The following is a 64,995-nucleotide window of genomic DNA, read 5'->3' as shown; positions in this document are numbered from 1 at the left end:
CATTGGAAGTAGTATTAACTATCTTCCGGTGCCATTGCTCTCATATCACTATTACCGCCGCTGTGTTATCGTTACTATTGCTCTCATACCATCGCTACTTTCACATCACCCCCGTTGCTAGTGCTTTTCCAGTGTGCAAACTGAATTGACAACTCGCTTGTTAAGGCTTATAAGTATTCTTTACCTCCCCTTGTGTCGAATCAATAAATTTGGGTTTTACTTCCCTCGAAGACCGTTGCGATCCCCTATACTTGTGGGTCATCAAGACTATTTTCTCGGCGCCGTTGTCGGGGAGGCATAGCTCTACTCATAAGTTCACCTGGGGAGTACACTCTACCTCTCTCGCTGTTTTTGTTTTACTTTATTTTGTTTTGCTTAGTTTACTTTTGTCTAGTTTATTTGTGCTTAGTTTATTTCTGTCTAGTATTATTTTGCTTAGTTTACTTTTGCCTAGTTACTTTTTGTCTTGTTTTATTTTACTCATATACCCAAAAATCCATAAAAATTTGAAAAATCGAAAAATTAAAAACTGCTGTTATGGGAGAACCAACAACCTACTTGGAGCTTATAGAATGTTATAATTGTTATAGAGAATCAAGAACTGGTAAAATAATGAGTGCTATGATAGAAAAATTGAATACAATTGCTAAAATCTTGCTTGAATGCCATGATATAAACTCGTTGCTCTCAACAGATATTAAACATCTTAAATTTCAATGTGGCTTTAGTGCGGAATTTTTAATTAAGAACTATAATCGGAATTGCTATATTCATTATGGGTTCGAAGAGGTAGAACAATTTGTCTTATTTATGGGAGCCTCCGAGATAGAATCCTTCATGGTTGAGAATTATGAAACTTGTGTTGTTTGTAAGGGCCTTAAAGATTATGTCTCTACTATCCTTAATTCTTGCATAGAATGCTACAGTAGGAATCCTTATATCCTTGATTATAAAGAGAGACACATTAATGCACAAGAATGCACTCACAATTTGCAGGAAAGATGGAGTAAGAAATTGATGAACCTGAAAGCTCATTGGATGAAAAAGAGGAGGAAATTGATGAACCTGAATGCTCATTGGATGAAAAAGAAGAGGAGAGTGATGAACAAAAGGAGGAAGAATGGATTAGCTACCCATGCCAACCTTCTAATGAGAGTAACTCTTTATCTCTTACACTATTTGATTGTCCTCCATGCTTATCTGAAGAGGTTGAATGTTATGTTCCCGTGGATTCTCTTGAAATACTACCTATGAGTAAAACTTGTGAAAATAATTATGCTACTGTTATATATGATAATCCATGCTACTTTGATAAATCTTATGATAATGCTTTGTTTGTGCCTCGATGTCGAAATGCATGGTACTAAAGAATTTTGCTTGGCAAATGTTTATGATAAAGCTTTAGATGATGGTCCTATGTTACTTGATAATATTAATTGTACTACTAATGAAAATGGGATTGGAGAGTTCTTGACTTATTCTATGAGTCCCATATCTATTGAGATTGATCAACTACCTTGTTATATTATTAATAAAAGTAAGTTTGAAAGCTTTAATTCCACTATTCTTGAACTTGATAAAAATTATGTGTTTGGAAATCATGAAAAGTAAGCTGGATGTGATAGCTATATTGTTGAGTTTGTTCATGAATCTACTGAAAATTATTATGAGAGAGGAAAATATGGTTGTAGAAATTTTCGTGGTACTAATACACCTCTCTATATGCTGAAATTTTTGAAGTTATTCTTGTTTTATCTTCTTATGCTTGTCACTTTGTTCATCATGAATTTATTTGTGTACAAGATTCCTATGCATAGGAAGCATGTTAGGCTTAAACTTGTTTTGGATTTGCCTCTTGATGCTCTCTTTTGCTTCAAATACTATTTCTTGCGAGCGCATCATTAAAACTCGCCGAGCCCATCTTAATGGCTATAAAGAAAAGAACTTCTTGGGAGATAACCCATGTGTTATTTTGCTACAGTACTTTATTTTATATTTGTGTCTTGGAAGTTGTTTACTACTGTAGCAACCTCTCCTTATCTTAGTTTTGTGTTTTGTTGTGCCAAGTGAAGCCTCTAATCGAAGGTTGATACTAGATTTGGATTTCTGCGCAGAAACAGATTTCTATCTGTCACGAATCTGGGCTGTTTTCTCTGTAGGTAACTCAGAAAAATATGCCAATTTACGTGCGTGTTCCTCAGATATGTACGCAACTTTCATTAGTTTTGAGTTTTCTGCTTTGAGCAAAGTAAGTATTTTATTAAAATTCGTCTTTACTGGCTGTTCTGTTTTGGCAGATTCTGTCTCTGTTTTTTGCATTGTCTCTTGTGGACTTTAAGCGAGGTTTTCTAGACGTAGAGGGCTGTAGCTAATGTTTTATTGAGTTCTTGAAATGTGCCACTACAGGACCAAGGTGGATTCAAATTTTTTGAGTACTAACCCCTCTAATGAAGTTTATGAAAAGTTTGGTGTGAAGGAAGTTTTCAAGGGTCAAGAGAGGAGGATGATATATGATCAAGAAGAGTGAAAAGTCTAAGCTGGGGGATGCCCCCGTGGTTCATCCCTGCATATTTCAAGAAGACTCAAGCTGTTTAAGCTTGGGGATGCCCAAGGCATCCCCTTCTTCATCAACTTATCAGGTTCCTCCCCCGAAACTATATTTTTATTCTGGTCACATCTTATGTGCTTTACTTGGAGCGTCCGTATGTTTTATTTTTGTTTATGTTTGAATAAGATCGGATCCTAGCAATCCTTGTGTGGGAGAGATACACGCTCCGCTTTTTCATATGAACACTCGTGTTCTTCGTTTTACTTTTAATGTTCAATGATAAAAGTTGGAAGCTACAATATTTATCTTTATTTGGTTGGGAAAAGAAAATGCCTCATATGTCTTGGATAATTTGACACTTGGCAATTGTTTTGAGCTCTCAAGTATGATTAAGTTTTTTTTTCATGTAGTCTAAGCCTATTAGTGGAGAACAACTGTAGAGCTTGTTAAAATTGGTTTGCATAATTGATCTCTCTTAAGGTCTAGATATTTTCTGGTAAAAGTGTTTGAGCAACAAGGAAGACAGCGTAGAGTATTATAATGCTTGCGATATGTTCTTATGTAAGTTTTGTCTGTACCGGTTCATACTTGTGTTTGCTTCAAACAACCTTGCTAGCCTAAGCCTTGTATCGAGAGGGAATACTTCTCGTGCATCCAAAACCTTGAGCCAAAAACTATGCCATTTGTGTCCACCATACCTACCTACTATGTGGTATTTCCTGCCATTCCAAAGTAAATTGCTTGAGTGCTACCTTTAAACAATTCAAAACTTTATTACTCCTTATTTGTGTCAATGTTTTATAGCTCATGAGGAAGTATGTGGTGTTTATCTTTCAATCTTGTTGGGCAACTTTCACCAATGGACTAGTGGCTTCATCCGCTTATCCAATAATTTTGCAAAAAGAGCCGGCAATGGGATTCCCAGTCCCAAATTAATTAACAAAAATAGACACTCCTCCATGGTATGTGATTGTTGGACGGCACCCGAGGATTCGGTTAGCCATGGCTTGTGTAAGCAAAGGTTGGGAGGAGTGTCATCATCATAATGAAACTAAAATAAAAAGGCACTCCTTCATGGTATGAGATTGTTGGCAGGCACCCGAGGATTCGGTTAGCTATGGTTTGTGAAAGAAAGGTTGGAAGGAGTGCCACCCAAAAATAAAAATAATTCATGGGAGCCGCTCGAAGGTTTGTCTAGCAAGGGGGTTAGAGTGCCCACTACCATTCGTTGACAACAACAAACACCTCTCAAAACTTTACTTTTATGCTCTCTTTATGTTTTCAAAACCAAAGCTCTAGCAAAAATATAGCAATCGATGCTTTCCTCTTTGAAGGGCCATTCTTTTACTTTATGTTGGGTCAGTTTACCTACATCCTTCCATCTTAGAAGCAAACACTTGTGTCAACTGTGCATTGACTCTTACATACTTGCATATTTGCATTCATCATATTACTTTGTGTTGACAATTATCCATGAGATATGCATGTTACAAGTTGAAAGCAACCGCTGAAACTTATATCTTCCTTTGTGTTGTTTCGATGCCTTTACTTTGAACTTATTGCTTTATGAGTTAACTCTTGTGCAAGACTTTTGATACTTGTCTTGAAAGTACTCTTCATGAAAAGTTTTGCTATATGTTATCTATTTGTTAGCAACTATAGATCATTGCCTTGAGTCACTTCATTCATTTCATATGCTTTGTAATAGTATGATCAAGGTTATGTAAGTAGCATGTCACTACAGAAATTATTCTTTTTATCGTTTACCTCGCTCGGGACGAGCAGGAACTAAGCTTAGGGATGCCGATACGTCCCCGACGTATCCATAATTTCTGTCGTTCCATGCTTGTTTTATGACAATACTTACATGTTTTGCTTGCACTTTATGATGTTTTCATGCATTTTCCGGAACTAACCTATTAACAAGATGCCACAAGTGCCGGTCCTCGTTTTCTGCCGTTTTTGGTTCCGTAAAGGCTGTTCGGGCAATATTCTTGGAATTCGACGAAACGAAGACCAAACCTCCTATTTTTCCCGAAGCATCCAGAACACCGAAGAAGAGCTCGGAGAGGGGCCGTAGGGCCACCACACCATAGGGCGGCGCGGCCTGGCCCGGGCCCGCGCCGGCTCGTGGTGTGGCGCCCCCGTGTGCCCCCCGCGCCGCCTCTTCGCCTATAAAATCCCTTTCGACCTAAAAACACCGTAACTCTTGACGAAACTCCGGAAAGACTCCGTGGGCGCCGCCGCCATCGCGAAACTCCAACTCGGGGGACGAAGTCTCGTCCCGGCACCCCGCCGGATGGGGAAGTGCCCCGAAGCCATCTCCATCAACGCCATCGCCTCCGTCATGCTCCGTGAGTAGTTCCCCCATGGACTACGGGTTCTAGCTGTAGCTAGTTGGTATTATCTCCCCCATGTACTTCAATACAATGATCTCATGAGCTGCCTTACATGATTGAGATTCATCTGATGTAATCGGTGTTGTGTTTGTCGGGATCCGATGGATTGTTACGTTATGATTGTCTATCTACAAAGTTTATGAAGTTATTGTTGCTGCAATCTTGTTATGCTTAATGCTTGTCACTAGGGCCCGAGTGCCATGATCTTAGATTTGAGCTCTATACTTATTGCTTAGATTGTATCTACAAGTTGTATGCACATGTCACCGTCCGGAACCAAAGGCCCCGAAGTGACGAAATCGGGACAACCGGAGGGGATGGCGGTGATGTGAGGGACACATGTTTTCACGGAGTGTTAATGCTTTGCTCCGGTACTCTATTAAAAGGAGTACCTTAATATCCAAGTAGTTTCCCTTGAGGCCCTGCTGCCACCGGCTGGTAGGACAAAAGATGTTGTGCAAGTTTCTCATTGCGAGCACGTACGACTATTATTGGAAAACATGCCTACATGATTAATGATCTTGATATTCTGTCTTAATGCTATTTCAATCCTATCAATTGCCCGACTGTAATTTGTTCACCCAACACTTGTTATTGGAGAGTTACCACTAGTGTAGATAGCTGGGAACCCCGGTCCATATTTCATCATCATATACTTGTTCTACATGTCATTGGAAGTAGTATTAACTATCTTCTGGTGCCATTGCTCTCATATCACTATTACTGCTGCTGTGTTACTGTTACTATTGCTCTCATACCACTGCTACTTTCACATCACCCCGTTGCTAGTGCTTTTCCAGGTGCAGCTGAATTGACAACTCAGTTGTTAAGGCTTATAAGTATTCTTTACCTCCCCTTGTGTCGAATCAATAAATTTGGGTTTTACTTCCCTCGAAGACTGTTGCGATCCCCTATACTTGTGGGTCATCAGGCCGCTAACTAAAGCCATGAATCATGGTGGAAGTTTCAGTTTTGGACATATATCCTCAATCTCATATGAGAACACTAATTGTTGCCACATGCTTATGCATTAAAGAGGAGTCCATTATCTGTTGTCCATGTTGTCCCGGTATGGATGTCTAAGTTGAGAATAATCAAAAGCGAGAAATCCAAAATGCGAGCTTTCTCCTTAGACCTTTGTACAGTCGGCATGGAGGTACCCCATTGTGACACTTGGTTAAAACATGTGTATTGTGATGATCCGGTAGTCCAAGCTAATTAGGACAAGGTGCGGGCACTATTAGTATACTATGCATGAGGCTTGCAACTTGTAAGATATAATTTACATAACTCATATGCTTTATTACTACCGTTGACAAAATTGTTTCATGTTTTCAAAATAAAAGCTCTAGCACAAATATAGCAATCGATGCTTTCCTCTTTGAAGGACCTTTCTTTTACTTTTATGTTGAGTCAGTTGGCCTATTTCTCTCCACCTCAAGAAGCAAACACTTGTGTGAACTGTGCATTGATTCCTACATACTTGCATATTGCACTTGTTATATTACTTTACATTGACAATTATCCATGAGATATACATGTTACAAGTTGAAAGCAACCGCTGAAACTTAATCTTCCTTTATGTTGCTTCAATACCTTTTACTTTGAATTATTGCTTTATGAGTTAACTCTTATGCAAGACTTATTGATGCTTGTCTTGAAAGTGCTATTCATGAAAAGTCTTTGCTTTATGATTCAGTTGTTTACTCATGTCATTACCATTGTTTTGATCGCTGCATTCATTACATATGTTTACAATAGTATGATCAAGGTTATGATGGCATGTCACTCCAGAAATTATCTTTGCTATCGTTTACCTGCTCGGGACGAGCATGAACTAAGCTTGGGGATGCTGATACATCTCCGACGTATCGATAATTTCTTATGTTCCATGCCACATTATTGATGATATCTACATGTTTTATACACATTATATGTCATATTTATGCGTTTTCCGGAACTAACCTATTGACGAGATGCCGAAGGGCCGCTCTCGTTTTCTCGCTGTTTTTGGTTCCGTAAATCCTAGTAAGGAAATATTCTCGGAATCGGACGAAATCAACGCCCAGCATCCTATTTTTCCACGAAGCTTCCAGAACACCCGAGAGCCGCCAGAGAAGGGCCCTGTGGGCCCCAGACGACAGGGTGGCGTGGCCAGGGCCTGGGCCGCGCCCCCCTAGTGTGTCACCGCCTCGTCGCCCCTCCGACTCCGCCTCTTCGCCTATTTAAAGGTCCCTGACCTAAAACTTCGATACGGAAAAGCCACGGTACGAGAAACCTTCCAGAGCCTCCGCCATCGCGAAGCCAAGATCTGGGGGACATGAGTCTCTGTTCCGGCACGCCGCCGGGACGGGGAAGTGCCCCCGGAAGGCTCCTCCATTGACACCACCGCCATCTTCATCAACGCCGCTGTCTCCCATGAGGAGGGAGTAGTTCTCCATCGAGGCTCTGGGCTGTACCTGGCAGCCTATGTGGTTAATCTCTCTCCTATGTGCTTCAATACAATAATCTCATGAGCTGCCTTACATGATTGAGATTCATATGATGATGCTTGTAATCTAGATGTCATTATGCTAGTCAAGTGGGTTTTACTTATGTGATCTCCGGAGACTCCTTGTCCCACGTGTGTAAAGGTGACAAGTGTGTGCACCGTGTGGGTCTCTTAGGCTATATTTCACGTAATACTTATTCACTGTTATGAATGGCATAGTGAAGTGCTTATTTATATCTCTTTATGATTGCAATATGTTTTGTATCACAATTTATCCATGTGCTACTCTAGTGATGTTATTAAAGTAGTTTATTCCTCCTGCACGGTGTAATGGTGACAGTGTGTGCATCCGTGTTAGTACTTGGCGTAGGCTATGATTATGATCTCTTGTAGATTATGAAGTTAACTATTGCTATGATGGTATTGATGTGATCTATTCCTCCTACATAGTGTGAAGGTGACAGTAGTGCATGCTATGTTAGTACTTGGTTTAGTTGTGTTGATCTCGTCATGCACTCTAAGGTTATTTAAATATGAACATTGAATATTGTGGAGCTTGTTAACTCCGACATTGAGGGTTCGTGTAATCCTACGCAATTAGTGGTGTTCATCATCCAAGCAAGAGAGTGTAGAGTATGCATTTATCTATTCTCGTTATGTGATCAAAGTTGAGAGTGTCCACTAGTGAAAGTCTAATCCCTAGGCCTTGTTCCTAAATACTGCTATCGCTGCTTGTTTACTGTTTTACTGCGTTACTACTGCTGCGTTACTACTGCTCATACTTATTTATACCACCTGTATTTCACTATCTCTTCGCCGAACTAGTGCACATATTAGGTGTGTTGGGGACACAAGAGACTTCTTGCTTTGTGGTTGCAGGGTTGCATGAGAGGGATATCTTTGACCTCTTCCTCCCTGAGATCGATAAACCTTGGGTGATCCACTTAAGGGAAATTTGCTGCTGTTCTACAAACCTCTGCTCTTGGAGGCCCAACACTGTCTACAAGAATAGAAGCTCCCGTAGACATCACCCACTCACATATGATAATGGTCATATGTGACATTTATATCATCTTACCCACTTTGCACCCCTAGTTTAGAAGATTTCTAAACTAAAACCTCCCACTCCTTTACACCTCATCCAAGACCACACCAAGATGAACATTTTTGGTGTTGACCATCATAGTTGACTCTGCCTAGTTTGACTATTATAGATGAGACAAGTGGAGACTTTGAAACAAAGTTAAGATCATACCCATTTTGACATTTTGCAAACCAGCACCATTTTGACCACCACCACCACCATTCTACTCCTTTGAATATTTGAATCAACTTCACCAAAAAGAATTTCAAAATTCAACAAAAATCTTCATGCGGCCATTAACACAAACACATGACAGGCATCAAATCACTTATTGCATACATGCCTTTACCCAATGGTTTTAAGCCTAAACCAGAGATGGATTGAGATCATTAGGGTCCTTGTACCTCCTCTGCATCAGACCATGTACTTTGGCACGGATAAAAGTGGGAGATATGATCACATTGCATCCATGCCGACCATGATAGACACCCTCATGCCACTCATTGTCTCTCCCTCTCTCTGGTCCCTTTCGCAATGTCAACGAGACTCACCACACCTTGCTGCACCTGCCAGACACGATTCCAATCCAAACCATGCACGACAACACCCTGGCCAGACGTGATCACCATGCCCAGTGCACGCCAGAGCGTGCACTGGCATGCCACGGGACACTCCAGTACCCGGCGTCGCCCCGTCGCGTCTGTCCTCCTCTCCCTCTCTCCTTGAGCACACGCACTCTACACCACCCCAGTACATCGCCAGACAAGCTCCATTGGCCGCGCGTGCACCGTCGCCATCGCCATGATCAAACCCCTGCCGCGCCCGTACTGCGAGGACGGCGACGACGCCAACACGCACTCGTCCCCCATTCCCTGCCCCAGCACGCGCGTCGTGCTCGCCATGATGCCAGGAAGCCCACGCCCCCATCGCCTTGCCCTTTCGCGCCCTAGAACGCCGGCGCCATGAACGACCACCACGGGCACCCGCAGCACCTCGCGCCGCTATAAAAGGGGAGCTCCTCCTCCTCAATTGCTCACACCAGTCGCCTCCCCTCCTTCTTCTAGCTCGCCAATACCCCTTCCCCTCCTCGATTTAGCCTCCCTTCGCCGGAATTTTGCCGGATTAGCCCGCCAGTACCCTGCAACCCCACCGTCGATTTCGTCCATCCCCGGAGCTCCCACGACCACCGTTGAGCTCGCCATCGTCGACCACGTCGAACGCCGTCGATGCCGTTGATCGCCGGAGCCCAGGATCGCCGTCGACCCCCTTCCTCCGCCGTGCCAGTACCCCCTCTTGTCGACGTAGACGACGCCTGTAAGCCGCACGATGTCCTTCTGATCCTACGTCCCGCGTTCATCCATACCGATTCGGTGTTATGTATCGCTGACATACGGGACCCACCCTATCAGGCGGCCCGCGGCGTGAGAAGCGCTGTTGGGCTGGCTTTTACCTTATCAAACCAATTCGGCCCATTTGCTTTCCCGCCAGAGCCCAAAGATTTGAAATCATTTAACTCTTTTTAGTTTCAATTCAATACTGGTGCTCATTTAGAATTTAAATAACTTCAAATCCACCAAACCAAATTTGACCAGTTTTATATATTTAGAAAGCTCATGAAATTTCCTATCCAACCACACTAGTTTCAACCTCATATCTGTTGTAGAAATAATGTAGCAAAAATAACAAGACAGAGACTTTTCAGATTTCAAATAATTATTAAAAATCAACCATAATGAGTTTTGAGGTGAATCCAATTGATAATTCACATTTTCAATTCTCTAATTGATTATGCAAAAATATGATATGGGTACTGTACATGATCATGGGCTAGAATCAAAAATTGGCTATGTAGTCAATACTAGCCCATTTAAATCATTTTTCAACTTTAAGATTTCAAATCTATGAAGTGTAGCACTTCATTTAAATCATTTTCCCAAGTGTTATGAAGCAATGTGATGACCTCTTTTGCATGGTCTCATATATGCTCACTTGAGGATCTTAAATCACATAGTTATTTAAATGGCATGAGATGATGAATCTCATTTAAATCATTTGTTTCTCAAATGATAAGTGTGAAGTGTTGACCTTGGTCAACATAATCTCATACTTAGTATTTGAGGAAATTAAATCTTGACATGATTCAATGAGAGGAAATTATTTCTCCCAAACTAAAGAAAAACCCTAATCCACATTTCAATGAGAGGAAATTATTTTTTCCTAACACTAAATCAGAAAACCCTAGCATAAATTTGGGTAGTCATGTTAGGTGATGATGCTAGATCATTTGTGTGAGCCATTAAGGCTAATTAAGTCTACTTAAGTGTTGTTTGGTGATTGTATCCTCGTATTCGTTTATAGACGCTAGTACCGGAGACTATCAAGAGGAGGAGGTATTCTACCAAGAGGAAGGAGAAGATAACTTTATCACTACCCCAATCAAGGCAAGCTAGACTAATGCAATTTATATTGTTGCAAGCTGGTATTCTTGCAAGTTACCCAAGTGCAAAGCTCTACAAGAGCAAGGCACCATTACATTTTACTTTTTGTCTAATGGTCCTATCCCAAGTTTTTTACTTTACGAGCTTTATTAAATTTTATTTATCAAAGTTACTTTTTGATTCATGATTCACTTAGTTTAGTTATGGAGTAGTACAAGAGCATCAAACCTAGCCTAGAGCAATACAAGTTGATTAGTACCCCTCATGACTAGTTGCTAGTGCTAAACTAAAATTGACTACTCTAGATGGGAACTTGTGAAAACCAATGACTTTGAAAACCTTGGAATGATGAGTCATTCTATTGAAAGATTTTGAAGGTGAATATGACTTGTGAATGACTTGGTGAAATTTACCAAAAACTCGATGGTTGGGTTCGGGTGCGATACCATTCCAATTCTTAAGTATCCCCACAATACCTGAATCTGGGTAAGGCTTAACTGGAAACTTATGTATTTTAGTATGGGTTCCCTCTGAACAAGCGTCATAGGGGTTATGCCGAGGCTTCCTCCATTGAAAGTGAAATGACGTGAAATGAGGTGATTGTCCTACCCAAGCCCTGTGCAGTTCCCAGGTTGGCGGTTTGCTCTCACCGGGAGGCCAAGCTCATGGGGAGAGGTGCATATACTAGGGTATGTAAAAGAAAGGTTATGATTGGTAGTTCGCGCTCTGAGTGCGATAAATCAGGGCCAGTTACCCCTGACGGTCTATTGCAGTGATTGTGGCACAAGTGTACAACCTCTGCAGAGTGTAAACCTATTCGAATAGCCGCGTCCGCGGTCATGGACAGTTGGAAAGGTCATACTGTTCCGTCATCAGAACTTTTCTAAAATATGAATGGTGACTTGTGACTTGAGTTTGAATTGTGACTTTGACTTTGAATCACAACTGAGTTGTGGGAGTGACACTAATGTTCCCACTTGAGTTAAGTTAGGCAAAGGAAGAGTCTTTGTTTATTAACTGCTTACGAAATAAAACTGGCTTTATGCAAATAAACCTAGAGCTTAGAACCCCTTTGATATAATTGTTATTTGTTAGTGCTTACACTAGTATTAGTTTGCGAGTACTTTAAAGTACTCATGGCTGTGTCCCTGGCTATTCAAATGCCAGACTATGAAGAAGAGCGCCAATACCAGGATGAAGGACAACAGGACGTCTACGACAACTAGGACTACTCCTGACCTCAATAGTTGCCTATGGAACAGATGGACTGCAACCGCTACTTCGCTTCCGCTATATGATTTGTATTTGGATCTCTAGATCCCCAATGTTGTATTAAGACTGGATCATGTGATCCTTTCTTGTAACACGATTATGTGTTGTAATGAATGATGTGTTGTGATATCAATCTATTATGTCTCGCAAAAACAATATTCCTGGGATTGCGATGAATGGCATAATAGACATCTGGACCTAAAAACCCGGGTGTTGACAGCACCCCACCTGCCTCCAGCTGTCAACCAGGCAGCCTCCAAACTGCCCGAGCCGCCAGGTCCCTGGAACCGGAGCAAAGGCCGCTTGGCCACCCGCTCGCCCTGCCCGTCGCCCTGGCCAGCAAAGGATACATCGCCACCACAACATGACTGGAAAGCAGCCAGAGCAGAGTATCGTGCCGCCACGCGAAGGACGCGGCCCGCGCGGCCCAGATCTGGCCCAATCGTCCCGCGCAGCCAGGCGCGAAGCAGCGCGCCGCACCACACCTGCCGACCTTCACCGCCCCGCCTGGAACCACCGCATCCCGGTCCACCACCACGCCGATGCCCGCTTGGACGAGGCCAGCTTCACCCGCATCGGCACTCGCTTCGGCGCGGGCGGCCAACGAGTCCCTCCGCGTCCACCTCGAGCTCCCCCCAAGCCCGCGCGCCTGCCGGACTCCGCTGCCCCGCCTGGAACCGCCGCGTCCCAACCCACCACCGCGCCGACGCCCGCTTGGGCAAGGCCTGTCTCACCCGCGCCGACGCCCGCTTGGGCAAGGCCGGCGAGAGCGCCCCATCGCGTCCACCGCGAGCTCACCCCAAGCCAGGGCCGCCGCCACCGCGGCGAGGCCAGCGGCAACGGTGGAGGAGGAGGGCCTTAGGAGGAGGACCTGGCCGGAGGCGCTCAGGTTCCCCCGTGCCGCCCAAGCAGAGCGACGCGGGGGCCGAAGGAAGGAGAAGAGTGGAGAATCGAGCAACTCATCTCTGCTCCTACGGATACACATTTTGCACCTTAAACCAGGCAAAAATAATTGTAGTGAAAGTTCTTTTTGTTAAAGAAGAGAGAAAGAAACAAACAACTAAATCAAGGGTCGGTACTACAATCCCCAAAAGGTTTGCTGCCACCGGGAACTCATCATCTGCTGCATTAGTTCCACAACTTTCTCGTTCCAAGTCTGTAAGAAACCATCTGTTTTATGCATCAATCATTTGGATACACCATGGCTACCAGATTAGGTTTTGGGCTGCTTTCTCTCTTTTCAAAAAAAAAAAAAGTGCACATGCTAGTGCCATTAGAAAAACGGGAGCCTGAATTCTTTTCTAACAACTTGACAACAATGTTTCGAGAGGAAACCATCCCCTTACGCAATTTTTTTTATGGTTAGACCAACTCGCTTTGGAAGGGTTTGGTGCCGGCTAGCTGCCTGCTGACTTCTCAACAACCGTTGCATGGGATTAGGAGGTGGAAACATGTGGATTGATTTCTTTTCTAATGCGGGTGACTTGTCCGTAGCCCATGTTATAGCACCGTGCATCGCAGATAATAGGAACGCATTATATTCACCTACAAATTTCGTACCAACCGAGCTTGTATTTGACTCATTTGTATGTGAATTGATGTCACCGGCTACTATCTTCTTTCTTTGTTCCTTTCTTTGGAAAAGGAACTATTGGGTCATGGTTGGTAGGTAGTACGTAGCATATTGTATTTTTCTCTCTCTTGGTCTTGGTGTTGTATTGTACAGAATATGATCTTAAATTTGGCAACCATATGGCGTTTGTTATCATCCCACACAAGTGGTAGGTGTTATAACAGCTAAACCGAAACACCATGTCAAGCGTAGTCTAATATAGGCAGCCCATGTTACACAACAAATACACCACTAGATTCGAACTCGAACCACTTCCATATACTAGTAATTGTGATTTTGTACCATTGTCCATTGATGAAATATTGTATAAGAAATTTACAGCTAAAAGTCAATATGGAAAAAACAAATAGTTCGAAATGGAGGAAATACTAGATATGTACTCTTCTTTCCGAAACTCCAAATGGAGAACGAGCTCAAGGGAGCCTTAAAAACATCAGTTTTTACTTAGATTTTCTTAAAATCCAAGTAGTGTAAAGTTTCGTTAAATAATGTTTTATTTGTGACCTACACAAAATGATAAATGTTTACAACAAAATTGGATATTTCAATTGCTACTTAGATCCACAATTTTCGTGATTTTTCAAGATTTTACACGTTCATAGAACTCCTCACGCCACATCATAAGTTCATAACAAGCTCCCTGAATCCCATCCCTCCATTTTCTCGCTCTCCCTAACATAATATGAACTAAATAGTTTTTTTTTGTTGCAAAATTCATGCATGCTAGGTAGATCGGAGGACACAATGCTTAATATGTTAGCATACATACTACATAATGCAGTGTCATGTGACCCAACAAATTAACTTTTGACCAATTGTGTTGTTGAACAACATAATTGATTACTCTTTGAACAAATAGCTCATTATAGCCTAGTGGTCATAGTCAGATTATAAACGTTATCTCGGTCGTGCCAAGTTACCCTCCTGCCCCACAAACTTATTGTTCGCGCAAAAAGCGAAAAACTATGATGCACATATGATCCAATTTTCTGGCCGGATCACTAGTGGAGCAAGGCCTCCCTTGTTTTGTCTGGCCGGATCAGGGTGCTTTTGCAGTCCTCTTCGTCACCTTCTTATCTGGGACAACGATTTGATCCTCGAAACGATGTTGCCGTCATCTTCTGGCTCTGACCGACGACTTCTTAGCCACTGAGTCAACACCATCATCCAAAGGCGGCATCAAGCTTTGCTCCCAGTGCGCCGCCAACACGTGAGGACGAATACAACATCGATTTAGCCAAGGATACGTGGTTATTTTTTATTTTTATTTTTTAAACATGATCTTGTAAGGGTTAGATATCTCTAATATTTGGCCTTAGCCTTCTTGCAAAAAATGACTAAACATTGTATGAGGAATTTATGATTGAAACTCAGGCATGAACAACTAAATTTTTTGGCACGTAGAAATACCCTTCTTCCCTAACTTTTTTTTTCTGAACCAAATAGTTTCCTGTGAAATTCATGATTTTCAAGCAGATATGTGTTTTTTTTGCGAACACAAGCAGATATGAGGTTATTTTGCTTAATAATCAGGGCCGGTTAATAGATTTCAGAGCGACGCAACACCATGGACCCCTTGTTCCCAATGGCAAAGCTTTCCTAGGGCGGAGGGCGATGACCCCACTACTCTAGAAAAATCCTTAAAGATATCTATTTATATTAAATTTTAAATGTTACTCAAAGTTTAAGCATGATTGATGTTTTGGCCCCCTTTAACAATCTCCATCAAGCTTCGCAACTTTGGTCACACATATAATGCTTAAAAAAGTATTGGTATTATCAACATTTAAAAGATCGATGGTCTTCAGAATCTCGGTGAAAACATTTGAAACTATTTATTTATATTGATCGAGCTAAATATGTGCCATGCTTCTTATTTCTACCAATAGCTACTTGTGTACATGTGTATACATATGTATCAATATAATTAATCACAAAACATTATGAGTGTCGGTGTTGTCGTGCACATTTGGGAAGGTCAGAGAGGAATTGTGTCATCGGAGAAAATTATTTAGAAACATTAAAGTTATTTTTTTTTGCTAAAGAGAGTCGAAGTAGAGGCATAGTAAGCTGCAGCTTCGGTCTTCTATATTTTCTAGAATTATTCTAAATCGTATGACCTAGAGTGTAAATGTGTAATTTTTTTTGTAAGAGCAGTCAGAACGAACTGAGGCACCGTACAACTTAAGATGTCTATATTTTCTAGTAAAGATTATAAATACACATACACGAAGTATGCAAACAAATCTTGGGTCGGGCCCAATAAGTACTGAGGGCCTGGGGCGAGCGCCCTTCTGGCCCACCCTATGGACCGCCCTGTAAATAATAGGTTAGTGCATGGTATCAGTAGTACTCCCTCCGTTAAAAAAAAAATTCTCAACTTTCTTTTAGATACATTCAAATCTAGACAAAGTTGAGAAGCTTTTTGTGAAACGGAGGGAGCATTATAGTTTTCTTATATTTATTTATCTATTTGTGGAATCTGAATGCAAAATTATGTAGAAGATCTATTTAACATTTACTTTTCTTGTTCTATGTGTTATGAATATGATATCTGCGGAGTACCTACGATATCAGTATAATATCTTATCGTTAATTATAGTGGCATCGGGTTTTTACATGCATGGAACACACGATACTAGCTGTGATACCCATTATATGTAGTCTTAATAATAATAGGTTAATTTGTGTAGTAGAAACAAGTGTCATGTGAGCCGATAGCTTTGAACAACAGTAAGTGTTTGTTTGTTGGCTAGCCTAGCCATCTCAGTCAGTCAGGCTTTCAACCTTGTCTGGTCTGCGCCAAATTTCCCCAAACTCGTAGTTTGCGCAAGAAACGAAAATATACGGTCCAAATCTCGGCAGCAGGCTGAAGAAATCGGTGGACGCGCAAACACCCATGGTCGTTCTCGAGTCCTCCTGCCGAACCGAGAAGAAGGGTTCAACCGTGAAGGCCACATTTTTCTCGCCGTGTCTTGAATGGACAGCCACATCTCGCCAGCCAGCTTCGCAGTCGCTTCGCTTCCATCTTCCTCCTGCAATAACTCCACACGCCCGCAACGCACGCCACTAAACTAATCCCACATCCCGAGTGAGCACAGCTAGCGAGCGGCGCGAGCAGCAGCAGCAGCAGCAGCAGAGAAAACAACGCCGCAGCAGCCGCCACCGGCCAGCCAGCCTCGCTCTCCTACAAGAACCCCCCACCCGAACCGCGATGGCAACCCTCACCCGCCCCACCCACCTCCTCCTCCTTCTTCTCCTCTTCCTGCTCTCCTCCGTCCCGCGGAGATTCACCCGACCGGCGGCAGGGATGGGGCCAAGGCCGGTTCTTGCTCTCCTCTTGGCGGCCGCGCTCCTCGCGGCGGCGGCGGCGGCGGCCGGGACCGCGGACGCGGCCAAGGCGGGGGCGGCCAAGGGCAAGTACCGCGCGCTCTTCAACTTCGGGGACTCGCTCGCCGACGCCGGGAACCTCTTAGCCACCAGCCCCCCGGGCTTCCTCACCACCGCCAAGCTGCCCTACGGCCAGACCTACTTCGGCAAGCCCACCGGCCGCTGCTCCGACGGCCGCCTCGTCATCGACCACCTGGGTCAGTTACATCGATTTGCCTTTCTCTTTGCTTGCTTGCTTGCTCCTCCTGGTCCCCCCCTCCCCCCGAGATTCGCTCCTCACCGCTGAGTCTTGCTTTTCCTCCTCCTGCAGCGGAAGAATTCGGCTTCCCGCTGCTGCCGCCCTCCAAGCTCAACCACTCTGACCTCACCCACGGGGCCAACTTCGCCATCACCGGCGCCACCGCGCTCGACACGCCATACTTCGAGGCCAGGGGGCTCGGCGCAGTCGTATGGAACTCCGGCGCACTCATGACACAAATCCAGTGGTTCAGGGACCTCAAGCCATTCTTCTGCAACTCAACAAAGGGTAATTAATTCGCAAGAACCAAGATCCCAGCTTTTCTACTTCTTGATTCCAGTAGGGGAGCCCACCATCGCAGCTGTGCATTCATAATCAATTGGGAATTTGTATCTGCTATCTTCTCGCAGAGGAGTGCAAGGAGTTCTACGCCAACTCCCTCTTCGTGGTCGGCGAGTTCGGCGGCAACGACTACAACGCGCCCCTCTTCGCAGGGAAGGGCCTCACGGAGGCCTACAAGTTCATGCCGGATGTCATCCAGGGCATCTCCGATGGTGTCGAGGTACCCTCTCTGCTTATTTACTCCACCTATCTATCTCTTCATTGCCTCACATCAAATGTGATTCCAACTGCGATTGCTCATGCTGCTGGTGCAGGCATTGATCGCCGAGGGGGCAGTGGATCTTATTGTGCCGGGGGTGATGCCCACCGGGTGCTTCCCCGTGTACCTCAACATGCTCGACATGCCAGCCCACGAGTATGGCGCCCGCAGCGGCTGCATCCGTACCTACAACACCTTCTCATGGGTGCACAATGCGCACCTCAAGAGGGCGCTGGAGAAGCTCCGCCCCAAGTACCCCAATGCGCGCATCATATACGGCGACTACTACACACCGGTTGTCCAGTTCATGCTTCAACCCGAGAAGTTTGGTTAGTTCTTCAACCCTTTTGAACTTGTGCCGTAGCTAGCTCAAGAAGCATCATAACTGAGTGCTTTGCACATTTCTTTATCTTCATATATTGTCTTTCCTTAGCTGAGAATTATGTTGATTAGTTCTTACTGCTGTAATTACCATTGCCACAGATCATGTGCTTTATTTCCTCTGATGTGAAGTCAACTGCTAATACGAGTCAACAATTCCCTTAAGGAACAACATATAATAAGAATTAGATAGTTCAGATCTGGGCAGAGATGACTTAGCCATATATACATATACTCCATAGTAGTAGCACTGTAGCAGATAGCATAAATACAAAATGACAGAACACAACTTGCAGCCTCACAATCAATCGGACCACCCTCACTCATGTTCAGAGTCTATACGAAGCAAGGTTACTAATCCCATGCCCATTTAGGATCATATATCTAGTCTGTAAAGGGGTACTAGGCAGTAGTAATAGCTATCACTTCAATTAGTACTCCTTTTTCATAATTTTCCCAACTGCTAGGTGTCTTCTTGAGTGGTCATGTGGGGGTAACAGTTAGGATGGTTCGTTTGTGATGCAAGCTTGGAACCACAATTTTTTTTTCTTCCTTCTCCAAGCAGTTAGACACACAACATATCATACTCTTGTTTACTTCGGTAGGTTATAGTTCTGTTTGAAAGGAGTCATGTTTTCATTTTCTCCGTCAGAATTATTTTTACCTCTAGTCCTTTTACAAGGCTGCTGATGCATTATACTAGCTACTTTGGAATCTTAACTCAAAAGTGTTCACAAAGTACTATCTATCACAGATAAGGCGAAACTTTGCTATCCAACCGGCCAACCCTACTTTTCCTTCCTAGCAAAGACAGATCACTAGTTTCAAGTTTTCACTAGTCCTTGTTGCGGGAAGTACAAACATCTATAAGTTGCCAATTTTGCTGATCCATCTTATTTGGTGATCCACTTTTGTTGCCATCTGTTGCTCTTCTTTAGCTGAAAATTTCATCTGTTGCTTGCTTAAATTGCTGGCACTGAACCCCCAGTACGCTTTCTGCTTGTATCTTTTTAATTAAAAAACTGGATGGTGCTGCATTTTGTTGGTACATGTTCCTGTCATATCTAGATTACATGTACACTTCTCTAGAATTTCCATTTCAGTGTTGTCCTTGTAGCAGTTAGGACTTGCCTTTGCTAATCTAATCTTGCTGACAGAGGCGATGTGTCTGTCTCAACTACTAGAGATTGTATGTGGATGCTTTATCGTTGATAAAAATGTGGCACAATGAAGTGGCCTAACCATTTCTACTTTTCACTTCAGGATTTGCCAAGCAGCTACCTAGGGCATGTTGTGGGGCTCCTGGGTCAGTTGCCAAAGCCGCTTACAACTTCAACGTGACAGCCAAATGTGGCGAGTCTGGTGCTACTGCTTGTGCTGATCCGTCGACCCACTGGAGCTGGGACGGTATTCACTTGACGGAGGCTGCTTATGGTCATATCGCCAGGGGTTGGCTATACGGCCTTTTTGCGGACCAACCGATCGTTCAGTCCTCGTGAGCATTCACCTCTGGTGTTGCACTTGTAGAGGGTCTGAAAATAGAGCGCTGAGAGCTGGAGCAAGGAAAGTAGTTCTTCCATATAGTTCCAACGTTGCATACATGTATATTTTCACTTGATTGAATTCATTGCAAGTGGGGTACAAAGGTGGGATAGGGGATATCAAAGCTTGATTTGTTTATTTGTCAGGTGTTATAAATGTAAAATGTAATGAACGCCACACCAAGATTACCGATATTGCCTCTGAGAAATATGATACTGATTGTATTTTTGAGTAGCTTCTGGTTTTCCCTGGTGTGCATTGGAACTAGCATTAAGCCCACGCTTTGCTGTGGCGAGTCAGCTATGAATGATGAAAAATGGTTGGGTAAAGTTCATTCATATGGTATTGAAGAAGATGAAAGATTTTGTAATGTCATGTCATCTTTTTTGTGTGTGAAACGAGAACATTGCAGCTTGAGTAGTTGTGTTGGGAAGTTCATTCAAAGATAAGAGGGAAAAGTTTAGGCTGGCGAATGTTTATTAACTTGAACTGGCTAAATTAGCAGTGAAGATTCTCTAGGTGCTAACATGGATGGTTGATGTTAACTTAGAGCAAGTGTATCATATGATTAGCTGTCTATGAACATGCATGTCTCTAACTGTAAACAATTTGCATATAGCCAAAAAATAAAATAAAATAAATCCTAGCTTATGGCACTGTACCTAGATGGAGAGTTCATAATAATGCAAGCAGGTGGTGGTCCAAACTAATCATCCGACCCGTGGGATTTGATTATGGCACCATGCCATGTGGTTAGCACTTCCCTAGTTTTCTTTTGTACTTGTTTCTTCGAGTGTGATTTGTTTTGTAGTTGGCGCATCAAGTTTACTCAGTCAGGTACAGAGGTCCCATTGCGCTTAACAATCAAAAGATCCGTTTGAACATTTGGTAGAAATAGCACAAGTGAACAAAGAAGAGTCCAGATTCCAGAAGGGTTGCTCCTCGTCTTTGTGCTTGGCAACTTTACATGGCTGTGTGCTCTGTAAAGTGGTTGCCACTTGGACCTGTTCCAAAAGAAACAAAGTGTGCTTCGTAAGCTTTTTCCAAAAGAACGGCATGTGTATAACACTACACACATATCTTCCTGATCTCGAGTCTTTGAGTGGTGTGCTTTCTGTGTTGGAGGCCACCCAGACGTGGTCAAATTTGCACAAATTGAAAGCGAACGAGTAAAAGACGATATGCGTGGCCTATCCCGGTGTGCCTCACCGGGTAGGGATCTCAACTATATATATGATGTATATTGTACATATTACAAGTGTATACGAATACGTATACAATACTTATTCTAACACCCTCCCTCAATCTCAACTAGGGAAAGGTTGAGATTGCGCTTACAATGCTCATACAACGGTAAGGGGAGAGGTTTAGTGAAAATATCAGCAACTTGATCCTTTGACGAGATGAACCGAATCTGCAGTTGCTTCCTGGACACACGCTCACGAACAAAGTGAAAATCAACTTCAATGTGCTTTGTCCTTGCATGAAAAACTGGATTAGATGACAAATATGTAGCACCAATATTGTCACACCAGAGTACCGGAGGTCGAACTTGAGAAACACCAAGCTCCTTCAGTAATGATTGTACCCAAATAAGCTCAGCTGTAGCATTAGCAAGAGCCTTATACTCTGACTCAGTACTCGACCGAGAGACTGTAGACTGCTTACGAGCACTCTAGGCGATCAAATTTCCTCCATAAAAGATAGCATAGCCCCCGTGGATCGCTCGTCATCCATACTTCCAGCCCTGACCGCATCGAAAAAGGCGAGAGCAAGCAGTAGAGGAGGAAGACCGAAGCTGTAATCCAGTATCCACTGTTTGGCGAACATAGCGTAAGATGCGCTTCACAGCAGACCAATGAGGTGTACGGGGCTCATGAAGATACTGACAGACCTTGTTGACCACAAAGGATAAGTCAGGACGAGTAACAGTGAGGTACTGAAGACCACCAACAATACTCCGATACTGGGTAGCATCTTCAGAAGATAGAGGATCACCATCAACACTGCAGAGACGCTCAGAAGATGCCATGGGTGTGGTAACAGGCGTGCACTTCAACATACCAGCACGGGCAAGAAGATCCAAAGCATACTTGCGCTGTCGAAGAAGGAGACTTCCTGATGAAGGAGAGGAGACCTCAATGCCCAGAAAATAATGCAGAACACCAAGATCCTTCACAGAGAACTCAGACCTGAGCTGAGTAATCAGTCTGGGAATAGCAGTGGCTGTAGAACTGAGAACAATGATGTCATCAACATAGACTAGAAGATAGACAATAATCTCTGGGCGCCGAAGAATAAACTAGGACGTATCAGTCACAGATGGAAAGAATCCCAAAGAACCAAGGACTTGACTGAGGCGGGCATGCCATGCACGAGGAGCCTGCTTCAGTCCATATAACGATCTGACAAGTTTGCAATAATGTCCCGGCTTATCAGAATCAACAAAACCAGGAGGTTGTCGCATATATACCACCTCATACAGAAAACCATTGAGAAAAGCATTCTGAATATCAAGCTGACGAAGATGCCACCTGTGAGAGAGAGCCATAGAGAGCAATAGGCGAATAGTAGCAGGCTTAACAACGGGACTGAAAGTTTCATCATAGTCCAAGCCAAAACGCTGCTTATATCCCTTAGCAACAAGACGTGCCTTGTACCTCTCAATAGATCCATCCGCATGAAGCTTCACCTTAAAGACCCAACGAGAATCAATTAAATTGACCCCAGGGACAGGAGGGACCAACCGCCAAGTGCCATTAGCCTGAAGAGCAGAAAACTCAGTCTCCATAGCATCACGCCAGTGAGGAGTACGAAGGGCTTCTTGATAATCCCGAGGCTCATGAGTATGCTTGAGTTTGGCATGAGCAGCAAGAGCACAAGTCCAAGCAACCGTACCGTCAGTACGCTTTTTAGGCTGATGAATCCCAAGACGAGAACGAGTAACGGGACCAGTTGGCGGTGGCGGCGGTGGCTGTGGTGGCGGTTGTACCGGTGAAGGGGGCGGTGTCGCTTCCGGGGGAACAGGAGCAGTCGCTGTCGGGTAGACAGGAGAACCTGGCCGTGCAGCAGGAGACAGCGGAGCATCCGTGATGTCACGCACGGCAGCCGGTTCACGTACAGGTGAGGACGGAAGTACAGGCGAAGACACGGCAGCTGAGTCACGTACAGGCGAGGACGCAGCATCCTGCGCAGACGCGGCCGAATCACGTGCATGCGAGGGCGCACACGCATGCGTCCCATGCACAGGCGCGGGCATTGAAGTGGAGGAGCCGGTGTGCAGCAAGCCCGAGGAGGAGCAAGCCGGCTGAGCAGGCTCAGCCCTGCTGCGGCTGCTGCATGGCTCGCCAGGCACAAAGCCCGAGGCGGGGAAAGCCAGCTCAGTGGTGTTGCATGGCTCACCGCAGCCCGAGACTGAGCCGCCATGAGCGACGTAAAACGGCGCAGAAGATGGAGATAAAACCTCGAGGCGACTCCCGCGTCCGATACCTGCACCATGGTCAGCAAGCAAAGGCAAGGAATGTGCAACATCCATAAAGTGGTCAGCTGACAGTAAGGAAGACTCCGACACAGGTGGAAGATTATGTGAGTTTGGCATGTTGACAAAGGGGAACACGTTCTCATCAAAAATGACGTCTCTAGAAATATAGACACGATTAGATGGAACATGGAGACATTTATATCCCTTATGAAGAGAACTATAGCCCAGAAACACACACTTCTTCGAACGGAAATCAAGTTTGTGATTATTATAGGGTCGAAGGTGAGGCCAGCAAGCACAACCAAAAACCTTAAAAAAGGTATAATCAGGTGATTCATTGAGAAGTTTCTGAAGAGGAGTTTCCATATCAATGGTGCGACTAGGAAGCCTATTGATCAAAAAACAGGCAGTAGCAAAGGCATCGTTCCAATAGCATAACGGAACAAATGCATGTGCAAGGAGAGTAAGACCGGTTTCGACAATGTGACGGTGCTTACGCTCAACAGTACCATTTTGTTGGTGAGTATGAGGACACGACACACGGTGTGAGACACCCAAGTTGTGAAAGAAGGGATGGAGTTTTTCATACTCACCACCCCAATCAGTTTGGACATGAATGATCTTGCGATTTAATAGGCGTTCAACATGTTTTTGAAATTGGAGAAACACATCATAGACATCAGATTTGTGCTTAAGTAAGTAAAGCCAAGTAAATCGACTATAAGCATCAACAAAGCTCACATAAAAACGATGTCCACTAACAGAGGTTTGGGCAGGGCCCCATACATCTGAATAAATAATCTCTAGAGGAACTTTTGTTACACGAGTAGACAAGGAGAAGGGCAACTGATGGCTCTTCCCTTGCTGACAAGCATCATAAATAGACTCAATTTTATTGGACACATGTGTAGATGGTAACTCATGACTACGAAGAACATGCTGAACGACTTGTAAAGCTGGATGACCTAGGCGACGATGCCACATATCACGCGACACCTTGACACTGGAAAGGGCTTGCTTGATGACAGGTGCTTTAATCTCATAGAGACCTCCACTGCAACGACCTCTAAGAATGGGTGCTCTCGTGTCCAGGTCCTTAACAAAAAGATCATGTGGATGAAGTTCAATAAAGACATTATTGTCATGTGAAAGTTTACTCATAGACAACAAGTTACGAGTGGCTTTAGGAACATGAAGGACATTATTAAGAGCTAGAGACCTAGAAGACGGAGTGGATAAAACAGCCTGACCAACATTATGAATGTGCATACCTGTTCCATTAGCTGTGTGAACCTGGTCGGTGCCATGATAGGGCTCGCGCGTAGTGAGCTTGTCCAGCTCATGAGTGATGTGGTGCGTCGCGCCAGAGTCTGCATACCATGCTGGATCTACCGATGAAGAGCCCGGAGAGCCATGAGAGGCCGTCATTGCCATAGCCAATTGCTTCTCTGTATTCGAACCATCATTGCCAATGCCCAGAAAGTCGCGATTGAAGCGCTTATAACATCGAGATGCCACATGCCTTGGAGTACCGCAAAGCTGGCAAACAACAGGTGAACGTCCACTGGTGGGCTTTGGCGTGGTAGGAGGTGACGGCTTGGCCGATGGTGTGGGCGGCCTAGGACCACCACGGGCTGCATAGGCAGCAGGTGCAGGGGCGGCAACATGGGCAGCCGGGTAGTGTGAGGAGGCGCCACTGGAGCGGCGCCGAGCCAACTTGCGCTGTTCTGTGGCCTGGAGCTGTGAGAACAAATCGCGAATCGGTATAGCAGTGGGACGATTCGTCACCACTTGATAGAGGGCATCGTACTCTTCATCAAGTCCAGCGAGTACATAGGAGACAAACTCCGCATCACGTAGGGGTTCACCAATGCTAGTGAGAGAATCTGAGAGAGCCTTCATCTGATGAAAGTAGACGTTGACAGTCTTGTTTCCCTTCTTCAGCTCAGCCATCTCCTGTCGAATCGCCGAGGATCTGGCAATAGAGGTGGAGGCAAAAGCTCCACTTAGGGTCTCCCAGGCTTCGCGGGAGGTGCCCGCAAACATAATCATACCAAGAACACCTTCCGTCATCGATGAGACAAACCCCGAGAGAATGGCCTGATCCTGTTGAGTCCAGTGTTGATATGCTGGATTAGGAACATGATGCATGCTGCCGGCATGAGGAACAGCGACATGGGGACTAGGGCACGTGATAGTGCCATCGACATATCCCATCAGTAGATGACTGCGAAGGAGTGGCCCGACCTGTGCACGCCAGAACAAATAATTGTCGTTTGTCAGTTTGATAGAGATTGACGAGGCGATGTTGACAACAGGTGGCAACCCATGGGCCGGGAAGAATCCTTGCTGCGACAGCATAGGCGTTGGTGTAGGTGCCGATGTGGGCTTTGGCAAGGAGCCATAAGGCGAGGGAGGCGGTGTTGATGAAGGGCCGAACCCTAACAAGGGGAGCGACGGAATTGGCGCACTCGGCGCGCTCGGTGACCCAAGCACCTGCGACGGCATCGGGTATCCCGGGTGACCTGGATAGTAGCCAAAACCAGGGTGGCCCGCCATTGCTCCATAGCCAGGGAAACCAGCCATTGCTCCATAGCCAGGGAATCCAGCCATAGCGCCACCAAAATTTGCAGCAGCAGCAGCCGCATACTCCATGGAGGCAGCGACCCGATCAGAGTCGCTGTAGACGGCAGCGGGAGAGAAGGATCCCGGCGTCAGGGTCGCAGCGGCGGGGGGTGCAGACACAGCCGGCGGCGACAAGATCGCGGGCGGCGCGGGCGGCGCGGAACCGGCAGGCAGAGGCGGGATCTCGGGTAGGGCCGAGGTCACAGCAGTCGCGGCGGTAATCGCCGGCAGAGTCACGGACTCGGAGGACGCCATCGCGGCGGAGGAAGCACGGCGCGGAAGGACGCCGGCGGCAGCGGAAGACTAGGGCGGCGACGCTCGTAGGTCAAGATCGATGCTCTGGTACCATGAAAGCGAACGAGTAAAAGACGATATGCGTGGCCTATCCCGGTGTGCCTCACCGGGTAGGGATCTCAAATATATATATAACGCATATTGTACATATTACAAGTGTATACGAATACGTATACAATACTTATTCTAACACAAATCAGCGTGTGACATTTGGGTAGATGAACCTGTGCATGCACCTATCACCTTATGTAAAAAAAGAACTGTTAGGGTTTAGGTTCTTGTGCTATTGAAAAAATAACTATTCTCAGTACCTGAACTTGTGTACACGCGTGAGATACTGCGAACAATTCAATGGTTATACTCCCTCCGTCCCACGTAGGATGTAATCCGATTGGATTTTAACCCTACCATAATCTATATGGCATTTTGTCAACGGATTTGGTTTTGAATATGGATATCCTAGACCGCAGATTTGGAACGGAAAAGGAGCAGGGCAAAAAATGAGTCTATATGTACACACATAAGCAGGTCGGCAAACCATAAAACCAAAAATAATTGGTAAAACGAGTTTAAGAAAACACTCATAAATAATAATATATCATGATAGAATGAACAAATTTAACATAACCAACATAAATAAAGTAGATTCATATAGATGAGTTCATGGTGGTGAGTTCGCCACCCGGGTTCAAGTTGTATGTGCTACCAAATTAAATGGTTTGCTGTCTAGCGGGACATGGTGTTTTGGCTCATAGGTGTAGATGCACCTATTATAAAAAAATGTTTGAAACCGAATTTAAAATGTTAAAAATTGCACAAAAACTTTCTGGTGTACATTCAGACATTCTATTGTTTGCGCACAAAGTTTCGTCAAAAAGAATATTTTTTGTGGCATATGGAAAAAAGAAAAAAACATGTCTCGTGAAAAAGCTATTTCGAAGCACCTAAAATTGTATTTTTTACACATGCCACAAAAAACAAACTTTTTACGTGAAACTCTATGTGCAACCACAGAATATTCACATGTACACCCTAATAGTATGTTTCTGGAATTTTTGAACATTTCAAAAGTATTGTTACACAATGGGTGCGTCTACACCTATGAGGCAAAATGAATATGTCGTGCTATCTAGCGCTTATAAATCTACCGCTGGAAGGATGTTATCCTGTACCTAACAACGAATAATCAAAGGAGGAATCTGTCCCTCTTTGGTCAACGTTTATTTCTTCCTGGTTACTCTTAATCTGAGCCATTGCAGTTCGGCCTTGAAGATGGTTGGGCATCCTTAAAGATGTTGGCTGAACATTGTTGAAAATGAATGCATTTCTTCTTTTCAACGAAATGGACCAAGATAATTATCTCCGTAAAGAAGCTTTGCCACTAAACTCACGCGGTCGCAGTACTAGTACTTTGATTAAGCATGGCATAGGCTCAAAAAAAAAAAAAGATTAAGCATGGCATAGCACACCATGTGGATCCTGGTGTCGAATCTGGTTGAGTTGAGTGGGAACGAACAGGACCGTTGCGCTGCCGGCGCGTACGGTGTCACCAGTCCGTGATGTGGTGTGATCCGTCTCTGCAGTGTCTTGACTTTCGGACACGAGGAAAGTTTGGAGAGATTCCGTTCCAGCGACGTTTTTGTCTCTCGGCCTCCCGTTCACAATCACATCTCCCTAATTGGTTGATGTGATCAACTGCATTTCTTTTAACGTCAAGCACTGGCACAAGACAAGCAAGATAACGCAGACGAGTCGACATGTTGTGCGGAGATCTGCGACGGCGCACGACCCAAGCCACGAAATGCAGTAGTAGTAAGTAATATTGATCTGGATCGGAGCATCAGTCTGTCAGGCACGTCCCAACGTTACAGACCAGGAGTCAACTGGTCCTCGGGGTTTAGGAAGGGGCTTCTGCACGGCGTGAGGCGCCTCGGACACAGATCAAGAACACAACTGTCAGGACCGCTCCTCCATCGATCTTGTTAAATACTACCCTCTGTGCTGTGCATAACACGATGTGGCAAGTTTGTTAAATTAAAAAAATGTATATAGACACGCTCTGTAGTGCAGATATATCCAAATTTAGATGAATCTTCAATATCTTTTATGGATGGAGGGAATACATATACTAACATGGATGTTTCCATGCGATGTGTTTTCATGTGATTTACGGTGAGATATGTATGTATCTTCGTCGGATTGTCCTCCATCCCATTGGCGAAGCCAACACCGGGTCGAGCCTGGGCAGCCGACCCGGCTCCGTTTTTGGGGAAAAAAAATCCCATCGCTAATTCGCTGGCCGACCCTGTCCCGCACGCTGCACGCACGGAGACGCCCCGACGGCCCGACCTAATCCCCAACGCGTCGCCTCGCTCGCTCCCGCAGGCCGCCGCCATCGCTCGCTCCCGCACGCCGCCGCCATCGCTCGATTCCGGCGCCCTCGCTCGCTCCAGCACGCCGCACGCCGGCGCCGTCGCTCGATCCCGGCGCCCTCGCTCGATCCCGCCATGCGCCGGCACACACTGTTTCCGGCCGCAGCCCACGGCTGCCCGTCCGGTCGTCCCTGACCGCCGCCCCTCTCCAGTCTCCAGGCTCCACGGTCGGCTGTCCACTGCTCTGCTCGCCCCTCGCCCCTCTCCAGTCTCCAGGCTCCACGGCGCTGCAGCACTGGGCGCCGCTGTGCTCTCCCTCATCTCTGCTTGTTCCGGCGGCCGTCTTCGATGGACTCCAGCGACGAGGCTGACCTGGCTGCCTGGATCGAAGAAGGGGAGGCCGCTGAGGCAGCAGAAGAAGAAGCACGCAAGAGGGCACGCACAGAGGTTGAATTTCCCCCATTTCTCTTGACTTTTGATACATATTTGTCTAGTTTGTTTCCTCATAGTTTGTTTTATTTTTATTGTTGTAGGCAAATGTTCCGGAAATCTTTGATCTAGCAATGTGGTTCCCGATCCCGGAATTCGGAGACCAATTGAGTCATATGGTACCCCTGAAATTAGAGATAAAATGCGATGGGCATATTTGTCGAGAGGTCGTAATCGTTTAGTTGGTCATAGTTATCCCAAAAATTCGGATAAGCGATCATTTCTAGAAGCATGGTATAGCAAGTATGATTGGTTAGAGTATAGTGTGGAGAAGAATGCTGCATTTTGTTTTCATTGTTTTCTTTTCAAATCTTCAAACAATGGTACCACTTTGGATCGGATGTTTTCACAAAGTTGGATTCAAGTAATGTGGGATGATGTGGTTAAAGCACTATGCAGTGTTTCTCATGATGGGACAGATGCCGAGGAGAAAGGTGTGGCTTCAGGTTATATCATATAGATGGAAACCTTTGAATTTGTTATTATCTTGCATTTGATGATTCGATTGCTTGGTATAACAAATGGTTTGTCAAATGCATTGCAAGCCAAGGATCAGAACATAGTGAGTGCTATGAATATGATTGTCTCAGTGAAAAGTGCATTACAAAAATTGAGAGATGATGGATGGGAGCCTCTATTGCTTGCTGCTACTAACTTTTGTGGTGCACGCAACATTATGGTACCGAATATGGATGATAACATTGCAGCTAGGGGTTACCCAAGGAGCTCACGCAAGATGGTTACTTGCTTGCATCATTACAAGGTACAAATCTTTATTGAGGTGCTTGACAAAAACATAGTTGAGATGAATCACAGATTTTCTGAAACTTCTACACGCCTATTATTGTGCACTTCATGCCTTGATCCTAGAGACTCATTCAACAGTTTTGACAATGATATGCTAGTTGAGCTTGCTACCATATACTCTGCTGATTTCTCTTCACATGATTGTTGTCTATTGGTTGATGAACTAAACATATATGTTGATGTCATGAAGAGAACTCCTGAGTTCAGTGCTTGTGATAGTTTGAGTGATCTTGCTCTCAAGTTGGTTCAGAAAAGATATCATTTGACATTTTCATTGGTCTACCGCCTTATTACACTAGCTTTGACATTGCCTGTGGCAACAGCATCAGTAGAGAGGGTTTTCTCGGCCATGAAGATTATAAAATCAGATCTTCGAAACAAGATAGGGGATGATTGGCTCAATGATTTGATGATTTGCTATGTTGAGAAAGAGATATTTGCACAAATTGATGACAAGAAGATTATGCTTCGTTTTCATGCCTACAGTAACCGTAGAGGTCATCTTCCTCGTGGATTTCGACTTCCTAGCATGGATTCAACTTAATGGTATGATAATATCTCCTCAAAATGTAGCACTTTTGTATCTAGTTCTTGTTTTTTAGTCAGTTTGTACTTCTACTCGGTGAAATATGATCAATGCATCAGTTTGGACCATTTTTTGTTGATTACATGTGATTTTTTGCCCCAAAAATTTTTAGTGCTTATTTGTTCGACCCGGCTTAATTCAAATCCTGGCTCCGCCACTGCTCCATCCCAAACATGAAACTGTGGTTCGGCTGCTGTAGAAACCCCAATGCTAAGGACTTAAAGAGAAGAAGCCGCTGTGATTTTTGTTTGATGATCTGCTTGTATTTTCCGATACATAGTTAGCGGGCGTGTGTGTGGGCCTGTGGTGTTCGTGTGGATATGACCCTATTCATATTGATTTTCGTTATTTTTTGTTTCTAACTAACAAGACTTTTTGTATTTTAATTAATGCATAGGCAAGGATTGCATGTCAAATTCATCGATCCCCATCCACGATAGACAAAAAGACATATGCCTATTGAGGAAGCTACCCATCCATCTATAAAACTAAGCAATGGCACATCCACGATAGAAGCTGCTCAGGTTTCTATAGTCTCGGCTACCGACAACGTGCTATTTTTTTTTAAGGAAAAACCGCAAGCTATATAATACAGCCAAGTTCGTACGATCAACCCGAGGATGTGACCAAAAAACGTTGGGCAAACATCCAACCATTCCGAATCTATGACAAGCTCACACTCATAGCGTTTGCACTCATTCGTGAGCCACAAAATTAGTTGTTCACCTAGTAAAATTAAAACTAAAGGAAAACACTTTGAATTAGGCGACCGCTGGCCACACACGCAAGGCCTTTATTGTCTTTCTTCCCATGCCAGTGCACCATTTTCTCCTCAAGATCCAAGCATTACCAAGCCGACCTAACTAGATCCTCTTTTTACCGGTTCGTTGGCCACATAACTGATGCTCGCCTAGCAAAACCAAAATTAAGGGAAAACACTTTGAATTAGACGACCGATGGATCCATAATCCCACTTGCGCACTGTCTTTATTGTCTTTCCTCCCACGTGACGAGCCCTTTTCTCCTTAAGCTCCAAGCGTGAAGCGCTGCCAAGCCAGCCTCCTAATATCTTTTTTTACCGGTTCACTCGAACTCCTCCCCCATCAACGCTAAAGCTCCTCCCTAACGCGGGCTAGAGATCCTCCACCACGGGTCACCTTTTACCCTTGTGTTTTCTCCTCCATGGAAGTCGTGGCCATGTGTCAACACCCGGATTTTTAAGTCCAGATGCCTATTATGCCATACATCGCAATCCCAGGAAGATTGTTGTTGCGAGACATAACAGTCGATATCATAAGTCATCATTCATTACAAACCATAATCGTCTTACAAATTCAGATCACATGATCCAATATTACACAAATAGTTGATCTAATGATAAACGAACACATTACATAGCGGAAGCGTAATAGAAGCGGACTATCTAATCCACAGGCCAACGCTTGACGTTAGAAGATACTCCTAGTTGTCGTAGACGTCCTGCTGGCCGTCGTCTTGATACTGCGGCTCCTCTTCATAGTCTGGCCATTTGAATAGCCAGGGACACAAATCGTGAGTACTTTAAAGTACTCGCAAACTAATACTAGTGTAAGTACCATCAATTTTAGTAAGGGGGTGCTAAGCTCTAGTTTTATTTGCATAAAGCAAATTTTAGTTCACAAGCATTTGATAAAAGACACTTCATATGCTAACTAACTCAAGTGAGAACGTTAGGGTCATTCCCACAACTCAGCTTGTGATTCAAGTCAAGTTCACCATTCAAACCATCAATCCTTTTCAAAAAACATCCGACGACGGTACCAGTATGGCCTTTCCAATCGTCCGTAACCGTGGACACGGCTATTCGAATAGGTTTACACTCTGCATAGGTTGCACACTTGTGCCACAACATTTGATTTCATCCGTCAGGTATAACCCTGAATCATCGTAACTCAGTACGCGGATCATCAACCATAACCTTTCACTTACATACCCTAGTATAGGTACCTCTCCCCATGAGCTTGGCCTCCCAGTGAAGACAAACCGTCAGCCTAGGAACTGCACAGGGCTTGGACCGTACATTCACCTCATTTCACTTTCAATGGAGGCAGCCTCGGCATAACCCCTATGATGCTTGTTTAGAGGGAACCCATACTAAGATGCAGAAACTTCTAGTTAATCCCTACCCATAATCAGGTATTGTGGGGGTACTATAATTGGAAAGGTATCGCATCCAAACCCAACCATCAGTTTTTATCAAATTCACCATTCATTCACAAGTCACATTGATACGTCTCAAACGTATCTATAATTTCTTATGTTCCATGCTACTTTTATGATGATGCTCACATGTTTTATACACACTTTATGTCATTATTATGCATTTTCCGGCACTAACCTATTGACGAGATGCCGAAGAGCCAGTTGCTATTTTTTGCTGTTTTTGGTTTCAGAAATCCTACAAAGGAAATATTCTCGGAATTGGACGAAATCAACGCCCAGGGTCTTATTTTTCCACGAAGCTTCCAGAAGACCGAAGGGGATACGAAGTGGGGCCACGAGGTGGCCAGACCATAGGCTGGCGCGACCCGGGAGGGGCCCGCACCGCCCTATGGTGTGGGCCCCTCGTCAGCCCTCCGACTCTGCCCTTCCGCCTAGTTAAAGCCTTCGTCGCGAAAACCCTAGTACCGAGAGCCACGATACGGAAAACCTTCCAGAGACGCCGCCGCCAATCCCATCTCGGGGGATTCGAGGAGATCGCCTCCGACACCCTCGCCGGAGAGGGGAATCATCTCCCGGAGGACTCTTCATCACCATGATCGCCTCCGGATTGATGTGTGAGTAGTTCACCCCTGGACTATGGGTCCATAGCAGTAGCTAGATGGTTGTCTTCTCCTCATTGTGCTATCATGTTAGATCTTGTGAGCTGCCTATCATGATCAAGATCATCTATTTGTAATGCTACATGTTGTGTTTGTTGGGATCCGATGAATATGGAATACTTTGTCAAGTTGATTATCAATCTATCATATATGTGTTGTTTATGTTCTTGCATGCTCTCCGTTGCTAGTAGAGGCTCGGCCAAGTTGATACTTGTGACTCCAAGAGGGAGTATTTATGCTCGATAGTGGGTTCATGCCTCCATTGAATGCTGGGACGATGTGCCGAAAGTTCTAAGGTTGTGGATGTGCTGTTGCCACTAGGGATAAAACATCAATGCTTTGTCTAAGGATATTTGTGTTGATTACATTACGCACCATACTTAATGCAATTGTCTGTTGTTTGCAACTTAATACTGGAAGGGGTTCGGATGATAACCTGAAGGTGGACTTTTTAGGCATAGATGCATGCTGGATAGCGGTCTATGTACTTTGTCGTAATGCCCTGATTAAATCTCATAGTATTCATCGTGATATGTATGTGCATTGTTATGCCCTCTCTATTTGTCAATTGCCCAACTGTAATTTGTTCACCCAACATGCCATTTATCTTATCGGAGAGACACCACTAGTGAACTGTGGACCCCGGTCCATTCTTTACATCTGAAATACAATCTACCGCAAACTCTGTTCTTTCATCGTTCTTCGCAAATAAACATCATCTCCCACACTATACGTCTAATCCTTTGTTTACAGACAAGCCGGTGAGATTGACAACCTCACTCGTTAAGTTGGGGCAAAGTACTTTGATTGTGTTGTGCGAGTTCCACGTTGGCGCCGGAATCCCCGGTGTTGCGCCGCACTACACTCCGCCACCAACAACCTTCACGTGTTCCTTGACTCCCTACCGGTTCGATAACCTTGGTTTCTTGCGAGGGAAAACTTGCTGCTGTACGCATCACACCTTCCTCTTGGGGTTCCCAACGGACGTGTGTCAACTACACGCCGGCAAGACTTTTTACGGCGCCGTTGCCGGGGAGATCAAGACACGCTGCAAGGGGAGTCTCCCACATCCAATCTCTTTACTTTGTTTTTGTCTTGCTTTACTTTACTTTATTTACTGCTTTGTTTGCTCTCTATATCAAAAATACAAAAAAAATAGTTACTAGTTTTACTTTATTTACTGTCTTGTTTGCATTCTCTATATTAAAAACACAAAAAAATTAGTTACTTGCATTTACCTTTTGTTTATTTCATCATGTTTCCTCCTAAGTTCACTCTGAAAGACATACCGGTAGGACGAGGGTCTATCATTGGAAGAGATAATATAGAAGCATTTTTCACCCATGTTAGTATGGATGAAGATTTTGAAGATACACCCTTGGTAAAAGTTGCTCCTACTTATGAGAGTGCTACTGCTCGTTTAATACACATGTTGGAAACTAGATTTGTTAATCTCAATCCTATAATTCAACATATGTTTCTTACACTCTCCGATATGGAAAGGGGAGAAAAGAGAAATTTTGTTTTAAAAGTCCTTCTTAGAGAATTTGAAGATATAGCTAAAGAAGCTAGAAAAGTTTTTATTAAGCATAAGAGGCTTGGTTTGTTCACCGATTTTGCAAAAACACTTGAAAAGATGGACATGGATAGAATAAAGTACACTAATAATGTCAATGATGGAGGGGATATTAAAGTACCGATACCTAGTAAGCTCCTAGGAATGCATGAAGCTCTAGAAAATAACTATGGTTGGCTTGTTCCTGAAAATTTGTTTGATGAGAATAGCAAGCCTAAGAGTAATGAAAAAGGGGCCTCTGAAACTTACATAGATAAGATATAATGCATAGTTGAGAAAACTCCAAACCCCTATGTTAATGCTTCATCTCTTGATAATACTTGATTCACACTTTCTGCGCCTAGCTGAAAGGCGTTAAAGAAAATCGCTTATGGGAGACAACCCATTATTTTACTTCTGCACTTTTGTTTAATATTTGAGTCTTGGAAGTTGCTACTACAGTAGCAACCTCTCCTTATCTTTATTTTACTGCATTGTTGTGCCAAGTAAAGTCTTTGATAGTAAAGTCAATAGTAGATTTGGATTACTGCGCAGAAACAGATTTCTTGCTGTCACAAAATTGAGCAGCCCCTTATGTAGGAAATTTAGAAAAATCTGCCAATTTACGTACGTGATCCTACGATATGTACGCAACTTTCATTCAATTTGAGATTTTTCATCTGAGCAAGTTAAGTGCCCCAGAAAAATTCGTCTTTACGGACTGTTCTGTTTTGACAGATTCTGCCTTTTATTTCGCATTGCCTGTTTTGCTATGTTTGATGGATTTCTTTGTTCCATTAACTTTCGGTAGCTTTGTGCAATGTCCAGAAGTGTTAAGAATGATTATGTCACCTCTGAATATATGAATTTTCGATTATGCACTAACCCTCTAATGAGTTTGTTTTGAGTTTGGTGTGGAGGAAGTTTTCAAGGGTCAAGAGAGGAGGATGATACAATATGATCAAGAAGAGTGAAAAGTCTAAGCTTGGGGATGCCCCCGTGGTTCATCCCTGTATATTTTAAGAAGACTCAAGCATCTAAGCTTGGGGATGCCCAAGGCATCCCTTCTTCATCGACAACTTATCGGGTCACCTCTAGTGAAACTATATTTTTATTCCGTCACATCTTATGTGCTTTACTTGGAGCGTCTGTATGTTTTTGTTTTTGTTTTTGTTTTTGTTTGAATAAAATTGGATCCTAGCATTCCTTGTGTGGGAGAGAGACACGCTCCGCTGTTGCATATGAACACATGTGTTCTTAGCTTTACTTTTAATGTTTATGGCGAAGGTTGAAACTGCTTCGTTCATTGTTATATGGTGGGAAACAGAAAATGCTTCATGTGGTAATTGGTATAATGTCTTTGATACTTGGCAATTGTTGTGCTCACATAGATCATGTTTAAGCTCTTGCATCATGTACTTTATACTCTTTAATGATGAACTACATAGAGCTTGTTAAAATTTGGTTTGCATGATTGGTCTCTCTAGAGTCTAGATATTTTCTGGTTAAGGTGTTTGAACAACAAGGAAGATGATGTAAAGTCTTATAATGCTTGCAATATGTTCTTATGTAAGTTTTGCTGTACCGTTCTATACTTGAGTTTGCTTCAAACAACCTTGCTAGCCTAGCCTTGTATTGAGAGGGAATACTTCTCGTGCATCCAAATCCTTGAGCCAAAAACTATGCCATTTGTGTCAACCATACCTACCTACTACATGGTATTTCTCTGCCATTCCAAAATAAATTACTTGAGTGCTACCTTTAAAATTCTATTCTTTGTCTTTGCAATATATAGCTCATGGGAAAATAGCCTTAAAAACTATTGTGGTAAAGAATATGTACTTATGTATCTTATTTCTTAATAAGTTGCTTGTTGAGCGGTAACCATGTTTCTGGGGACGCCACCAACTATTACACCTTTGTTGAATATCATGTGAGTTTCTATGCATGTTCGTCTTGTCTGAAGTAAGGGTGATTTATCATGATCAAATGGTTTGAGTATGCATATTGATGGCGCGTGAGACACACGTCCGTTGGGAACCCCAAGAGGAAGGTGTGATGCGTACAGCATCAAGTTTTCCCTCAGTAAGAAACCAAGGTTATCGAACCAGTAGGAGTCAAGGAACACGTGAAGGTTGTTGGTGGCGGAGTGTAGTGTGGTGCAACACCAGGGATTCCGGCGCCAACGTGGAACCTGCACAACACAATCAAAGTACTTTGCCCCAACGTAACAGTGAGGTTGTCAATCTCACCGGCTTGCTGTAAACAAAGGATTAGATGTATAGTGTGGATGATGATGTTTGTTTGCGAAGAAAAGTAAAGAACAATTGCAGTAGATTGTATTTCAGATGTAAAGAATGGACCGGGGTCCACAGTTCACTAATGGTGTCTCTCTCATAAGATAAATAGCATGTTGGGTGAACAAATTACAGTTGGGCAATTGACAAATAAAGAAGGCATAACAATGCACATACATATATCATGATGAGTACTATGAGATTTAATCAGGGTATTACGACAAAGTACATAGACCGCTATCCGAGCATGCATCTATGCCTAAAAAGTCCACCTTCAGAGTTATCATCCGAACCCCTCCAGTATTAAGTTGCAAACAACGGACAATTGCATTAAGTATGGTGCGTAATGTAATCAACACAAATATCCTTAGACAAAGCATCGATGTTTTATCCCTAGTGGCAACAGAGACATCCACAACCTTAGAACTTTCTGTCACTTTCCCAGATTCAATGGAGGCATGAACCCACTATCGAGCATAAATACTCCCTCTTGGAGTTACAAGTATCAACTTGGCCAGAGCCTCTACTAGCAACGGAGAGAATGCAAGAACATAAACAACATATATGATAGATTGATAATCAACTTGACATAGTATTCCATATTCATCGGATCCCAACAAACACAACATGTAGCATTACAAATAGATGATCTTGATCATGATAGGCAGCTCACAAGATCTAACATGATAGCACAATGAGGAGAAGACAACCATCTAGCTACTGCTATGGACCCATAGTCCAGGGGTGAACTACTCACACATCGATCCGGAGGCGATCATGGCGATGAAGAGACCTCCGGGAGATGATTCCCCTCTCCGGCAGGGAGCCGGAGGCGATCTCCTGAATCCCCCGAGATGGGATTGGCGGCGGCGGCGTCTCTGGAAGGTTTTCCGTATCGTGGCTCTCGGTACAGGGGTTTTTGCGACGAAGGCTTTAAGTAGGCGGAAGGGTAGGTTTAGGGGCGACGCGAGGGCCCCACACGCCAGGGCCGCGCGGCCAAGGCCTGGGCCGCGCCGCCCTGTTGTGTCGGCGCCTCGTCGCCCCACTTCGTTTCCCTTTCGGTCTTCTGGAATCTTCGTGGAAAAATAAGACCCTGGGCGTTGATTTCGTCCAATTCCGAGAATATTTCCTTTGTAGGATTTCTGAAACCAAAAACAGCAGAAAACAACAACTGGCTCTTCGGCATCTCGTCAATAGGTTAGTGCCGGAAAATGCATAATAATGACATATAATGTGTATAAAACATGTGAGTATCATCATAAAAGTAGCATGGAACATAAGAAGTTATAGATACGTTTGAGACGTATCAAGCATCCCCAAGCTTAGTTCCTACTCGCCCTCGAGTAGGTAAACGATAACAAAGATAATTTCTGAAGTGACATGCTATCATAATCTTGATCAATACTATTGTAAAGCATATGAGATGAATGCAGCGATTCGAAGCAATGGTGAAGACAATGAGTAAACAACTGAATCATACAACAAAGACTTTTCATGAATAATACTTTCAAGACAAGCATCAATAAGACTTGCATAAGAGTTACTCATAAAGCAATAAATTCAAAGTAAGGGCATTGAAGCAACACAAAGGAAGATATAAGTTTCAGAGGTTGCTTTCAACTTCAACATATTTATCTCATGGATAATTGTCAACACAAAGTAATATAACAAGTGCAATAGGTAAACATGTAAGAATCAATGCACAAAGTTGATACAAGTGTTTGCTTCTAGGATAGAAAGAATAGGTGAACTGACTCAACAATAAAGTAGAAGAATGTGTAATGTCCCAGGTTTAGAGACGATCGAGGGGTAGATTTTAGAAAGGGATGTGCATTGCATTGCAAATTCTGGGGAAATTTCGCGCTTTTAAATAAAATGCATTGCAGGGGAACAAGTTTCTCTCTCGACACCTTACAAGGTTAGGGTTTCGAGAGTGCGACAAACTTGTATCTCACCTAACTAGTTTAGGGTTTTGGAGAAGAGAGGGGGAAGTTTGCATCACAAACTTAAGTGGCTTGGTTGAATTCAAAGTTAAGTTGTATGATTGAATTCAACTCAAAGTTGAATTTGAAATTCAAATTCAAACATAAATATCTCATAAATTAATTATAAGGAAATTCATTAAGTAAATAATAAAGATACAAAGTTGTTATCACCAGAATTTGACCGGATCAGAGGTGGGCCGCGATTGGAGATGGGATTGAAGAATATACATGGAAGAAATACATGAATCGGCCTTATATGCAAAGTTTGGGCTAGTTTGCCCGTGTACCTGTAATATAGTAGGATACGTGTCGGTTAGATAGAGTTTGGGCTTGTGCCCGGTTGGGATTATTCCCACATTAGAAAGTCTACGGACTATAAATATGTATCTAGGGTTTATGGAATAAACAACAATCACGTTCACCACAAACCAATCTAGGCGCATCGCCAACTCCCTTGTCTCGAGGGTTTCTTCCGGGTAAGCATCATGCTGCCTAGATCGCATCTTGCGATCTAGGCGATACACGTTTATTCGTTGTTCATGCGTTGCTCATACTGAAGCCTTATTGATGGCGAGCAATGTAGTTATCATAGATGTGTTAGGGTTAGCATTGTTCATCGTATCATATGCTGTCGTCGTGCAACCCTTAGACGTCTAGCCGTCCTTACACCTATCTTAGGTGTAAGGGCGGCACCCCGCTTGATCATTACTTAGTAGATCCGATCCGTTATGATTGCTCCTTGTTCTTCAAGGATTAGTTTAATATCTGCATGGTTAGGCCTTACAAACGGGTTGAAGGATCCAGTGGCGCGTGGGGTGTAGTTTGCTAGCCCTAGATAGGATGTTCCGAGGATCAACTTCGTGTTGGTTTTTAGGCCTTGTCTAGGGTCGGTTTACGATCACCGTACGTGGCCGCCAGGCTCAATCACGAGTAGGATGTTCCGATTATGCGGTGAAAACCCTAAATCGTAGTAGGTCGTTTTAGCTTTATTTTGATCAAGCAGGACCACCATCTGATCGTACACCTCGTATGCATCATGGGTGGATCGGCTCCTTGAGCCGATTCACAGGACAACCTGAGAGCCGATCGAGGCTTGTATTTAATGTTTACGTGTATGCCATGCAGGAAACTAAGCGAGGCACATCCAACACCTTCCTGACCAGGTATAGGTCAGGTGGCACGCCCTTGCATCGGCATCGGACGTGCGTGCCGAGTCTTGCGGGCCGTCGCTCGGAGGGACCAGGGCCAGCCGCGAGCTCCGGGAGCCTCCCGGCTCTACGGTGTTGCCCGTCGCTGCTCGCCGGTGGGTTTCGACCGCAACACACTTCACGGCACGCCCGGTGGGACAATCTTCGACATCAACCGCATCGCCATCTACATCTGAGATGGCGGAAGGCACTCCAGTCAAGTACGAGGATCTGACCGAGGAGCTCAAGAAGAAGCATGACGAGATCAAAGCGATCCTCGAAGCCGATCTCATCGGCTCTTTCCAGAGAACCCGCTCACACGGCATCAGGTGGAAAGGGTTCTCACCTGAAGGCGCGCTCGATGGAGTGGACCTGTCCGCCCCGTCAGAAGAACGTACCAGGTCTCTACGTCAGGAGATTAACTTCATGGTAGCTCATTCGCTACACCGCCATTCTGAGAGCCTGGTGAACACTTTGGAGCGTGTCGCTCTGCGCGTGATCCAGGAAATCATGAGCCATCAGTATTCTCCGTCAGGACCAGCTCTGGGGACTCACCAAGGAGAGATGCCACTCCAGTCCCGTCCACCGCTGCCGTTCGCGTTGGCAGCACCAGAAGTGCCGAGTTCATCGGCATACGTCGTCTACAAGATCGGTGGTGACCCTAGTGACTAACAATTCTTGCATGAGGCGCCTAAGGAGATCCCTCACGGATACACGTGCACATACGTACCAGACTGCAGTAACTGGGCACTCTCGAACCAGGCTGCAACAGCAGGGACTTCCGGAACAGCAGGAGGAACTTCGGGAACAGATCTTGAGAAGCAGACGTGGCTAGCTAAGTATGCCACCCCAACAAACCTCCAGAGCTCAGCTCTTGCAGTTGGCTCAGATTTGGAAAAGCAAGCATGGCTGGCTAAGTATGCCACCCCGGCAAATCTTCAGAGTTCGACTCGTGCAGCCAGCACCGCGGATCAAATCAGTACAATCCTGAGAGACCAGTTCGGCATGGTGCCGAAAAGGAGGACAATCGGCTATTCCAAGCCGTACCCAAATGAGTACGAGTTGATCCCGTTACCACCCAAATATCGGCTCCCGATTTCTCCAAGTTTAATGGATCGGATGGTTCCGGTTCCATCGAGCATGTGAGCCGATATTTGGCACAGCTGGGCACGATCTCGGCGTCGGATGAGCTGCGTGTGAGGTTCTTCGCACGATCCCTCACATGATCGGCTTTCGGGTGGTACACTTCACCGCCACCGAGATTCAATCCGGACTTGGAAGCGGTTGGAAGAGCGGTTCCACATGCAGTATCACTCAGAAGCTTCCGAGGCTGGCATTGCCGATCTAGCGCAAGTACGACAGAAGCGCGGAGAAACAGTGTCAGAATATGTCCAGCGCTTCAGGACCGTTAGGAACCGATGCTATTCGGCTCATGTGACTGAAAAAGAAGCAGTCGAGTTGGCGGTGGTGGGTCTCGCATCATCGATCAAGGACGTGGCCTCCCAAGCGAGACTACCCTTCACCGGCGTACATGGTGCGGAAGGCTGTCGGCATATGAACAGCGCCACCCGGATGTATACCGGGATAAATTCAAACGTGCGGTGGTCCTGGTTGAGGCGGATGAAGATCAAGGCTCGCGGGAGATCAAGAGGTAGCGATGAGCTGAATGGACTCGGGGGCAAGCCCCGTGTCCTGCAAGTGGGTTAAGCCACAAGGTCCTCCAAGAGGGTTTGACTTCGATGTCACCAAGGCTGAGCAAATTTTCGACCTCTTACTTAAGGAGAAGCAGCTAAGGTTACCCGAAGGCCACAAGATCCCCACGGTGCAGGAGCTGAACGGAAAGCCATACTGCAAGTGGCATAACACGTTCACCCATGCCACCAACGACTGCAGGGTGTGGCGTCAGCAGGTCCAAATGGCGATAGAACAAGGGCGGCTAATTTTCAGCCAGTACGCCATGAAGGTCGACACACACCCCTTCCCCGCCGTTAACATGGTGGAGTGCACTTACCCCGGAGGGTGTCGGCCGGGATTCTCGTTCAATATCAACATGGTAGGACCTGGGCACCACTACGGTAAGGACGGAGACGAGGGCAGCTGCTCTCATAGCAAGGACACGAGAGGAAGCCGTTCCACGCGATCGGCTCCGATCACGATGGCAAGCGCTACATCACGAGAGGGAGAAGTGAGGAACATAAGATATCAGCGACCTCTCTCCGATCACCTCCTCAACAAGTATGTGAGTCAATATGACCAACGCCGACGATACAACGACGATGATGAAAGAGATCGTCTGGCTAGGGACGCCAGGAGACATCGTCGGCATGATCGCGACGAGGAGAGATATGAGCGCCACGCCAAGGAAAAGTCGAGAGAGCAAGACGACGTGGATAGGCACTGGGACTGCCCCTTCTTCAGACACTGCTGGGATTCAGGAATGAGCCGATTGCCTACAATCGGCAACTGTCCAGAATGTAGACAAAAGAAGAAGGATGCAGCTAACGTGTCCGTGTTCAAACGTCTAGGGCCTCTCCCGCCTCGGAACAAGCACGCGCGAGTCCGCTCGGGTAGAAGATCTCGAGGAACTAGAGGACGATGATGAAGAAGAAGACAAGTATCATCGGCCAAGGTGGTGCCCTGATGGGCTCAGCCGTTCCCAAAAGCGTAGGGTTCAGCGACTACATGGTTTGGAGGAAGCCGAAAGGTTATACCGCACACGTTGAGGAAGGCGCGGCCTGATCCGGCCGCTAAAATTCAGCGAACCCTGGACGAAGAAGGTCGGCCACAAAGGAAAGAGTGGCGCCCGGACAAAGGAAAGCCGATGATGAGACATCGGCTGGCACAAACATGGTGTTCATCCTTCCAACGGAGTTTAGTGCTCCGGGATTAGACGAAGCACCCGTGGCACAACTTGATCTGCGGCCCACGGCCGATTATCTTTGAGAAGCCACGAGAAAGAAGCTACGGGCATCCGAAGGCCCTGTACTTGCGAGGCTACATCAATGGGCAGCCTCGTCAACAAGATGCTCGGTGGACACCGGAGCGGCAGTCAACATTATGCCATACTCCATGCTACGTCGGTTGGGACGCTCTAGCTCGGATCTGATCAAGACCAATGTGACACTGAGCGATTTCAACGGCCAAGCATCTGACGCACAAGGTGTGCTGAACGTGGATCTGACCGTAGGAAGGAAAACCGTCCCTACGACGTTCTTTATTGTCGACAGCAAGAGCACCTATGCTGTCCTACTAGGGAGAGATTGGATCCACGCCAACTGTTGCATTCCATCCACGATGCACCAATGCCTAATACAGTGGTATGGAGAGGAAGTAGAAGTCGTCCACGCAGATGATTCAGCCGAGATTTCAACGGCCGGCATGAACGTTTGGGAGACATCGGGCCAAGAGCCACTCTCGGGCATCAATTTGGACGGCTGCGAGCGCATCGACGTGACAAAGGACGGGGTTAGGCTGGTTTTATCCACCGGCCTGACCGTGTAACAAGAGCAACATCTATGGACAAACGTGGCGATGCCGATCCATGTGATCGGCCCCAAGGATCTATGGAGGAACATTGCAAAACCTTGATTGAGCAATTCAACATGGAGGCCGATTCCAGCAATCGGCCAAAATTATCTTCGCCATCCATTCTGCCTAGGTTCAACATCGATCTAATGGGCAATGGGTTTACGTCGGCTGATGAGTTGGAAGAAGTCAACACTGGTCCTAACCGAGCCGACGTTCACATATAGTGCCTTGGCTAACCACAGAGCCGATATCAGCAGATACCTGGCAGAATCGGCTCGGGGGGCACCTAATCAGATGAACATGTGCGATACATGTGTAGTGAAACATTGGGGGCCGATAGAAAAATCGGCCCGTAATTTTTTTTTTTCATGATGTACAGCCGATGCATGGACATCGACTTTAGAGCTAAGGAACAAAGCCGATGCACGGCCATCGACTCTAGTACAATTACACTTCAAGACACGGTGGCCTTCTGCTTCCTGGAGGGGGTGGACAATGAGAGCTTCCGATTTCGGTGCCAGAACCTTCTCTTCGAGGATTTCCAACCCGTTGCGCAAGGTCGCCAGTTCAGCGGTACTATCAGAAGCATCAGCTTTGGCATCCAACCCAGCCTTTTGGCTCATTAAGCCGCTGGTGCTTCGTCTACGATATCGGCTTTCAACGGAAGAAGGGTGATCGGCTCTGGCTGGCTCTGCATGGCTCGGGGGGCAGCTGATCTGATAGATGCTCTGTTTTTAGAAGCCGATTGGAGTGTCAGCGGCTGGTCCTGCGTCGCAACCTTCTTCGAAGATGGTGAGTTCTTGCAGAAGAAGACCACCAGGGCTGCTAAAAGGAATTTGAAAGGGAAGCCGTCATCATATACAGGGTCTGGACCGTCCTGTTGCTACAAGAAGATGAAGGAGTCTGGATTTTCAAAAATAATAAAAAAAAACAGCCGATGAACAGCCATCGGCTATAGAATTGCAAAGTATTACGGTCAGATATCAAATTACAGTCTGAATTTGAGAAGTGCTTGATTGACTGTCTAAAATTGGTATCTGAGTCTGGCTTCATGGGCGTTTGAGGCGAAAAGTCCGATGCGTTGCTATCGGTTTTTGGTGCGGCAAATGGAAGGCTTGAAATTGGATGAATTGAGAGTCGAATTGGGAGAACATTTCTTATTGATTCAAAGGAACGACTTTACAAGAAAGAGCCGATGGCTCTCACAAGGATCATCCGATGCCTAATACGCTGCTACTACTAGTCCTATACTAATTGGCCCCTGCTCTAGGGGCCGTCGCTGTCCTCATCATCGCCATTGTAGCCGCCGCCGGTGCTGCTGCTGGCGAGCTCCTCGTCGCTACTGCCGTAGCCCTCGATGGGGGCTTCTTCCTCGTCATCATCGTCCTCGTCGTCATCTGACCAGGCCCAGCCGCGAAAGCGCTTCGCCGGCGGCTCTTCAGAGGAAGTGTCACCTTCCTCTTCCTCCTCATTGGAGGAGGTATCGTCCTCTTCATCCTCCTCTTCCCCTTCGCCGGAGGAAGCGAAGTTACCCCAAGAAAGGAGGTCGTCCTCACTCTGCGCCACCAGTTCTCCGTCAATCAAGAACCGGAGATCGTCCTCTCCATCGGTCAGGGGCAATTCCCCATCTGACCCGACGAGGGCTTCAGGTGGGCCGTCGGGCACGAAGTCGAAGTCCCACGGCTCTTCCCATTGGTTGTGTTCTGGCATCGGCTCGCTTGAGGAAGAGGATTGGAAGGAAATAGCCGATGCAGCGGAGGAGGAGGATGAGTCCATGGTGGGGGAGGGCTTTTCGGTGTCTGATACTGAGGGAGAGGATGAAGAAGCAAATTACTCGATGCGGTTAAATAAAAGAGGGTATAGTGGAGATTTAATGCCATGACGGTTCTCGAGGATATGATGCCGAATCTGTCAATTCACGCGAGAGAAGCCGAGGAGGCGAGGCGACATGATGAAAGACTGCGCAGCGGTTACGCTCCGCCACGACATGACCCGACGAAGGAAAAGCATAATGATTTTGGAATTGTCATTTCCAAAACCAGGGGGGCATGTGTTATCACCAGAATTTGACCGGATCAGAGGTGGGCCGCGATTGGAGATGGGCTTGAAGAATATACATGGAAGAAATACATGAATCGGCCTTATATGCAAAGTTTGGGCTAGATTGCCCGTGTACCTGTAATATAGTAGGATACGTGTCGGTTAGATAGAGTTTGGGCTTGTGCCCGGTTGGGATTATTCCCACATTAGAAAGTCTACGGACTATAAATATGTATCTAGGGTTTATGGAATAAACAACAATCACGTTCACCACAAACCAATCTAGGCGCATCGCCAACTCCCTTGTCTCGAGGGTTTCTTCCGGGTAAGCATCATGCTGCCTAGATCGCATCTTGCGATCTAGGCAGTACACGTTTATTCGTTGTTCATGCGTTGCTCGTAATGAAGCCTTTTTGATGGCGAGCAACGTAGTTATCATAGATGTGTTAGGGTTAGCATTGTTCATCGTATCATATGCTGTTGTCGTGCAACCCTTAGACGTCTAGCCGTCCTTACACCTATCTTAGGTGTAAGGGCGGCACCCCGCTTGATCATTACTTAGTAGATCCGACCCGTTATGATTGCTCCTTGTTCTTCAAGGATTAGTTTAATATCTGCATGGTTAGGCCTTACAAATGGGTTGAAGGATCCAGTGGCGCGTGGGGTGTAGTTTGCTAGCCCTAGACAGGATGTTCCGAGGATCAACTTCGTGTTGGTTTTTAGGCCTTGTCTAGGGTCGGTTTACGATCACCGTACGTGGCCGCCAGGCTCAATCACGAGTAGGATGTTCCGATTATGCGGTGAAAACCCTAAACCGTAGTAGGTCATTTTAGCTTTATTTTGATCAAGCAGGACCACCATCTGATCGTACACCTCGTACGCATCATGGGTGGATCGGCTCCTTGAGCCGATTCACAGGACAACCTGAGAGCCGATCGAGGCTCGTATTTAATGTTTACGTGTATGCCATGCAGGAAACTAAGCGAGGCACATCCAACACCTTCCTGACCAGGTATAGGTCGGGTGGCACGCCCTTGCATCAGCATCGGACGTGCGTGCCGAGTCTTTGCGGGCCGTCGCTCGGAGGGACCAGGGCCAGCCGCAGTCCTGGGAGCCTCCCAGCTCTACAGTGTTGCCCGTCGCTGCTCGCCGGTGGGTTTCTGACCGCAACAAAAGTATAAATAATACACTTAATAATTAAAGCTCATTAGAGAAAACCTTGAGCTTTATTGATCATCACACAATTTACATTGTCATTACAATATTCATAAAGAAAATAAATGAATAATACAACACATTACAAGAATTGCTTTAATAGAAAAAGAAAAAGAAAATTACAAGTAAGAAAAATATATCCTAAGCTACAAATTAATCTTGAGCTTGAGGATCTTCATCTTGATCAATTTCATGATCCCTGCATACAAACCACACAAATAGAACATTGTGCCAAGTGGCAATGCCAATTGGCAGGTTAGCAAAGAAATGGGAATTGAGAAGATATGATCAACTCTGCCGAGCTGATCCTCTCAAAGCCCAAGTGCAAAGTATCTGGTAGACACACGCACACAGCCTGCTCACATGGTTGTGTGCATGCAACACACACACACAGTGAATCACCAAAGGGAAAGGTGGAGCTGTCGACCAGGGAAACAAAGGATAACCATATAAAACCCTCTCCAACAGTAAACCTAGCTCAGTCATCGACCAAGCATCTTCACAGGGTAAGTCACCAGAAATAAAAAGCACTAGAACAGGAAGAGCAGCACTGCTGTTCTATCTGTTCAAATTCACCACAGAATCAAACCAAGATCACAAGCACAAGGAGGAGCAGGGCAAGCACCAATTCATTGCTGAAGCAATCCTCTACACCAACACACTATTTCTAGGAGCTGGAGTGAGGTATACATATGATCATGAACCGACCAAATGGTTCTGTTCATATATTGCACAGGCATGATCTCCAGCACACTAAAAGGGTAGATACCCTATGTTTGTGTCATCATATGGCTATCTAGTCATTTGGTTCAAGCAAACATAGAGAACAGCCAGTAGAGATCATCCAGGGAACATTGGTTGTGTCCACACGAGGACACAACCAGAGAAATCCAACATGGATTCAAAAGTCGGCTAGCTATCAAGTTCACTTAACAACCTATAGCTATCTAAGCCATCGGACATGATAGACTATCATGTGTCTATCAAGGTTTGTCAACATAAACAAGCATCCGGCAACCAAATTTGGTCAAGGCCGGTAAGCAACAATTCACCACGGCAAGTCACGAGAGAAAGGGGAGCTACCATGACAGCCCCAAATGGCCGTCAAGGCTACCTCAAACCACAGCCAACATTTCCAAGCACATATATCATTACCCGTGAGGGTTCAAATGAAGCTAGGGTTCCCAATAAATGATTGGCATCCTTCTAGCTTTACCAAATCCATTCATATGATCATCATCGCAGAGCAGCTTCACATCATTTATCCATTCAACAAAGCAAATCAACACGGATAAATGAATTACACAAGCAATTGATGCAATAGAACCTTGCCGATGATCTAATGGATCACTCGCAAGCATCAACAGATGCTTGAGCAAGTACCATCACACCGGGCCAAGCCCGTGTCGATACACACACAACATAGAGTGAGCAACGAGTGAGGCACGGACACCAAAGAGCAGCTTTTACAAGCAACCGGTGATCATATGAACACCGAAGCTTGCTAGAGCATGCTACTGCATGCTAGAACTCATTCCAAGTATTAACACATGGACAGATAATAAAATTAAACATATAACTGAACAATTCCATCACAGATAAGTGCATTAGGCAGCACAATTGTATCCAGAAGCACTTCATCAAAGGAAGGGGCAGTTAAATTAACAGCTAGGCTCAAATGAGCATGTCCATGAATTAAAGCACATATAAAATCTCATCAGGAGCACTGGCACTTGCCAAAGGCAAGGATCATCACAGCATGATCAAGTCAGGGGCAAGCAATTGCATATACAGGAGAGGCATAGTATACAGAGCAACAGCAGGAGCCACTAAATTACACAAAGCATCACATCATGCTCATGAGCAAGAGCTCATGAGTTGCAACAACAAGTAATGGAGAAAGAACAACACAACACAACAGCCTAGAACCATGGCAGATGCACAGCAGCAGCACAACAACACAGCACAGCGGCATACGCGCATCCATAGCAAGCACAGCGCAGGGCACATAGGCGCAGGAACGGCAACAATACAATCAGACGGATGCCAGGGCATCCAGAGAAAGGAGAAGGGGTAAAACAGGTAGCAGAGGAGGAAGGAGGAGGAGAGAATACTTACAGGCGAAGCAGATGAGCACGACCATGGCGGCACGGCAGCACACGCCGGGCGAACGGCGGCGCCAGGCCAAGCCAAGCCAGGCACCACCTCGCCGCAACGCCCGCGCAACCACGACGAGGCACACAGCAGCGCCTCGGCGCCAGGAGCTTCGGCGGCGACGAAATCGCCGCGGCACACCACGGCAGGCATGCAGAGGCGAAGGGGACGAGTCGAGGAGGCGGCGAAACACAGATCGGCGTGGTGGATCTGAAGCGCCGTCAAAAGGCGGTTCAGAGGCGCCACATCTCGCCGGCGGTGACGGCCGGAGTTGGCCGGAATAATTCGGCGGAGGCACAGGCGACCACGGCGTCGCGGGAGCGAGAGATCTAGGGTTCGCGAGGAAGAGAAGGGAAGGGGACGGGTGCGTCCGACCGAGCCCAACGTGCGGCTCGGGTTAGGGTTAACCCGCTGGGCCACCCTGACAGGTGGGCCCAGGGGCATTTTTGGTATTTCATAATTCCAATTAAAACAGAAACTTTGAAAATGCATAGAAAATGTAAAATAGCTCTAAAAAATAATTAAAAATATGTAAACCATTCAGAATAAAATTCTCTATCATAATAAAATATGAAATGGAATTTTTGAAGACAAACATGATTAAGCTCAAATTTGATGATTAAAATAATCATTAAAATCACACCTTATATTTTCAATAATGAAAATAAGTCCATAAATGCATTTGGACTTTAAAAACACCTCGACAATATTTCAAGGTTGTATTTACCCTAAATCAAGTATCTCCAAGATATTCTTAGTATTTAACCTCTCACATGAAATTACAACGACATCGGAAGGGGGAACAAACCCTAAAACTCGGAATCATGCATAATTGCTTCTTTAACCATTGCCCTTATCGGACAATGATGCTATTTTTCAGAACCAGAGGACAAGGGTCAGTCCACACCATCCAACTGCAGAACTTTGCAGTGTTCAGGCAAGTTCATCGCTTGCTCATGTCATTTGAGTATCTTTATCAAATTATTTACAAAGTACTATGATTATCCCTATTGCATAAAAATCAAAACCACTATTTTCATAACTATGAATATGACTATGTGGTGGGCAATGGAACCATGGATTGTGTTGATATGGTGGAGGTTCCATTGCAAGGGTTTATATCCATCTATTAAACAACAAATGTCGTCCAGTGATTCTTGTGCCGTAAAACTCATGTTCACCATAAGATCTGGAGTGGGACGGAGTAGCCAATTGTATTTCCACCTCTCGTACATCAACGGATGCGCTTACCGTAGCGAGCTGTGTCTTGCGGAGCAACTTGAGGGTGGGGAGCCCCTTCTAATTCCCCACGGTATAGCAGTAGCTACCGTAGCGGTTGCGGCTTGCGGAACAACTTGAGGGTGGGGATCCCCTTCTAATTCCCCACGGTAATGTGGTCTATGATGGGTTGCAGCTACCGGCGTAGGACTTTGGTTAACGAGTCCCAAACTGTTGTCGTGGTCGGGGTCCATCCTTAATTGGTGTAAGAGGACCGACGAGGACCCAGGGTCGGGGTATGCAACAAAGGGTGGGTGTGCGAGGTAGCGGAGGAATATGAACGGCTAAGACCTTATACCGGGCCTCACACCATAGGAAGTGTGGACGGGAAAGCTGCCCGGTTGGCACCAAGGTTAAGATCTCTTATGGGTAAAGCAACACACCTCTGCAGAGTGTAACGAATTGTGACCAGTCACTCCCTGTTCCGGGTTTTGGAACTGCGAACGCTGCCGGAAAGGAGCTCCATGAAGTTCTAGTAAACCGGTGAAGGCTGACGGACATAGCTCTTTGGAATAAAAGCAATCTCTTGAAGAAATGTTTACCAAAACTTGCATTGGTATTAGACTTTCTGGTCTAATATCGTAGCTAGTTCATTAAACACCTCTTATCTATAATGAACTTGTTGAGTACGCTCGTACTCATACCACTCTTAAATCCCATGCTTAGATTGTCTGAATCGTCTGGAGGAGGACTACGACAACCCTGAAGGAGCCGAGATTATCGGCTATGAAGAACCAGACCTCTCGAGAGGTATTGAAGGCGTAGACTATCTCATAGTCTACGGAACCGGGAGGCTTCCGGTGGAGATCAAGCCTAGAAGCACCAAGTAGTAGTTGTAGTCGAGCAAGTGGGAACACCTAGTATTTAGTCTGCTCGTGGTACTAAATGTATAACCTAGTGAAACTTCTATATTGTAAGTTAAGGTGGGTTCGCCTCGAACCCAGGAGTATCCCTCTTAGGACCCAAGAGGAGCTCCAAGACAATATATGTTTGATGCTTGTAATAATAAGTGAATGAGTTATGGACCCTACTATGTTCTGTTGTACTAATCTGAGGGATGTAATATTTGCGGAATGGTACTTCGTGAATGTTATATCAACGACTGGCATACTACAACATGCAGTGGTATGTAGGGTCACCACAGTTGGTATCAGAGCAAAAGCTTTGACCTTAGGTTGGAACCTAGTAAATGGGACCGAACGTTAGGAGTCAAATAGGACTAGTAAAGAATTCTCTAAAAATATGGTGCATATTCAATTGAGAATAAAACAACCATATCTTTTAGTGTGATAATTCTTTATTATCTCTATTATGATGCATTATCACTAATCTCATAATCTTTCTATTTCTACAGCCAACATGGCAAGTTCACGTCCCGGACGAAACGTGAAGGTGATGGATTCCATACCGAGTGAATACGAAGGAGGACTTGCAGATATTCTACGAGCCATGTTACTTGAATTTGGGTGTGATCCCCGTATTCAAGTAAAGAAATACATGTACTATGATGGTACCGTATTGGCCAAGTGTAGGGTAGGGCTACGACTTCCCGAATCTTTGGGAATGAGCGTAGTAATGCCAGCAGGGGAAGCCCGAACTATGAACACAGCCTACCATATCGCCGTTATGAGAGCCATAACCGATATTCGAGAGCATAAGACGAAAGAGCTTATGGGCTCCGAATTCACCCACATTCCTCATCTGGGAGAGGAAGATGATCCCATGCTTAACCACTACAAATATGCAAAACGCAAACCAGCAGAAGCTGCAAAGTATATGGATAACAGCCGCAACTTGCTGTCATTGTTGTATCAGCTGAACCATCATTTGACGGGAGCAATTGATACAATGCTAGAAGAGTTTACTGAACCCAAGGAGGAGACTAAGGGGAAAGAACCTATGGAGAAGGAGGTGCACACACCAGTCTACTCAGCTGGTGACTATATTAGTATTGACCACCCTGAACGAGAAACTACACCCATTACACCTGGGAACTATCTTAGTAGTTCCTACAGAGGATATGAGGGTGGAGAGGAATCCGGAAACAATCAGCGTTCCGTGACTGCGATAGAAAACTCCACGGGTTGGCATTGGGGGTCTGATACTGGAACTCATAGTACCACAGTGTATTATGACGGGGAGATGAATGAAGATGCCACGACCCAGCACCAGAGTTATCCGTGGAATGAGGAAGAAGTTGGAGGGTATCCGACACAGGTTGAGTCGGATACGAATGTAGGAAATACCTATGGTGTAGGTACAGGGGAGTACACCCGATGGGTGGACTACGATGCACTGAATGATCAGTTCGTGAACACTGATTTCTCCCTAGGATCAGCATCGGATTCCGACTACCAGCCAACGGGGAGACCTTATGTTCCAGGTTTTGTCAGGAGAACGACACGTTCGACCGGATGGAAGCCTGGAATGTATCGGGAGTGAAGATCGACTAGAGACTACCAAGGGAAGCAAAGCTACAATACACAAGTACCATGTGTATTGTAGTGTGTAATATTTTGTAGAAAGTTGTACATATACTTTAATAAGTGAGTTTGCATACTCACATCGACTCGAGTATTGTAATAAGACCACTTAAGTATGTAAATATACGGTATATGTTTTGTATGATTTGGATTTGCTTCTTGATTTCCATTGCGTGACTAGTTCTGTGCACAATGTTGAGCTCGTAAAACTTGCGCATGGAGTAATTATGAGTATCATCTTGTGTTGCGTAACTAGGGGGATATGTCGGGAGCGTTAGGAGAGGAGACCGAAGCGCAGCGCATGGAGCGCGAAGCAAAACAAAAGGAAGAGGCTGAGGGAGCAGCCGGAGATCGCTTCCACCACCACCACCACCCATGATGCAGCAGAATTTTGTTCAAGTACATGCAGCTGGTGGAGGAAAGACAACGTGTAACGTTGGAGCAGCAGAACAAATTCTTCCAAGAATTGCTGCAACGTAACCGGGTAGAGAGACCCGAGAATCGGGGAGTCACCTTAGCGGACTTCCGTAACACCAAGCCTATATCTTTCGCATACGCGCCCGATCCAATGGACGCGGAAGATTGGCTTATGGATACTGAGCGAAAGCTCAATACCGTTGGATGTAACGACCAAGAGAAGGTTCGTTATGCTACACATCTGTTGTGTGGACCCGCCGCATCATGGTGGGATAACATTGTAGCCGTTTACCCGGCGGGAAAGGTATTCACCTGGGAGGAGTTTGCAAGGAAGTTCAGGGAATCCAATGTCCCTGAAAGTATTGTGGAACTGAAGCGTTGAGAATTTGAAAGTCTCGAGCAGAAGGACAAGGCCATCCTGACCTATGTCAGGGAGTTTTCAAAGCTGTCCCGGTACGCTGTTGAGGAGGTCAACACCGAGGACAAGAAGAAGAAGAGGTTTCTAAGGGGGTTAAGTCCCCGCTCAAGGTACAACTCCGAATGATGAGAGCGACGGAATTCCAAGAGTTGGTGGATGCAGCCATCACTCTTGAAGATGACTTTAAACAACTGCAAGAGGAGAAGAGGAAAAAGGCCAAGTTTGAGCCTAAGAGGTTTGTTAGTAACAAGCCCAATACCAGCTTGAGCTTCAAGCCAAGATACAACAACAACAACAACAACAACAACAACAACAACAACAGCAACTACTACGGTAGTAGGAGGAACCAAGCATTCCAGACTGCAAACCAGATTGTCTGTCGCATTTGTGGATTCCGAGGTCATACCTCGAAGGATTGTAAGAAGCCCAAGATAATATGCTTTGGGTGTCGCCAGGAGGGGCACATGCTGAAGGACTGTCCCAAGAAAAGGAATGATGGTGGACAGTCAGGAGGAGGAGGAAGTCGAGGAGGAAACACCGGAGGGAATTGGAAGAACAAGAAACCCTTCGGCAAGCTAAACTGCACCAGCTTGGAGGAGGTGGTGAACTCCGATTAGGTGGTGATAGGTACGCTCCAGATACTCACTCATCCTGGCAAAGTACTTTTCGATACTGGTGCCACTACATCATTCATTTCTCAGCAGTTCATCATCAAACATGGGATTAGTTGCACTAAATTAGATACACCCATAACTATACTTTCCGCGGGGGGAACGATAGTAGTAACACATACCAAACAAAAACAAGTCATTATGATCAATAATTGCGCTTTTGACGCAGACCTGTTCATTTTACCGATGAAGGACATTGATGTCATTCTTGGTATGAACTGGTTAGAAGCGAACGGAGCATTGATCGACTGTGTGAACAAGACGGTATCTTTGAAAAGCCCCGATGGAAGTAGAATGATCTACCAAGGCGACAAACATACACAGATTGAAGTGGAGCTACAGTTGAATAGCATGAAGGAGGTGAAGTTAGAGGATATACCTGTAGTGAATGAATTCCAGGATGTGTTTCCTGCGGAATTGCCAGGTATGCCACCAGATAGGGAAATAGAATTCACTATCGACCTAATTCCAGGAACAGCTCCGATTGCTAAAGCACCATACAAGATGGGGCCTAAAGAGTTGAAAGAACTTAAGGAGCAATTGGATGACTTGGAACAGAAAGGATTTATACAAGTGTTTCACCATGGGGATCACCTGTGATCTTCGTAGATAAAAGAGATGGAGGTAGAAGGATGTGCGGAGACTACAGGAATTTGAACAATGTCACAATCAAGAACAAGTACCCACTCCCAAGAATACAAGATCTATTTGATCAAGTTAGGGGCGCGGGAGTCTTTTCCAAAATTGATCTAAGATCTGGTTATCACCAGATAAAGATCAAGAAGGAAGACGTTCCGAAAACAGCCTTTGTCTCAAGGTATGGACATCATGAATACCTTGTAGTGCCATTTGGATTAACCAATGCCCCATCAATTTTCATGAATCTCATGAATAAGATTTTCATGCCATGTCTAGACAAGTTCGTCATCGTATTCATCGATGATATCTTGATCTATTCCAAAGATAAAGCTGAACATGCTGAACATCTAAAGATAGTGTTGCAAACACTAAGAGAACATCAACTCTATGCCAAATTTAGCAAGTGTGAATTTTGGCTAGATCAAGTAGAATTTCTTGGTCATGTCATTAGCAAAGATGGAATCGCTCGTTAACCCGAGCAAGGTAGCAGCAGTTTTAGAATGGGAAGCACCCAAGACTGTCAAGGAAATCCGAGGATTCCTAGGAATTGCAGAGTTATTACCGGAGATTCATTGAAGGATTCTCCAAGATAGCGGGACCAATGACGAAGCTGTTAAGAAAGAACACACCATTCGTGTGGTCAGAGGAGTGTGAGAAGAGTTTTCAAACTCTAAAAGAGAAACTCACCACAAGCACCGGTGTTAGCAGTTCCTGAAGTTGGCAAGGATTACACCGTGTATTGTGACGCATCCAAGCATGGATTGGGTTGCGTACTCATGCAAGATCGGAAAGTGATATCTTATGGATCGAGGCAACTCAGATCTCATGAGGTGAACTACCCAACGCACGATCTAGAATTAGCAGCAGTTGTATTTGCACTTAAAACATGGAGACATTTTCTCTATGGAGCCAAGTGTGAGCTCTATACGGATCATAAAAGTCTTAAATATTTCTTCACTCAGAAGGAACTCAATATGAGGCAGTAAAAGATGGCTAGAACTAATCAAGGATTATGATTTGACCATCAATTATACTCCAGGAAAGGCTAATGTTGTAGCAGATGCTTTGAGTAGGAAGAGCACTGGAGGAGTGGAACAAGAGTTATCACCGGAGTTGAGGAAGGAAATAAGCCAAGCCCAGATACAACTTTGGGAGAAAGAAGCTCATGAAGGATTATCGGCTTTACAAGTAGCCGATGAGCTAAATGTCAACCTGAAGAACGAGATAATGATGGGTCAGTTGGACGATCCATTCATCGTGGAGGAGATGAGAAGGATAGATGAAGGAAGACCATCAGAATTTCATCGAGGAGAATCGCGATCATTATGGTTCCAGAAAAGAATTTGTGTTCCGGATATTGCTGAAATCAAAGAAGTAATACTCTGGGAAGCCCATCAAACACCATAATCCATCCATCCGGGAAGTACGAAGATGTACATGGATCTAAAGGAGCTATTTTGGTGGAACAACATGAAGAGAGAAATAGCACAATATGTGGCGGAATGCCATACCTGCCAAAGAGTGAAGGCTGAACACCAGAGTCCGGCAGGAAAGTTACAACCTTTACCTATTCCAGAGTGGAAATGGGAGGAAATAGGAATGGATTTCATCACCGGACTACCCATGACAAATAAAAAGAAGGACATGATATGGGTAATCGTGGACCGGTTGACGAAAAGTGCACATTTTTTAGCAGTAAATCAGCAGGATAAAGGAGAGGAACTCATCGATCTTTACATCAAAGAGATCGTGAGTAAGCATGGAGTGCCCAAGAAGATCGTGTCGGATCGAGGATCCGTGTTCACATCAGCATTCTGGAAGCAACTACACGAAGCTTTAGGATCTAAGTTGGACTATAGCACCGCCTATCATCCTCATACAGGTGGACAAACGGAGAGAACTAACCAGTCCCTAGAGGATATGCTTAGGGCTTGTGCCCTAGACTTCGGAGGATCATGGGAAGAACATTTACCACTAGCAGAATTTTCATACAATAATAGCTATCAAAGCAGCATCAAGATGGCACCGTTCGAAGCTCTGTATGGAAGGAAGTGTAGATCACCGATATGTCGATATGAAGCCGGAGCAAGCAAAGAGTTCAATCCTGATTATGTCAAGGAAAAGCAACACATCATTGACATTATAAGAGATAGACTGAAGATAGCCCAAAGTCGACAGAAGAGCTATGCAGACCAAAAGAGAAGGACTTGGGAGCCACAAGTTGGAGATATGGTATATCTTAAGGTAAGCCCGATGAAAGGTCTTCAGAGATTCGGAGTAAAGGGAAAGTTGAGTCCTAGATACATCGGACCTTTCAAGATACCGAGTCGAACCGAGGGTTAGCTTTTGAATTAGATCTACCGGGAAGGCTAGCTCAAGTTCACAATGTATTCCATGTGTCACAACTCCGAAAATGCTTAAAGACCCCAGATGAGCCAATATCACATGCTGAGATCGAGTTACAACCAGATTTGACTTACATCGAGAAGCCAGCCAAGATTCTCGAGGAGAGCTGGAAACAACTCGAAATAAAGCTATCAAATACTGCAAGATACAATGGAAGCATCATCCCGAGAGGGAAGCCACCTGGGAAAAGGAAGAAGACCCGAGGAAAACATACCCCGAACTGTTCAGGTATTACAACCACAACTTCGGGACGAAGTTTTCTTTAAGGGGGAAAGGCTGTAATGTCCCAGGTTTAGAGACGATCGAGGGGTAGATTTTAGAAAGGGATGTGCATTGCATTGCAAATTCTGGGGAAATTTCGCGCTTTTAAATAAAACTGCATTGCAGGGGAACAAGTTTCTCTCTCGACACCTTACAGGGTTAGGGTTTCGAGAGTGCGACAAACTTGTATCTCACCTAACTAGTTTAGGGTTTTGGAGAAGAGAGGGGGAAGTTTGCATCACAAACTTAAGTGGCTTGGTTGAATTCAAAGTTAAGTTGTATGATTGAATTCAACTCAAAGTTGAATTTGAAATTCAAATTCAAACATAAATATCTCATAAATTAATTATAAGGAAATTCATTAAGTAAATAATAAAGATACAAAGTATAAATAATACACTTAATAATTAAAGCTCATTAGAGAAAACCTTGAGCTTTATTGATCATCACACAATTTACATTGTCATTACAATATTCATAAAGAAAATAAATGAATAATACAACACATTACAAGAATTGCTTTAATAGAAAAAGAAAAAGAAAATTACAAGTAAGAAAAATATATCCTAAGCTACAAATTAGTCTTGAGCTTGAGGATCTTCATCTTGATCAATTTCATGATCCCTGCATACAAACCACACAAATAGAACATTGTGCCAAGTGGCAATGCCAATTGGCAGGTTAGCAAAGAAATGGGAATTGAGAAGATATGATCAACTCTGCCGAGCTGATCCTCTCAAAGCCCAAGTGCAAAGTATCTGGTAGACACACACACACAGCCTGCTCACATGGCTGTGTGCATGCAGCACACACACACAGTGAATCACCAAAGGGAAAGGTGGAGCTGTCGACCAGGGAAACAAAGGCCAACCATATAAAACCCTCTCCAACGAGTAAACCTAGCTCGGTCATCGACCAAGCACCTTCACAGGGTAAGTCACCAGAAATCAAAAGCACTAGAACAGGAAGAGCAACACTGCCTGTTCTATCTGTCCAAATTCACCACAGAATCAAACCAAGATCACAAGCACAAGGAGGAGCAGGGCAAGCACCAATTCATTGCTGAAGCAATCCTCTACACCAACACACTATTTCTAGGATCTGGAGTGAGGTATACATATGATCATGAACGGACCAAATGGTTCTGTTCATATATTGCACGAGCATGATCTCCAAGCACACTAAAAGGGTAGATACCCTATGTTTGTGTCATCATATGGCTATCTAGTCATTTGGTTCAAGCAAACATAGAGAACAACCGAGTAGAGATCATCCAGGGAACATTGGTTGTGTCCACACAGGGACACAACCAGAGAAATCCAACATGGATTCAAAAACCTGGCTAGCTATCAAGTTCACTTAACAACCTATAGCTATCTAAGCCATCAGACATGATAGACTATCATGTGTCTATCAAGGTTTGTCAACATAAACAGCATCTGGCAACCAAATTTGGTCAGGCCAGTAAGCAACAATTCACCACAGCAAGTCACAGAGAAAGGGGGAGCTACCATGATAGCCCCAAATGGCTGTCAAGGCTACCTCAAACCACAGCCAACATTTCCAGCACATATATCATTACCCAGAGGGGTTCAAATGAAGCTAGGGTTCCCAATAAATGATTGGCATCCTTCTAGCTTTACCAAATCCATTCATATGATCATCACTGCAGAGCAGTTCACATCATTTATCCATTCAACAAAGCAAATCAACACAGATAAATGAATTACACAAGCAATTGATGCAATAGAACCTTGCTGATGATCCAATGGATCACTGCAAGCATCAACAGATGCTTGAGCAAGTACCATCACACCAGGCCAAGCCTGTGTGATACACACACAGCATAGAGTGAGCAACAGTGAGGCACAGACACCAAAGAGCAGCTTTTACAAGCAACTGGTGATCATATGAACACCAGAAGCTTGCTAGAGCATGCTACTGCATGCTAGAACTCATTCCAAGTATTAACACATGGACAGATAATAAAATTAAACATATAACTGAAAAATTGCATCACAGATAAGTGCATTAGGCAGCACAATTGTATCCAGAAGCACTTCATCAAAGGAAGGGGCAGTTAAATTAACAGCTAGGCTCAAATGAGCATGTCCATGAATTAAAGCACAGATAAAATCTCATCAGGAGCACTGGTGTCACACCCCAACTTTTGCAACCATGTTTAGTTGTCCTGAGTGCAAAAATCAGGGGGAACAAAAACTTTTTCTAAAGACTAATTAGATGAATTGCCTTGATTTGTTTGTTATAATAAATTGCTTTGATCTGCTGGTAGATGAATTGTTTTGATTTGCTTGTTGAGTTTTGTCTTGAGCTACCTCAAAGAACAACACCTCTAGTGGTAAAATCATCTTTGAATTCAAAACTCGGGATCATCTACCCCTTATTACATCCTTCCCTTTTACCCTAGTCAAAAACCCTAGACAATTCAAATTTTGGCTAAGTCCTAAATCTGTTTTCATGTTCCATTTTGGAACCCTTGGATTAAACTACCTCTTGCCATCTAAGGCAATGCACCTGGTCCTAGACCTACCCTGTCATGAGCACTTCCCAACCATATCCTTGCCTTGAACCAAATCCCTCTTATACTCATTTATCCTTGTCTGTTTTGAGGCCAAGTCAAAAATCTGTTTTTGGCAGGCTTAAAAAGTTCAAACTTTGGCAGTTGATATCTAAACACCCCGAACTGTTATTGGTGACCTCAATGCATGGATCTCATCTATGCAACACTCTCTACAACTTCCACGTCTTGCATGTCCCAATCTACCCCTACAATTCTTATATTCACTTAACTTTCTACCCTATCCACTATTTCAGCACTAGATCACTTCTTCCTCTTTTACCTCTTGTTTTTATTTTAATCCAGGTTTAATCTCCACAAAACCAAGAGTGAAGATGATAGCTACATTATGTAGCCACCCTCTACCCTTGAGATCACTTCTCCCAAAATATTTTACTTGCCAAAAAAAAATCCTATTTAAGTTTCTTCTCAAATTTTCACTACAAAACTAATCCTAGTTTTATCATAGCTTTTCAAACCTTTAAAATAGGAAATATGGATGGTGTCTTGTATCATCTCATTTCCTTCAACCCAAAAATAATTTCTATTAAAATATTTAATCTTTCTTTTTAACAAAATGCATGGTACATATAGATACACCATTTCTTGCCCCCTTTTTATTACCAAATAGCTTTGAGAAATAACCTACTATGCATTGTTATGCAAGTATAGCACACTTTGAACTCAAATATCATCTTCCTATTTTCAAAAACTTCAAAATATTTCTAATAAATTTCATTCAAATTTGACCATGGGCATAGAAATTCCAATCTTCACCAAACTCAATCTTAGACCTTGCCATCATCCACACCATCACCTAGCTAATCAACTCTCTCCATTTAAGTTAATACCATGGCTCATGTAGGAATGCACCAAAGGTGAGCCGGCCATGCCTTGCATGTATGGCACTCTTACACCATGTCCTCTCTCCCTCTCTCCTCTCTTAGTCAAACCTTGGAAAGCCACTCACCTGCATCCCTACCTCTCCAACCTGCAACCCTAGATAAGCCCTATACCCCTCCACCATCATTGCTCTTCTCCTCCTTCCCAATGCCATAGAGTGGCATAGGCCTTGACCCAAACGTCCTAGACCTACACCCTTGCACCCTTACCCGTGTCTAGCCTCTCTCCCACGATTCCTGGAGTCCCTGGGTGCCTTTCCCCCGAGCCCCAATGCTGCCCATCATCCCACCCAACCATGCCAACCTGATGGTCACCACAATCGTGGTCAGCACGGCAGCGAGCACCCCAGCCATCGAGGCTACGCCATGAAGGCTCTCTGTCTCCCCACTATCCAATGGGCATGGTCCCGAGGCAAGGCCTTCTCTCCTACTAGCTCGGACGAGCTCGCCACCTCGGTGATCACCCCGTCTGAACGTGCTCTCGCGTTCCCAGATCAGTAGACCTCCCTTGGAGACGCAAAGCCCTAGCCTGCAACGGCATAGTGCCATGACAACAACGCAGCCACCTAAAGCCACCCTTCTTCAGGAACGACCAAGCACAACACCTCAAACACCTTCCTGCCCGCGCCAACATCGCCTCGTCTCAGAAAATCCCGCCCACCTTTTTCCTGGATTCCAGCTGCCCTAGATCCCACTCTGGATGCTCTACTTAATGGAACCGTTGGACCATCCAATCCCGCTCGTCCCCGACGCGGCCTCATCACCCTCACCATGTCCACCATGAGCCGGTGCCCGGCTATAAAAGGACACCCGAGCCCTCACACCACTGTCTTTACCACTCACAGCAACTCCCACCTCACCCTCTTCTCGCCCCAGGACGCCGCGATGGTTCCCTGGCTGCTGCTCGCCGGAGAGAGCAGCACCACCGTGACCACCGTGGAGGTGGCGAGCAGATGGGACTCGCCCCCGACGATCTCTTCCCTCCCTCTCTGTTACCTAATGCTCACTGACTTCCCTCCGTCCTAACCTTGCCCCCTACGCCGCCAGGTTCACCGGAGAGACACCACCGTCGCGGTTCGGTTGGAGGTCGCTGCGGAGAAGAACTCGCCGAGAGGGTTGCTGCTAGGACGGGAGAAGGTGCTGAGCGCGTCCCTGGACCGCCCCGTGACGCTGTCGCCTCGCCCAGCCGTCGCCATCCACCAGCGCACCACGCCGGTAAGTCCCCGGCCGCCACCGTTTCCTCCCAGGACCCGCGCACGCGTACGTAGACGAAGGAGGAGGACAACCCCGATCGTCCCGATCGTGGGAGGGGCTGCCTGGCCACTTAGCCACGTCAGCCCAAGAGGCCTGGCCCGCCTGGGCCCCTCTCCTCCCTTTTTCTTTTAATTTTTTTTCCTCCCTCCACCTGGAAACCCCTCCTGGGCCGGCCCAAGTTTCAAAACCCGCACGGCCCAGAGTGTTTCCCGCTCGTTTAATTCTTTTAAACTTTGAAATTTCTGTAAAATATGTTACAAATCAGAGAACTTCAAACGTGAATAACTCTAGATCTACAAACCCAAATCGCGTGAAACAAAGTGCATAAGATCATAAATTTCATTAGCTTTCCAATGCCACTGACCTTGTATTTTTAGGATTTTTGTACGATTTTTAATGCATTAAACATGTTCTCTAGTTACTTGTTTGGTATTTGTAATTCCTAAAATTGTAGGTTTAATACTTTTGGATGAATCCAATTGTGTTAATATTGTTTTGTTACTGTACATCTAGGAAAAATATCATTAGTCTCTGTTCATGAAATTTTAACTCTGTTTGTGAGTGTATGTGTGTCACATGCAATGTTAGAATTAAAAAATCTATTTGAACTATTCAAAACCTTTGCCACCACTTTGTTTTAAAAATAACCAACCTATGTTTTGTTATTACCAAACCACTCCCCTGCATATTTTGACTTTTTCTTACTTGACCCTTGATTCTTGAACTATGTATTGAATGTATGTGTTATTTACTTTTGCGACGATAGATACGAACGAGGGTGAAGTTGAAGGGGAGGATTTTGGAGAAGGTTATTGAAGAGGATCAGGGACAAGCCAACCAAGGCAAGCCATCTTTTGATCTCTGAATATTGAATCACATATCGTGGTTACCTTGTTATTATTCTTGTCTCTCGATCTATCTTGTGTTGCATCTACTAATGTTGATAAGAGCATGCTCACCGCGAGCATGTTGATTCTTTTTGACACCTCACCTACAATTCCCTTTAGGGAAATAATGGTCATCTTCATGATCTCGGTGTACCCTCTAAGTGTGATGGGTACGCCCACTTATCTTGTGTGTGTCGACCTCTTGACACCCTTCTTGCACCCCTTAGAGGTATGATGGTTAGCATCATTCCCTCTTGTTGATGCTATACATACTTACTCCCAAGAATGTTGAACCTCTTGTTGATGCTATGCATACTTACTCCCAAGTATGTTGAACCTCTTGTTGATGCCTTGCATACTTTCTCTTAAGTATGTTGAACCCCTTGTTGATGTTATGCATACTTACTCTCAAGTATGTTGATCCCCTTGTTGATCTTATGCATGCTTACTCTAAGCATGTATGCCCCCTTGACCACCTATATTATCATCTTCTTAGTGGTATGATGGTTAACATCATGACCCTTGTTGAATCATGCTATTTATGATGTCCCTATGCATGCTTATCCTAAGTATGTATGATCCCCTTGACACCTCAATTATCATCCCCTTAGTGGTATGATGGCTAGCATCATGTCATTGTGACTCTTAGTTCCTTCATAAAACTATAGGTTGGGAACCCCCTTGGAATAATACCTTGTTGAAAAGAATTTTTGAAAACCTTGGGTGAGTTGGACTTACCCAAGTGTGTGTTTATGAAAGGAAAAGATCTTGGCAAAGATGGTTGAAAAGAAAATCTTGTTTTCGAAAACTTTGGCGCCTAAGTATTCACCCGTGACAATTAACCCGCGCAACCACATTACCCTGGAGTGGGACGGGGCTTAGCTCGTAGTTTGTTCTTCTTAACATGGGATACCGCACAACTATATAAGGGTAAGGTTACCCCTGAATCCGGATTGTCGTTGGTGGAGACAATAGTATAACGGGAGGCCTTCGGGGCTGACCCGTCCGGAAGACACTATGGGTCTCCTGGCTTGGCGGTGGAGCCACGCTCAAAGTGAGGTGAGCTGCCACGGTGCCGGGAGGTACATACTCCATAGGGTAGGATCCCGTGCTAAGACGAATAGGCGAAAGGCTATGTCCGAGTTTTTGTCATGGCATAGTTGATATGCGGGGATGATGCCCACATGATGAACTCGCGGATCTTGTGGGGAAAGTGTGCAAACTCTGCAGAGTCAAATCTATTCGAATAGCCGTGTCCGCGGTCATGGACGGTTGGAATGGCTGTTGCTTAGCCTGATGAGTTTTGTT

The 64,995-nt window shown here is 45.0% G+C and overlaps 1 protein-coding gene across 1 annotated transcript; it reads left to right on the top strand.

The window, feature by feature from the left end:
• The first annotated feature begins 17,009 nt into the window (after nucleotides 1–17,009).
• LOC124692218 (GDSL esterase/lipase At5g45910-like) lies at nucleotides 17,010–20,251 on the top strand. Its single transcript, XM_047225538.1, has 5 exons — nucleotides 17,010–17,452; nucleotides 17,566–17,781; nucleotides 17,904–18,055; nucleotides 18,150–18,423; nucleotides 19,739–20,251. Exons 1-5 carry the CDS (start codon nucleotides 17,080–17,082, stop codon nucleotides 19,972–19,974), a joined length of 1,251 nt encoding a protein of 416 aa, XP_047081494.1. The 5' UTR covers nucleotides 17,010–17,079; the 3' UTR covers nucleotides 19,975–20,251.
• The last annotated feature ends 44,744 nt before the right edge of the window (nucleotides 20,252–64,995 follow it).

The sequence above is a fragment of the Lolium rigidum genome, chromosome 2, assembly GCF_022539505.1.
Source record: "Lolium rigidum isolate FL_2022 chromosome 2, APGP_CSIRO_Lrig_0.1, whole genome shotgun sequence".
NCBI classification, from domain to species: Eukaryota; Viridiplantae; Streptophyta; class Magnoliopsida; order Poales; family Poaceae; genus Lolium; species Lolium rigidum.
The sequence above is the reverse complement of the archived record's forward strand: the minus strand, read 5'-3'. Positions and strand labels throughout refer to the sequence as shown.

What these genes read in the sequence shown, in the direction of transcription:
- LOC124692218 (XM_047225538.1), top strand. Translation starts at nt 17,080, where the DNA reads ATGGCAACCCTCACCCGCCCCACCCACCTCCTCCTCCTTCTTCTCCTC. An exon ending in CTTCTGCAACTCAACAAAGG is followed by an intron (nt 17,782 to 17,903) that starts GTAATTAATTCG and finishes ATCTTCTCGCAG; the next exon opens with AGGAGTGCAAGGAGTTCTAC. An exon ending in GCATCTCCGATGGTGTCGAG is followed by an intron (nt 18,056 to 18,149) that starts GTACCCTCTCTG and finishes CTGCTGGTGCAG; the next exon opens with GCATTGATCGCCGAGGGGGC.